This window comes from Bombina bombina, chromosome 6 (genome assembly GCF_027579735.1).
Source record: "Bombina bombina isolate aBomBom1 chromosome 6, aBomBom1.pri, whole genome shotgun sequence".
Taxonomy (NCBI): Eukaryota; Metazoa; Chordata; class Amphibia; order Anura; family Bombinatoridae; genus Bombina; species Bombina bombina.
The window spans coordinates 869,668,116-869,740,204 of NC_069504.1; the positions used below are offsets into that span (position 1 = coordinate 869,668,116).

At 38.1% G+C, this 72,089-nt stretch overlaps 1 protein-coding gene across 1 annotated transcript; it reads left to right on the forward strand.

Moving 5' to 3' along the window:
* The first annotated feature begins 70,922 nt into the window (after window positions 1-70,922).
* LOC128664726 (olfactory receptor 10A3-like) lies at window positions 70,923-71,855 on the forward strand. Its single transcript, XM_053719534.1, has one exon. The coding sequence runs from the start codon at window positions 70,923-70,925 to the stop codon at window positions 71,853-71,855; it is 933 nt and encodes a 310-aa protein (XP_053575509.1).
* Window positions 71,856-72,089: the final 234 nt, after the last annotated feature.

Below are 72,089 nucleotides of genomic sequence, written 5' to 3' on the forward strand. Positions count from 1 at the left end.
TTCAATAAGTCCAGGGAGCGTCTAAGTCAGCCCTCTTCAGGGCTAGAGGGATGAGGAGATTTCTGCGGGACACTTCCTCTGTTCTCTCTGGCTTTTCTGTAGTTGGGGTTCTTGCGTGGCAGTTTAGTTTGCCACTGCATGATGTTTGTCTTCATTCTTTTAGGTAACACCTGAAGGGAAGAAGGTACAGAGAGTTCCATCGGAGGTTGGTCTATACCTAGGTCTTTGCAGAAAGATGGGATGTCTTCTGGTGCATGGCAGGTGTATCATCTGTCATTTTGTATAACCAGAAGTTGGACGGGGAATCCCCATCTGTAAGGGATCTTCTTGTTTCGGAGTAGGGATGTGAGTGGAAGGAATTCTTTACTTATTTGTAGGGTTCTTGCAGAGAGGTCTTGGTAAAATTGTATAACATTGCCCCTAAATTTATTGGGTTGGTGTCTCCTTGACTGATTGAGCAGCATCTACTTCTCAAGGAAGTTTTTAAATCCAATAATGACGTCCCTGGGTGGGGCGTTGTCAGGGGGTTTAGGCCTAAGAGCTCTATGGGCTCTGACCCACAAGATGTTATTTGGGTAGGAGGGTTCTTTTATGGAGGTAAATAAATATTGTAGGTATTCAGGAAAGTCTCTCGGTAAGAAATTCAGGAATTCCACGCAGTCTTAGATTTTTCCGTCTGCTCCTATTTTCTAGATCATCGATCTTGTCCATAAGTGCTGTTATTGTTTCCTGATATTTTGAAGTTTTGTCATCTATTCTTTGGATGTCATCTCTTATCTCTTCAGTTTCTGCTTTCAGCATGTCCACTCTGGATACGGAAACCCAAGTTGTGAAGATCTTGTTTTAGCTCCGTCAGTTCCTCACGGAGACAGGTCCTAAAGATGTCAGATATCTCTTGCTTCGATGCAAAGTGAGATAGTAGCGAGGCGGGAATGTTGTCAGGTATGTTAGGTGATGCTGGAGGTTCAGCTGCGTGGCCTCCCGGGCTAGATGGAGGAGTATGTTTATTGTGGGAGCTCGCAGGAGGGGTTGAGTGTTCTGTAGCAAAAAAGGATGGCATGGTGTGGGATTTGGTTGCAGCCTTTTTTAGTGTTCTCTCTGACTTTGTTTGTCTTCTGGCTGCCATCATGGTAGAGGTAGGTGGAGGTATTTCTTAGTGTGAACCCACTGTTGTCTATTGCGCAGCTAGTGTATGCGTATGTGCAATAGGAAGTTTCCCTCTTCAACACGGTACTGTCAGTAGAGATATTTTGTGTTCAGCACTCCTATCTGTCAGATAGGCAATTCCTAAAGAGCGGTACAAAATATGATGTTGGAGGTTAAATGTAATATATCCTGCTCTTAGTCTTTGCAGGAAATATAGTAAGGAGGGGAGGAATCACCTATAAAGTAGTGTTTGACCTGAATGCATTGCTGCCAGGAGGTATGAAGTTTGTGCAACCTGTACAATATGGTTTGTTTTTAACTTTGCTTACAGAGCCTGATCCAATTTCTCTAGGTTCTGATTTCAATAAGCTAGTCTTTAGTTGCAATGTTTATTACCCTGTGTGTGGCAAATGAGAAAATCAGGTAGAGGAAAGGGTAGAGAGTATGCTTATGTAGCGAAAAGATAGTTCCCCTTTATAGGCTTAACATTTGTTTTGTGTGGCTGAGTTCTATCTCTCTATTATGTTATGGGAGATAAGTGGTGTAATTGCAGGCCTTGGATTGTCAGCATTACCTGTTTAAGTCACACAAAGCATAAGTACTGGAATGAATTATCCAGCGCTCCACAAATTATGTAGTTACTGGTGTCAAACAAGACAATGTTAGAAAATGTCTTTTGGAGGATACCTTGTAAGGTCCCGAGTAAACTCTGTCTGGAATTTGGCCAAGCAATGCGTAGGTTTTGTCGGCACCGGAGGAGGCCGTGAAGATGGCGCCTGGTTTAGTGCTGTGTTAGGAAACATATTGCGATCGGCCCTCTGGCTCCCTTATAGTCCGTAGGAATAAGGTAAGTTATGCGGTATAGGGATCTAAGCTGGGTGTGGGGTTGCACAGATGGCAGTTGGATGCGTGCTTGAAGTTCCTAGTGGTGGGAGATTCGTCCTGTTCACAAGATGGCATTCAGCACGGTGTCGGATTGTGAGGTAGGTATTGACCAGCTCCTCCGGTCCTTAAAGGTCTAATAGATCCTCAGCAATGTGTAGAACAGCTGCCAGGCAAAATACTGTGCTCGTGACGACCGTGGAAATCTGCCCAATTCCACTATAACAATATGCAACATGGGAATGTCCACAGCACAATTTGCTTAAAAAGTATCTTTATTGACAAAAGATAGAGCGACGTTTCGTGACTACTGTCACTTAATCATGCTATACATACAATACTCAGAGGTAGCTCTTTTAAACAGTTATCTTGGCGCCAATACATTTTACTCTTGAGCGCCACCTGCTGCACAAAATATCTTACTCTTCAAGCCTTCAAAATTTATACAATTTACAACAAGATACTTTTTGTTGAAGATACATAGTTTAAACATTTTTTCAGCAGACATACTATCCTACAACATTTAAAGCAGTGATAACTAACCCTGATGACAGTACTACATATCTACATACCATTATAAATCAAATTTAGTTAAACCTATTCTTCACCAAAAGACTGACCAATCAAAGTCCCTATTCATACCATATGGTACTAATGATCCCAATCTATGAATCCAATGCATTTCTTTTTGTTTCAATATTTTCTCACGGTCACCACCCATTCTCTGCGGACCCACATAGTCTATAACCTGCCATCGGAGCTGACTGATACTGTGTCCTTTCTCTAGAAAATGATTGGATACAGGTGCCTCCCTGTTCCCACATCTAATATTGGAGCGGTGCTGGCTAAGCCTATCTTTCACTTTTCTTACCGTCTCTCCAATATAGATGAGGGAACACGGGCATTTAATTAAATAAATTGCATATGTGGTGTCACAAGTGAAGAAATTCCTAATAGTGTACCTTTTACCACTCCTAGGGTGAACAAACTCTTTGCCCCTTATTACTGAATTACAACTAATGCATCCTAAACAAGGATAACATCCTATATTCTTCTTAGTTAAATGACTCTGCTGTAACTGCTTAGCTGGTCCTATGTCAGACTTCACAAAGTAGTCCCTCAAATTCTTTACCCTTTTATAGGCCATAATTGGTCTCTCCTTAAATTCAACAATGTCATTATTACACCTCTGTAAAATAGGCCAATGTTTATTAATGATTTTGGCTATTTGCCTCCCATGGGCACTAAACTGTGATGTAAAAATCATTCTCTTGTTCTTCTCCTTATGATCTTTATTAGTGGTAAGGTTATTGCTGCATTTATCTAATACATATTGGGGATAACCTCTATTGCGGAATTTTTCTTGCATTTCTTTAATCCTTTTATTTAGATTATCTGTCTCTGACACGATACGGTGGACTCTCATCAACTGACTCTTGGGTAAGGATTCTACCAAATGACGTGGATGGAAACTATTAAATTCTAGCAATGTATTCCTATCTGTTTCTTTTGAATATAAATCAAATTCCAATTTAGGACCTTTCTTATACACTCTAGTGTCCAAAAACATGATACTCTCCTCACTGTAATTCAGTGTAAATTCCAAATTTCTCACAGAAGAATTAAGGTCTGTTACAAATTGAACCAGGGAGTCCACGGGGCCCCACCATACGCCAAATATATCGTCTATGAAGCGCCACCAGGCTCCTCCATAGTCTTTAAACCATTTATTTTCATAAACTATATTCTCTTCAATCATGCTCATAAATAAATTGGCGTATGATGGGGCCACGTTGGACCCCATGGCAGTACCTCTTATCTGTATATACCAATCATCCTGAAACATAAAGTAATTCCAGTACAGAATCAAGCCCAATAATTCTTCTATGAAAACATTTTGTTGTGGGGTATAACCCCCATTTACATGTAAAATTTTCTTAATAACTCCCATACCTGTCTCATGCTTTATGCAGGTATAGAGGCTTTTAACATCTAATGTATACAATACAAAGCGGTCGCTAGGTAAATGCAATTCTCTCACCTTTTGCAAAAAATCACCTGTGTCTTTGATGTATGAACTACATTTTATGACCTCAGGCTGCAACAATTTGTCAATAAAAATAGATACATTAGAAAAGGCAGAATCTATACTGGAAATAATTGGCCTGCCTGGAGGAGCAGCAAGGTTTTTGTGAATCTTTGGTATAGTATAAAAAACCGGTGTTCTTGGTGATTTATTGTATAGAAAATCTCTCAATTTTAAGTCAATCACCCCAACCTTAACTGCCCTCTCCAGGCAGGCCAATAATTCTTTCTGTATCCTATGAACAGGATTTTGTGACAATTTCCTATATGTTTCAGGGTCATCCAGTTGTTGTCTGATTTCCCTAATGTAGTACTGTCTATCGATAACCACAGATGCCCCTCCCTTATCGGCTCCCTTCAGGATAACATTTTTCAATTTACCCTGAAAGGACTGTAATGCTTTCTTTTCAACTTTATTTACATTACTTTTTACCTTCTTACCATCTCTAAGGACCTGGTGTTGTAATTTATTTACGTCTAAATTCACAAGTTGTATAAACGTATTTATACTATCGTTATGGATTAATGGTGTATAGTTACTCTTTTTCCATAGACCCAACTTTTTAAGAGTCCAATTCCCAGAGTCTTTATCGGGGGTATTATGCTTAGCACTGACATCACCAAATTGTACTCTCAATTTAATGTTCCTGTAGAACCTATTCAGATCTTTATTTATTTCAAAAAAGTCAGTCTGTTTGCTTGGGCAAAACGAAAGTCCTCTATTGAGGAGTGCTAGCTCACCATCATCCAGTGTGACTCCAGATATGTTCACTACTGTCGATTCCTCTGATGTCCTCCGCCCCTCCGGTTGGATTTCCTGACCGGTGCCTTTCTTGCGGTGCTTTCTACCCGCTCTCCGCTTGTATCGCTTTCGCTCAGACTCGTGGAACTTGACGTCACATCCGTCGAGTCGCCTTCCGTATCACGTGTGGCTTTCTTGTGTTGCTGATTGGTCGTACGTCTACCTCTGGTTTGTTTACCCCGGTTGCCATGGGGACCCTGTCGCCATCTGTAGACCCAGCCTTGTAAGTTATCTTGTTCATCCCGAACAAATTTCGTCCGCTTTCTTTCTTTTAGCTCTTTTTGTAGGCGATCCATTCTTTCATCTGTCTGTGTTATCAGATTTTTAAGATCTTCCTCAGAGATTTGGCCGGAAAGTTCCTCTTTGACGGTAGCCAGTTCCATTTCTTGTTTAGCCATTTCCTTGGTAAGGGATTCCACTGTATGTACAATTAGATCAAATGAGCACTTGTTGATAATTGCCTCAAACTTGTCACAGTATTCTTTGTTATTTTTCAACAAAGTAGGGCAAGTGCTCATTCTTAACCCCCTCGGGATCCTCTTAACACGATAGTATTCTGCAAGGGTTGTTATATGCAGGTCCCAGGCTGTATTCCTGTATCGCAACTTCTCATATTGCTTGGTAAGTTCATCAACTGGGTTAACTCTTAGGAAGTCTCTAGACCCCCTGGTCAGGGTCGTTATTCGAACTGCATCGGCCTCTGAGTATGCAAACATATTACCTCCCACAGGAGACTTGCCAACAAGATCCATCTTTAAATTTGAAATCTTGCAAAATGCCGGCTGCACGTTCTAGGGCAGTGTTAATCAATCCTCAGCAATGTGTAGAACAGCTGCCAGGCAAAATACTGTGCTCGTGACGACCGTGGAAATCTGCCCAATTCCACTATAACAATATGCAACATGGGAATGTCCACAGCACAATTTGCTTAAAAAGTATCTTTATTGACAAAAGATAGAGCGACGTTTCGTGACTACTGTCACTTAATCATGCTATACATACAATACTCAGAGGTAGCTCTTTTAAACAGTTATCTTGGCGCCAATACATTTTACTCTTGAGCGCCACCTGCTGCACAAAATATCTTACTCTTCAAGCCTTCAAAATTTATACAATTTACAACAAGATACTTTTTGTTGAAGATACATAGTTTAAACATTTTTTCAGCAGACATACTATCCTACAACATTTAAAGCAGTGATAACTAACCCTGATGACAGTACTACATATCTACATACCATTATAAATCAAATTTAGTTAAACCTATTCTTCACCAAAAGACTGACCAATCAAAGTCCCTATTCATACCATATGGTACTAATGATCCCAATCTATGAATCCAATGCATTTCTTTTTGTTTCAATATTTTCTCACGGTCACCACCCATTCTCTGCGGACCCACATAGTCTATAACCTGCCATTATTTCCAGTATAGATTCTGCCTTTTCTAATGTATCTATTTTTATTGACAAATTGTTGCAGCCTGAGGTCATAAAATGTAGTTCATACATCAAAGACACAGGTGATTTTTTGCAAAAGGTGAGAGAATTGCATTTACCTAGCGACCGCTTTGTATTGTATACATTAGATGTTAAAAGCCTCTATACCTGCATAAAGCATGAGACAGGTATGGGAGTTATTAAGAAAATTTTACATGTAAATGGGGGTTATACCCCACAACAAAATGTTTTCATAGAAGAATTATTGGGCTTGATTCTGTACTGGAATTACTTTATGTTTCAGGATGATTGGTATATACAGATAAGAGGTACTGCCATGGGGTCCAACGTGGCCCCTTCATACGCCAATTTATTTATGAGCATGATTGAAGAGAATATAGTTTATGAAAATAAATGGTTTAAAGACTATGGAGGAGCCTGGTGGCGCTTCATAGACGATATATTTGGCGTATGGTGGGGCCCCGTGGACTCCCTGGTTCAATTTGTAACAGACCTTAATTCTTCTGTGAGAAATTTGGAATTTACACTGAATTACAGTGAGGAGAGTATCATGTTTTTGGACACTAGAGTGTATAAGAAAGGTCCTAAATTGGAATTTGATTTATATTCAAAAGAAACAGATAGGAATACATTGCTAGAATTTAATAGTTTCCATCCACGTCATTTGGTAGAATCCTTACCCAAGAGTCAGTTGATGAGAGTCCACCGTATCGTGTCAGAGACAGATAATCTAAATAAAAGGATTAAAGAAATGCAAGAAAAATTCCGCAATAGAGGTTATCCCCAATATGTATTAGATAAATGCAGCAATAACCTTACCACTAATAAAGATCATAAGGAGAAGAACAAGAGAATGATTTTTACATCACAGTTTAGTGCCCATGGGAGGCAAATAGCCAAAATCATTAATAAACATTGGGGGAATGTGATTAGAATGTCAGGTGTCTGTGAAAACACTCAGACAAAACTAAAAAGTCTGTGGCGCTGAAAGGACAGCTGAACTATTCACTATATGGCTGTTGTTATTGAGTCCCAAATAAATATAAGGGGTATGGTAGATGTATATACAAAATTTTATTAGTTACAATTAATAGATGTCTAGACTAAAATATCTACAGACACTATAAAAAAATGGAGGTTTAAAAAGTAAAGGTAAACTTGATTACAGGGGTAAAAGAGTGCAAAATTCATATAAAGGATAACTAAAATACAATCATACAGAAATTTTGCTCCTAATTAAAATACAATACAGTAGTAAACAGATGAACAAAATAAATTAAAGAATAAAAAACAGTGTAGTATACAATTTAAAAAATGCAAAACAGAGATACAAATGAAACGTTTGATCCTTCATATGTTTAAAAAGTCAATTAGTTTATTCCTCCAGCATTGCTCATCGATCCTAATGCAGGAGGATATATGAGACAAGAAGAAATTGCTTGTCAAAAGCAGACCGATAATTCAAGTAAGGTATGACACTTTAGTACTTACACCGGAAGGTGTCTGACAGCTCTCCTGGCACCGGTCTCGGTTGCTGTGTTCTGTCTGTTTCCTCCTTTCACAGCCCGGTTATGATTTGGGTAGAATGTTGGATCAGTGTCACAGTTCCCAGGGATTTGCAGGCAGACAAAGTGTCATACCTTACTTGAATTATCGGTCTGCTTTTGACAAGCAATTTCTTCTTGTCTCATATATCCTCCTGCATTAGGATCGATGAGCAATGCTGGAGGAATAAACTAATTGACTTTTTAAACATATGAAGGATCAAACGTTTCATTTGTATCTCTGTTTTGCATTTTTTAAATTGTATACTACACTGTTTTTTATTCTTTAATTTATTTTGTTCATCTGTTTACTACTGTATTGTATTTTAATTAGGAGCAAAATTTCTGTATGATTGTATTTTAGTTATCCTTTATATGAATTTTGCACTCTTTTACCCCTGTAATCAAGTTTACCTTTACTTTTTAAACCTCCATTTTTTTATAGTGTCTGTAGATATTTTAGTCTAGACATCTATTAATTGTAACTAATAAAATTTTGTATATACATCTACCATACCCCTTATATTTATTTGGGACTCAATAACAACAGCCATATAGTGAATAGTTCAGCTGTCCTTTCAGCGCCACAGACTTTTTAGTTTTGTCTGAGTGTTTTCACAGACACCTGACATTCTAATCACATTCCCCCATAGATTCTTGAAGGTGTTTTTTAGGAGATAACCACCTATATCTGTAGGCCTCTAATCACTCTGTTTTGTTTGCGCATTCTATCCACACACAGCATAGATTCCTAATATCTCCTTATCCAGAATTGCTGCAACAATTATGGCTGAAAGAAATGTCTTTGATTACAGGAAAGATTTCTACAAAGATATGAATACTTTATTCTCTAGAGAAGTTATAATCACTAAAGAAAATGTTGAATCATTCTATGACCTTATTAAGGAACTAGAAAACAAACTTTTATTAGAAATGAAACATAAAACAGAATATATATTTTTGGAGAAATATTTAGAAGTAAAAAGAGTCCCTAGGGGACTAAGAATCAAGAAAGAGTGTGCTTTTAACATTGAAGACCCTGATTTTAAAATTAAATGGAGCAATATTTTAGAAGAAGCCTCTTTTAATCTAATGAGACTAATTAAAGAATATAGAAATGAAATCCTAAAAAAATTGGAACTAGAAATTAAGGAATTAGAAAACAAATTACAGGAATTTACAGATTTAGAAGAGTTCAAAAAGAAGGAAATAGAAATAAAAAAACTTATGGATTCAACTAAGGAAGAGCTTTTAAAAGTAAAAATAGGAAAATTCAACAGAGATAAGGAAGATTATCAGTCACATATAGAAAACCCTGAGGACAATAAATACATCTCGCATAGATGGAGAAGTACAAGACATGAGACTACTAACAATTACACAAACAAACAACAACAAGTGACCAGACATAATAATATGAACTCTAATAATGAAATAAGATATAACGAAAATCATGCAAATAGAAGAAACCAGGTCAACTATAGACAATATTCAAACATACATCCACTGAATACTTACAGGGACCACACACATTATGGAAACTATAGAGATTACTCAGATATGCAACATGGCAACAATCAGAATTCAGATATACAACATGGCAACAATCATAGAAATTATACTAATTCATACAATCATAGATATTATAATAACAATGCTGATCAATCCAATACATGGAGAGAGGTCCCCTACAGGAATCAGGGACACCACAATAAGATTAGATATAACGATTACAACAACAGAACAGGAAGGAACTATAATGACAATAGGACATGGAGGACAAATACAGACTACAACACTCATCCTCACATCAGGGGTGCACCTTCAGATACACATAGAACATCACAGAATGATAATAGATTTGAACCATTAAGGCATATACAAGAGGAAAACTTTAATAGCACACAACCAAGCACCTCTAGACCAACAGAAAATACTAAAGTTAACCAAAACACCATCCCTCATCATTTTTTAGGGGTGGGACAAAAAACACCTTTAGAAAGCCCATTACAACAAAGAGATACAAGTTTAAGAAAAAGAAGAGCCTCAGAAAAAGAGGAACCAGAGGGGGAACAAAACGGTCACAAAAAAAATAAGAAATTGGAACTAAATAAAAATAAAGGAATATTCAATTTGAGTAACTTTACACTAACTAAGACTCATGAAGACGTCCTAAGCAAGGGACTTACTTTTGCCCCTACTAGCAAGTTAGATAAATTCAGTACCTACATAGACGCCCACAAATTCATAAAAAAACTAACGGTAAAAAGATGGTTCTCAAAAACAGGGATGGAAAAAAGAGCAGACTCCACCCTGGTAGACCAAAAGGGATATTTACACTCAAATTTAAGAAAAAAATCAACATTCTATCCAAAACAAGATAAGGGACATGCAATTGAAACATTCGAGAAGCTAATAACTAGGGATATAGAGAATATAAAAGAAGAGAAAATCAATAACACAAAAAACAACCTCACAAAAAAACAACTTGACACCATTAAAGAATTAGAAAACAATGAAATGATAGTGGTGAAGCCGGCGGACAAGGGAGGGGGTATTGTTATCCTTAACACACTAGATTATAATAAAATGTGTGAAGATATTCTGTGTGACACCACTACCTATAACAAACTAACATTAAATCCCACCACCAAATTTAACCTACAACTAAAAGAAATCTTGAATAAAGCAAATGAGGAGGGAATATTGAATAAAAAAGAAATGGAATATCTACACATAAAAACACCAAAAATTCCACTACTATATTGCCTCCCGAAGATACACAAGTCTTTAACAACACCACCAGGAAGGCCAATAATATCAGGGATCAACTCCATCACTTCCAACATTTCAGAATATATTGATGGATACTTGCAAAAGTACGTAAAAGAACTACCGTCCTTTCTAAAAGATTCCACAGAAATGCTAAAAATTCTAGATAAGATTAAATGGGAGGACAATTATCTATTTGCCACATGTGATGTATCCTCACTTTATACCTGCATTGCACATAACGATGGTTTAAAAGCAGTACAATACTACCTAGACAAAGATGAGACAATAAAAATTGAACAAAAAATTTTTATACTAGAGGGTATAAATTTTATACTTACCCACAACTATTTTAACTATAATAAAGAATTCTACATACAAAAATGTGGGACGGCCATGGGGACCAGATTTGCCCCAAGTTATGCGAACTTATTTATGGGATTATGGGAAAAAGAGTTTCTAGAATCCAGCATACTTGCGGCAAATCTGGTCCTGTACAAACGCTATATCGATGATATAGTACTTATTTGGAGGGGATCACAAGAGGACTTTGCACAATTCATCTCAGAAATGAATACCAATAACAAAAACTTAAAATTTACCAGCGAAATAAGCAATGAAAAAATTAACTTTTTAGATCTCAACATATACATAAAAGACAAAATCATAAATACAAGAACTTATTTCAAATCCGTGGACGCAAATAACTTTATACATCAGACAAGCTGTCACCACCAAACCTGGAAAAAAAACATCCCCAAGGGACAGCTATTACGTATTAGAAAAAAACTGCAGCAATGACACTGATTATGAGATACAGGCAGAAGTCCTGAAGGAGAAATTCATTGAGAGAGGGTATAAGGATAGAGACATTACAGAAATAAAAAATGAGCTAAAAACAAAGAATAGGAAAGAATTATTAACCACAAAAAAGAAGGAGATTATTATGCACAATGAAAAAAAAGAACTCTTTGTTCCATTCATCACTAAATATAGTCAAAACAAACATTTGGTTGAAAAAATTATAAAAAAACATTGGTCGGTCCTAAAAAGTGATGAGCTAATTGGGGAATTGCTGCCGAATTACCCAAAAATAATTTATAAAAAATCCCGTAATCTAAAAACAATTTTGGCACCGACTGAAATGAAAAAGAAAAACAACAGGGACCATGACCTAATGGGCAAAATAATTAATGGATATTTCCCTTGCTTAACATGCAAGGCCTGCAAGCATGCAATAAAAACAAAAGAGATAAAATCTAATGTCACAGGGAAAAAATACAAAATTAAACAGCAAATACGATGCTCAGATAGAAATGTAGTATATCTACTTGAGTGCGTTTGCGGCCTTCAATATGTAGGGGAATCAGAAAGACCCCTGAGGGACCGCATCAGGGAACATATCCTCTCAATAGAAAATTTCGATCTAGAAAGAAACAAAGAACTCCCAATCCCAAAACACTTCTCTAGCTGCAATAACGCAAACCCCAAATGTTTAAAATATACTGGAATAGCAAAGGTACAAAAGAATTGGAGAGGCATGGATATACATAACAGCCTATTAAAACTAGAAGGAAAGTGGATTTTTGAAATAAAATCCCTAACCCCAAATGGTCTAAATCAAGAATTCGATTTAGGATGTTTTTTAATTGACTAATCCTTAATATATAACCCACTCCGAATATGAGTATTAGCCAGACACTAATACATCACATACCCTCAATGAGAATATTTATATATCTCCTATGAGAATATCTAGTAGATAGCAATATACTATTTATAAACGTCACGATACGCCAATAGTGCACACATTGTCGAATTTGTTTTTTTCGAACTAGTGGACATATGTGCTCACCATATGCGGTGATGACACCTGAAAATTGCTTTAACTGAGTAAACTTAGGAATACATTAAATCAGGAATACTGTACAACATACATCATTGCTTCTTCTTGTGATCTCCCCTAGGATTAATATTTGCCTATAACACACATTGTTCAATAAATAATGTTATAATTGCCTATAACCCACACTGCCCAATAGATAATGAATGTTTAACAATTCCAATTGTACATGTCCCCCCCCCTTTTTTCTTTGTTGAAAAATTACATAATATTTTAAGAATTTATATCACTCTAAAAGGGTTTATCAAATTATATAATATCCAAAGAACTAACCCAACTACCACTTCTATTTTTCTAAACTTAATATAAATTAATTTTTTATTAAATTTTTTATGAAATTCATTAATTTTTTAAGATTTTTTCATGAATTTTTATGAATCATTTCTGAATTTTTTTATGGATTATCTATGATAAAATCATTCCACGACTTTTTGAACGAGAATTCTTCTATCTATTTTACAGAATCTTTCATGAACATTTTATCACAAGTCTTTTTATGAATTGCTCAATTAAATACAAATTTTCCATAGATCCATTATAAAATGATCAATCATAACCATTTCCCCATCCCTTATTCATATACCCCTCTGGTTCTCTTCATAATAAACAATAAGTAATAATAAAAAATAAAAAATCCAAAAAATCCAAATATAGAAACCGGGAATTTCTGAACACTAAAATAAAAGTTTATTCCACTTCAACACAAGCAATGCAGTTTTTAAGTAATGCAGAAAAAATCACCACATTACCTGTATCATTCTTTGCTTTTCAAAAGTACTATAATCTATAAGAAATTTGTGTATTTGCTCTTTTAAAGTACTTTAATCTATATGAAATTTGTATATCTCAATAATGAAGATTGTGAGCATATTACAAACAGGTGCCTCTTAATAACAAATAACTAATTGAATATAACATAAATAAGACCAATATGAATTGTAACGTTCCCCTCCTTTTTTTCTTTATATAATCCCTTTCGATAAAGAAATAGCTACTCAATAAGAAATCAATAAATTAGCAGCAATTAAATAATCATCCTATCATCCAATCAAATATAACTTTAAAAGGCACCTCTGTAATTATGCAAGTATGAGCTTGACAAAGGCATGCTAGCCGAAACGCGTTGCTCTATCTTCTGATCCCTCTGAGGATCCGTATCCACTGACCACACACGCTGTCTCTGTACAGATTGTGCTTGGAACGCCAACCGGCACTATTACAGCTAAGCGCCAATACACGCTTAGGAGAGACTCTTCTACGCTGAAAAACTTTTTGATACAAGCAGAACTGTCTGCCTGCAAATCCCTGGGAACTGTGACACTGATCCAACATTCTACCCAAATCATAACCGGGCTGTGAAAGGAGGAAACAGACAGAACACAGCAACCGAGACCGGTGCCAGGAGAGCTGTCAGACACCTTCCGGTGTAAGTACTAAAGTGTCATACCTTACTTGAATTATCGGTCTGCTTTTGACAAGCAATTTCTTCTTGTCTCATATATCCTCCTGCATTAGGATCGATGAGCAATGCTGGAGGAATAAACTAATTGACTTTTTAAACATATGAAGGATCAAACGTTTCATTTGTATCTCTGTTTTGCATTTTTTAAATTGTATACTACACTGTTTTTTATTCTTTAATTTATTTTGTTCATCTGTTTACTACTGTATTGTATTTTAATTAGGAGCAAAATTTCTGTATGATTGTATTTTAGTTATCCTTTATATGAATTTTGCACTCTTTTACCCCTGTAATCAAGTTTACCTTTACTTTTTAAACCTCCATTTTTTTATAGTGTCTGTAGATATTTTAGTCTAGACATCTATTAATTGTAACTAATAAAATTTTGTATATACATCTACCATACCCCTTATATTTATTTGGGACTCAATAACAACAGCCATATAGTGAATAGTTCAGCTGTCCTTTCAGCGCCACAGACTTTTTAGTTTTGTCTGAGTGTTTTCACAGACACCTGACATTCTAATCACATTCCCCCATAGATTCTTGAAGGTGTTTTTTAGGAGATAACCACCTATATCTGTAGGCCTCTAATCACTCTGTTTTGTTTGCGCATTCTATCCACACACAGCATTAATAAACATTGGCCTATTTTACAGAGGTGTAATAATGACATTGTTGAATTTAAGGAGAGACCAATTATGGCCTATAAAAGGGTAAAGAATTTGAGGGACTACTTTGTGAAGTCTGACATAGGACCAGCTAAGCAGTTACAGCAGAGTCATTTAACTAAGAAGAATATAGGATGTTATCCTTGTTTAGGATGCATTAGTTGTAATTCAGTAATAAGGGGCAAAGAGTTTGTTCACCCTAGGAGTGGTAAAAGGTACACTATTAGGAATTTCTTCACTTGTGACACCACATATGCAATTTATTTAATTAAATGCCCGTGTTCCCTCATCTATATTGGAGAGACGGTAAGAAAAGTGAAAGATAGGCTTAGCCAGCACCGCTCCAATATTAGATGTGGGAACAGGGAGGCACCTGTATCCAATCATTTTCTAGAGAAAGGACACAGTATCAGTCAGCTCCGATGGCAGGTTATAGACTATGTGGGTCCGCAGAGAATGGGTGGTGACCGTGAGAAAATATTGAAACAAAAAGAAATGCATTGGATTCATAGATTGGGATCATTAGTACCATATGGTATGAATAGGGACTTTGATTGGTCAGTCTTTTGGTGAAGAATAGGTTTAACTAAATTTGATTTATAATGGTATGTAGATATGTAGTACTGTCATCAGGGTTAGTTATCACTGCTTTAAATGTTGTAGGATAGTATGTCTGCTGAAAAAATGTTTAAACTATGTATCTTCAACAAAAAGTATCTTGTTGTAAATTGTATAAATTTTGAAGGCTTGAAGAGTAAGATATTTTGTGCAGCAGGTGGCGCTCAAGAGTAAAATGTATTGGCGCCAAGATAACTGTTTAAAAGAGCTACCTCTGAGTATTGTATGTATAGCATGATTAAGTGACAGTAGTCACGAAACGTCGCTCTATCTTTTGTCAATAAAGATACTTTTTAAGCAAATTGTGCTGTGGACATTCCCATGTTGCATAAAGGTCTAATAGAGTAGGGTCAACGCTCCGGATTGAGTGCTTGTGAGTCGGATATGTTATGGTTCCCAAAGGCGGCAGTAGTAGAGAGGCTGGTGTTGTCTTGCACTCTATCCCGTTTCTCTGGGTGCTCAAGTGCTGCAGTGCGCAGAGAGGTGTAAGTCCATGCTTTGACTCTGGGTTCTCCACTCTATAGAGCCACTCCAGGTCACTTTTTTAATATATAAAATTCATTTTTACTGCCCAGGATTAGTGATTAAAGAGATCTACTTCACGGAGCACCAGAGTTATGCAGCCATCTTAACTGCAGCCAGGCTCCGCCCCTTGAGCCCTTATAACTTTTTATTGCAATCATTTTTTTTAAATAATTTTTATTAGATAGTGTTATTATGAGTGTAACTGTACATTTTAATGTATTTTTGATGTGTTTTGTGACACTTTTTTGTTTCACAAAACAGTTAACCAGAGGTCTGAGGTTGCGCTATCACAGCGCACAGTATCTTCAATTGCGCTCAAGCGATCACGCTAACTTTATACTTTTAATACGAGCGCTACATCTGATGCATACAAACAACCGTGATAAACCCGATATTGCTCATGTGTAACTGTTAGTGCATCACTCGTAATCTGGCCCTTGATCTTTTACTACTCTATAAACAACTTTCATTTGTACTTTTATGTGTACTGTGTCTGCTACAACAAATCCAGTGCACTATACTCTGGATTATTTTTCCAAGAACTCTTGGTTCTGTCCCCAGAAATTAGATAAATATTGTTTTACTAAAGGAGAGAATAGCCAACACATATCTTAACCGATAATTATTGACATTTTGTAAGCCTTTTACAGTCTGCTAAATAAATTAATTATAGGTAGATGTTGAATTAATAAAATGAACTAAAATGTTATCAAAGGCTTTCTTCTTTTTAACAGAATATGTTTATGAAAATTATTGTTATATGATTGACATATTATGTTCTTTCTTTTTTATTTTTATAAAAAGTATTAGTAGTAGAGAGACTACTTGGGGCTGAATGTTTTAGTGGTACACACTCAAATTACTTCAGGCTAGTGTTTGTTTCTACCTTTTCTACATGCATCCACTCTTCTAGGTTATATACATGTTCCCTGTTTGTAAATACATTTAATTTTATAGCATTATCATCTGTTTCATCCCCCTATCTACTACTATTCTTCATATATTCTCTCCTGGAAGAGAATTTTACAGCTAAACAATATTCGTGAGTGAGGGTCTGCACAAAATCCAGCCTTCATTGTGTTATGATCCTTAAACTCTATGTCAATGGCATCTCATCCCCACAATGACTATACAGAATTTCCCCACTTAACTCTTCCCTGTGCTGGTGGAATTGTGGGGAAGTTGGGCCTTCAGCCCACATATGGTTGAAATGTTGACAGCAATTTCTCTTTTGGAATACTGTGTTTAGATAATGCACTAAACTAGGACTCAAGATCATGAATAGAGCTCAGGCCACCTTATTTCATCTAGGGCTGGAACATCTACATCTTCAAGAACGTTTATTCTGTGTCTACCTTTTTACCACTGGGCTGAGGTGGGTAGAGATATCTCAAAGATTTCTTGAAACCAATGGAAGAATCTGTTTTCACTCTGCATAATAAAATTGATCTTCATTGCCTTATATGGTAAACCTGGAGGAGGGTAAAGCTATGAACTCACAGTGCAGAAAAGTCTTCCATATCTCTTCTTTCTCTCTCTGTCTCTTTTATTCTCCCTCTTCCTTACTGACCCTTAAATACCAATTTTGGCCCATCTGGCTAATGGGTGACACTGACTGATTATTTTTCTTTAGCTTATTTGGCTTGTAGTCCCTGTTATCTTTCTTATTTGCCAATACAAAAAACTTTGAGGTCTAAAAGTTATTTTAGGACCCTAAGTGGTATTCTTTCCATTCTTTGCCCTCTCCAACTGTTTGCTTTTCTCTTAGTTTAAGTGAGGCCCTAGAGTGACCTCTTCTACCAGCTAGAAATAATTTTGACCCAAGCTCCATTACAGATGCGTTCTATTTATCCTTTTTATTGTATAATCTTATATGCAAATAAATTGTTTGTACATCAAGTATCAATATTTAAACTTACTGTATTCTATTGTAACTTAAGGTACTCACTTGTTTGTTACTGTAAACCTTAATAAAAAATGTTTTTTAAATGTGGTATACTGCCCTTCTTTCTACTGTTTGCAGGCCCAGAAAAAAAGTACCTTAATCAGCGTTGCTCTCTATATAACTCAGCATGCTTATTCCTTATGCCTTTTTAGTGCACAAAACAGGCAGTGCCTGTTAAGTAAAACATTCACCATTTCTGGATTCTCGTTCACTCCTGGTCATGTGGACTCTAATACCCACTTTAACATTCTAAGTATCTGTCCATCTTAACAATAGGTGGGGAAGGTCTTAATCATTGAGATTAGCAATCTGATTGGGCATTCTATGTTTTTTTTGTTTTTTTTTTAATGCTAACTACTCTCAATTTAACATTTTAACAAAGTTGGTTAACATGAATATTACAAGTTGAAAGTAAAAACGTATGAGTGAAAAACTCAGGCATGCTAACTTCAGGACATTGGATACCGCTTTCTTCTGCATTAAAAAGAAGCTTACAGTTATCACTTGCACGCTAAACCCAACACTACACTAGGCCAACAGCGCTAAACCTTAAGTGAATTAGGAGTACTTTAAATCCATATGTTCTTCATATAGAGGAAAATGTTCTTATTATTTTAAATAGATATATATGATTACATTTTTGAAATATATATTTCTCTATATATGTGCTGTATATTTATATATTGACTCATTTTACATTATAGAAGTCACTAGTAGCTGGTGTTTGATTATAGTTACACAGGCCATCCACAGCATATGTGTGTATGCTGCTGAACAGTAATACATTTTCCTGCAAACATATTTTGATAATTAAAAGATATATATTTATAAAAAGTTATTATTATTAAAATGTGAAAAGCATACGTGCATATTTCATTTTAACCCCTTCAATATGTATCATGCACATCTCAGCCTTTTTTTCATGCGGGGGGGATTACCTTTATAAACACTACAGGCTGGGGATCATTGGTGGCCTAGAGGCAAGCACTCCCAGGCTTCATGGGACTGCTGGTGACGTCACAAATGGGCTAAACCAAGTAGCTGCAAGGGAGCTGGATGGGGGGAGGGTATTGAAACCTATTATAAATATTTGTATACACAGTTTTGCCGCAGTTATCTCACAACTCATTAATTATAAATATAATAATGGCATATTGTGAATATATTATTTGTATGGATCACTTACTGAAACTTGACCTACAATATGGTTTAAAGGTAGGTAGCCAAAATAGCTCAAAACTGGCTGAGCACTGGGGTGAAAAAAGCTTAATGAAAAGAGTAAATCCAGCCTTGGATAAATTTGTTTAAAAAGGCACCTTTATTTTCTTACATAGTCCAAAGTACAGGAAAAAAAAACAAAGGCACACAATACAAAATCAAACAATTTTTAACTTGCAGAGCTAGCTATATTATATATTTTAATAAGTGTCCTTGTGGTTTAAATTATGTAGGTTAGTTCTGTAGGGAGGCAAGAGAACGAATCACGGGATATAAAATCCAATATAAGATGCAGGAATAAGGATGCCACTGTCACCTCCCACTTCTTGAAAGCTGGACATAATGTCAGTCAGTTACACTTCCAAATTACTGAAAGAGTTGATAGTCCCAGAAGAGGAGAAGACAGACAACATCTTTTAAAATTCATGGAAATGTATTGGATCAACAAACAAGGAACATGAGTCCCAGGAGGCCTCAACAATTTTTGATTGGGCTCTATTTCGGTAACAATATTGTTTTTTTTAAAAAAAAAAATAATGTTTGCCTTGATAGAATATAGTTGAGGTATAATCCCATTTACTATTGAGTAAGTTTACAACCAATTTATTTGAGTTGTGCTATGTCATTTTTTTGTTTTTACATTTTGTATATATACTTTAGACTGTATATAATTTTATCTAGGAATGATATACATAATGTCCATTAGATGGCATCATTCATTAAAGAAAAAAGAAAAAGAACTTAATATAAAAAATGACCACTAGATGGTGATATTGTCTAATAGGATGTGGGTCGATGCTTACATCCATGTAAAAGTATAAAAGACTACTTTGTATGTATTATTATTATCAGGTATTTGTAGAGCGCTAACAGGTTCCACAGCGCTATGAACATAGGTTGTATATAAAAAACAATTACAGAGATCAAATGGGTAGAGGGTCCTGCTGAGAGTTGCACTGTTGTAGTCGGCTCTTATGAAGGTGGACTACAAACAAATGGGCTCATAGGCTTACATGCTATGGGGTTTAAGGGGATAGCAGTGGAGATAGGAAGGTTAGTGTAGGTTGTATGCATCCCATAGTAGAATCTTCAGGGAACACTTGAAGCTTTTAAAACTAAGGAAGTGTCTTGTGGAGCAAAGCAGAGAGTTCCATAAGATGGGAGCCAGTCTGAGAAATCTTGTAAATGAGAAAGTGAGGAGGTAACAAGAGATGAGGAGAGTAGGAGATCATAAGCAGAGTGAAGGGGTCGGGAGGAAGAGTATCTAGAGACAAGGTCTGAGCTGTAGGGGGGGAAATGCAATTGAGGGCTTTTTGTGTCAGATTGAGAATTTTGTGTTTAATCCTGGAGGCAAGAGGAAGCCAGTGAAGGGATTGGCAGAGAGGTGCAGCAGATGAAGAGTGACGTGTAAGGAAGATGAGCCTGAGAGGCAATCATTATGGATTGTAAAGGAACTAGATGGCAGCTAGGGAGACCAGAGAGGATGGAGTTGCAGTAGTCAAGGCGGGAAAGGATGAGAGAGTGGATTAAAATTTTAGCTGTGTCTTGTGTAAGGAAATGTTTGATTTTAGTGATATTTTTAAGGTGGAAGCGGCAGGCTTTAGCCAAGGACTGAATGTGAGGAGTGAAAGAAAGATCTGAGTCAAGTGTGACCCCAAGATATTGGGCATGTGAGGTTGGGGTAATGATGGAGTTTTCAACAGTTATAGAGACATGGGGGGTGGAGATTTTGGAAGAAGGGTGGAAAATAAGGAGCTCAGTTTTGGAGAGATTTAGCTTGAGGTAGTGAGACGACATCCAAGAAGGAGATAGTTCTGGTGCAGAGAGGTAGATTTGGGACCAAAAGAGCAAGCTGTATACTTCAACGCGTTTCGTCCCGATCGACGGGACTTTGTCAAGAAATTTGTCAACATTCTTGACAAAGTCCCATCGATCGGGACAAAACTCGTTGAAGTATACAGCTTGCTCTTTTGGTCCCTTGGAGGATCCGTAACCTTCAAGAAATATCCACGGACGTGTCCATTGCCAAGCGCACCCAGGACGTCCCCACCCCGTGACTGCAGAGCGGGTCAAGTCAGCTTTTAGCAAAGAGCATCCCCACAACAAGGGTGCGTTTGGAATAATTATACTACGGAACATAGACACATAGGGATATTAGGAGTGGAGCTAGGGAGGCTTATAGCAGTCAGCTTTGATGTGAAAATTGGCTATGAGCATCTTGTGAGTTTTTACTTATCGCTTGTGTTTTAAATAATAAACTGTTAATGCTACACTTGAGTCCGCGCTTCTCTTGTTCTTGTTTTTTGTAGTGTTCACTGTTGGGAACTTTGGAGTTTACCCTTTTTTGGAGGAGCTGCGTGACTGTATTGGTTTTCAATTAACCTTTTACCCATTTCAATATATTGACTCTTCTTTTGTAAGTACCGTCCTTTTGACTGGACATTATACCTGCAGATATATGGACTTTATTATGTTTATATATTTTAATATGTTTTTATGATGTTTATTGTTGTTTAACTTTTTTCTGTGACACATACATACAATTAGTGTGAAATATTGACACTGTACACTTACAGTACAGTGTGCATATTAAATTGTTTTAGTAATCCTTCAGTAATTTATATAGTGCCCTGTTGTGTGTATCACTACACACGTTATTTTTGCATAGGGGTAAGGGTAGAAGAGAGGGAGGAGAGTAGTTGTGAGGGGATAGGGTGGAGAGGACAGTTAGTGAGGTGAGAGGATAGTATAAGGGCAGAAACTTCTTGGATGATTGTGAGCTTTTGAGGGGGTGGGAGACCGGTAGTATGTTGAGATCTGATTTCATTTCTTGATTGAAGTAGCTGGCAAAATCTTGAGCTGAGAGAAAAGTTGTGGTGGGAGGTGGGGGTGAGCGGAGAAGAGTATTGAATGTGGGGAACAGACATTTTGGGTTTGAAAAAAGAGTAGAGATAAGAGAAGAGAAGTAATGTTGCTTATATAGATTTTTTTTTTAAAACCGACTTTATTAAAAAGTAAAAAGTTTAAAAAATACAATATGGGAGACGCAGCTCCCTCTTAGAGTGACAAAGTCAGTATGATTTTACATATTAATAGAAGGTAAACCTGGAAGAATCAAAGATACCCTCCTTCCACTTTTATAAACGTTACATGGAGTATACATGAGGGTGAGTAGAAAAATAGAAGGGGGAAAGATGTAGAAGGAAAAGGAAGAGGGTAAAGAATGCAATGAGGATTGCTCAATTGTCTAACTCAGCTTGTATCACACCTGCCCAATTGAATGTATAATGCCCTGGAATTTTATAGTGTTGTATTTTCCAATTTATGAGTTTTATGTTTGAGATAGTATTCCCATGTGGCCAGCATTTCTACATACACGTCCATCTTATTATTTTTAATATAGTAGTATTCCTCACGTTCTAGAAACTCTGAGACCCTACAAGATGTTGCTTATATAGATTAAGGGCAGAACGTTAAGAGTTCAAGATGAACTTATAGTGAAGAAAGTCAGCAGAACTCCGAGATTTTCTCCAGTGTCGCTCACTAGTACAGGAACATCTGCGCAGGTACCGTGTCAGAAGAGTATGCCAGGTCTGAAGATGAGTGTATGTTTTCTGAGCTATGGTATGTGGGGCCAGATTATCAAGAACTGATATAAGGGTGGAGTTATAGTGGCAGATAGATTCATAAAGACAGGAAAAGAAGGGGATGGAAGAGAGAAGAGGTTCAAGAGAGCTAGCGAGCTGTTGCTGATCTAATGACTTGATACGTCTGTGAAGGTTAGTCTAAGGGGTAGAAGAAGGGAGAGTTGTAGGGAGGGAGGTTATGTTACAAGTGAGGAGGTGGTGGTCAGAAAGAGGAAAAGTTGAGTTTGTGAAGTTTGAGAAAGAGCATTGATAGCTGAAAATCAGATCAAGGGAGTGACCATCTTTGTGAGTGGGAGAGTCAGTCCATTGTGACAGGCCGGAAGAGGAATTGAGTTGCAGAAGTTGTTTTGCAGAGGAGACAGTGGGATTTTCAACAGGGAGGTTGAAGTTACCGAGAATGTGGGCAGGAGTACCTGAGGAAAGGAAGTAATGTAGCCAGGCAGCAAAGTGATCTAGAAATAGAGTTGCGGAGCCAAGGAGGCGGTATATGGCTACAACGCATAAAGAGAGGGGAGAGAATAAACTAATCATGTGTGTTTCGAATGAAGAAAATGTAAGGGAAGAGAATGGCTGTATTTGTTGAAAGGTGCAATGAGAGGAAAGTAAAATACCAACACCATCTCCGTGTCTATTGTCAGACCTAGGAGTGTGGCTGAAGTAGAGACCCCAATGTGACAGTAAAGCAGAGGAAGCAGTGTCTGAAGGAGAGAGCCAGGTTTCTGTGAGAGCCAGAAGATTGAGAGAGTGGGAGATAAAGAGGTCATGGATAGAAGGGAGCTTGTTGCAAACAGAGTGAGAGTTCCAACGTGCGCAAGTGAAGGGGGTGGTGGCATTAGATGCAAGAGGAATGAGATTAAGGTTACCAGAGTTTTTATTAAGTCTATTGAAGGGCACACATGGGTGTGCAGGGCAAGGAAGTTGTGGGGGACCAGGATTAGGGGAGATGTCGCCAGCAGCTAGTATGAGCAAGAGGGAGAGTGACATGAGATGAGATGGGGATTTGCAGTAGTGAGACTGTTTTTGTGATGAGTTGCAAGGGGGAGAGAGAGTCTTTAGGAATGTGTGAAGTTCATGAATACAAAAGAAAGGTTAAGAGAGATGGGCTAATGAGCAGTGCAGGTGGTGAGGGGTAAGAAGTAATTGAGTAAAGTAGTTTGTTAAACAGACAAAAAGGTGGCAAAAAGGGATATTAAGATGTGCATTTTTTTTACAAAATAGTCAGACAGTGTATACAATTCAGTATTAAAACAGAACTTGCCTTATCCCTTGTCCAATCCTTGTTCAATACTTGTATAATTCATTGAACCTCACTTATAAATGTTCACTTAAGAGATGTGAACAGATGATCTTACAATACTGCTACCCAAGCCAGTATTGCTACCCCTGCTTTGCTTTCCCCATAGCAGTGTTAAATTTATAGGCCAGAGCATTGAGCTGAATGCAATAAATTAGGTAATGACATGATCAACAACAGTTAAAGGCCAATTGGGAAAATTTGATTCAGGGTGAGATAAGTTAAAAAAACAGACAATAGAATTTGGTGGAGGCTGGGGTTATACCATTATTTAAATTATAAATTTAGGAATCATAAAAAGTATGTATACATGCAGACATGACTAAGGACCTGGTATAGGCCCAAAACATAGTTTTTTTCTGTACATTTGATCATTTAAGAAAACAAAGGTCCCTTTTTAAACAAATATATCCAAGGCTGGAGTTACTTCTTTTCACTGACTGTATATAAGGAGGTGGCTGACCCTGAGCTCTGTGCCTGGAGTTGAAGAAAGTGCTGCTGTTCTCTACATTTTGCAGTGAAAAAAAGGCTTAGAAGCAAAAGGGTTTACTATTAAAATCCTTGAAATAAATGCCCCAAAATAGTGCTAGATTACAAGGGGAGCTGTAATGTTAACGCAAATGCAATATTAAGCTTGAGTGCAATCGCATTTTACGCTTAAACTTTTTATGCAACTTGCGTAAATGGTTTGAGCTTTAAAAAAGTTTGCACTAATCACCAACAATATAAATATAAAATATTATGACTTACACTATTAACCCCCTTCACTATTTTACCCCTAAACTGCGGCAACCTTTAATGCTATTAACCCCTAAATTGCCATATCCCCCATTGCAATAAATCTACACTATTAACCCCTATACCGCTATAACCCCCATCACTATTAACCCCCTACAAAACACTTAATCTGCCATAACCCCCATCGTTGTAAACCCCCTACACTAAAGCCTCTAATCTCCCATCGCAACAAACCCCTGCTACACTACTTAACCCCCTAACAGCTAATTCTTAACCTTAGAGCCCTTAAAGGGGCATTAAACACAAATTTTAAACTACATAAACATGAACCTTCATATATAAGAACAATGTTGCAATGAAAACTGCAGCTTTATTTTGTTTAATGAGTATATTTTTTATATTTATTCTATTCACTGATTTCCCTTTCCCCCAGAACAAAAGAACACCTGATAACCAACCACAAACTAATATTCAGAAATAGCACAAACTCTCACCTAGATTACGAGTTTTGCGCGCTATAGGGAAAGTAAAGAACACAACAAAAGTTGCGTTATTTAATCCCCTATAGCGCTGCCATTACAAGTTTTAAAAAACCTGGCTTGTGCGGGCGATGTGGCTGCGTTGAGCTCCATACCGCACACATAAGCAGCAGTGTTTTGACGTGCTCATGCACGCTTTCCCCATCAATGGGAAGAGCCGGCTAAAAAAAAGTCTAACACCTGCGATCGCGGAAACAAAAGCTCTGTAACGCAGCCTCACTGATGTCTATGGGAAAAAAGAAAATACAGTTAAACCTAACACCCTAACATAAACCTCACATCTAGACATCCCTAATCTGCTGCTCCCGACATCTCCAATGCCTGCCTAAGTTATTAACCCCTAATCTGTCGCTCCCAATATCGCTGCCACCTAAATAAAATTATTAACCCCTAATCTGCCGCTCCCGATATCGCCACCCCTATACTAAAGTTATTAACCCCTATTCTGCCTTACCCCAACATCACTGCAACTATATTAACGTTTTCAACCCCTATTCCATCGCTCCCGATATTGCAGCTACTTAATTAGAGCTATTAACCCTAAACCTCTGGCCTCCCACATCACTACCACTAAATGAACCTATTAACCCCTAAACCACCAGCCACCCACATTGCAACAACCTACATTAAACTATTAACCCCTAACCCTAACGTAACCCTAACCCTAACATAACCGTAACCCTAACGTAACTTTAACCCTAACACCCCCTAACTTTAACATAATTAAACTAGATATAAATTAAACTTACAATTATTAACCTAATAAATCTATTAATCCATAAACCGCCAGCCCCCCCCACATCGCAACAACCTAAATTAAACTATTAACCCCTAACCCTAAACCTACCCCTAACCCTTCCCCTAGCCCTAACACCCCCTAACTTTAAAATAATTAAAATAGATCTAAATTAAATTTACAATTATTAACTAAATAATACTTAGTTAAAACTAAATACTTACCTGTGAAATAAAACCTAAACTAGCTACAATAAAACTAATAGTTATATTGTAGCTGGCTTAGGTTTTATTTTTATTTCACAGGTAAGTTTGTACTTATTTTAACTAGGTAGACTAGTTTGTAAATAGTTATTAACTATTTACTAACTAAATAAACTAAATACAAACTTACCTGTGAAATAAAACCTAACCTGCCTTACACTAAAGCCTAACATTACAAAAAATAAAAAAACCTACTATTACAAAAGAAATTTATCCAAAAAAATAAAGATTATTCCTATTCTAATACCCTTAAAAAAACAACAACCCCAAAATTAAAAGCATAATCTAGAATAAACTACCAACACTACACCCCCTAACACTATTCAAACCGCCACCCCCACAACTACCAAGGGCCCTTAAAAGGGCCTTTTGTAGGGAATTGTCCTAAGTTAAACAGCTCTTTTGCTATAAAAAAAACACCCCCTAAAAATATACATTATCAAAATAAAAAAGCCCACCCAAAATAAAACAAAACCCTAGCCTACAATAAACTACCAATGGCCCTTAAAAGGCCCCAAAGATATCAGCTCTTTTACCTCTAAAAAAACCCACAAAGACCCCCCTAACAGTAAAACCCACCACCCAACCAACCCCCAAAATAAAAAACCTAATTCTAAAAAAATCTAAGCTACCCATTGCCCTGAAAAGGACATTTGTATGGGCATTGCCCTTAAAAGGGCATTTAGCTCTTTTACTGCCCAGACCCTAAACTAAAAAATAAACCCACCCAAAAAAACCTTAAAAAAGCCTAACACTAAACCCCTGATGATCCACTTACAGTTAGTCCCGCTTGAATGATCTTCATCTAGGAGTTGAAGTCCTGATCCATGCGGCGAGAAGTCTTCATCCAGATGGCCTCATCAATCTTCATCCCGGCGGTGACGTCCTGATCAAAGCGGCGAGAAGTCTTCATCTAGGCGGCCTCTTCAATCTTCATCCAGGCGGCATCTTCTATCTTGATCCCGGAGGCGCAGAGTGGGTCCATCCTGAAGACATCTGGCACGGAGCATCCTCTTCATACGATGGCCGCTGTACACTGAATCTTCAATGCAAGGGACGCATTCCAAGATGGCGTCTCTTGCATTCCTATTGGCTTAAAAATTTGAATCAGCCAATAGGAATTAGAGCTGCTAAAATCCTATTGGCTGTTCAAATCAGCCAATAGGATTTAAACAGATTTCATTCTATTGGCTGATTCAGCACCAATGAAGTCAATGGGGGAGAATCCAATATCTTGATCACGATATTGCTAAGTTAACTTTTTTCAGGTTTCAGGAGAGAACAACATTTTTATTTTTAACTTGTAATACCAGTGCTACCCGACGTATTCAAAACGTTAACTTCTAGTGATGTAATGTTCAAATAGGAGTGGTAATTACCATTTACTTCATAATCTATTTTAAATGTATTCTATAAAATATAATTTATTTTTTATGTATATTATATAAACTAAACAGTATATGTAATGAAAAAAAAATGAAATAATTGCAACACTTATGAGTTTGACAAATTATCTACTTTCATTAATACATGTTTAACACATTTTTGTTATTGTCTAGTAATGTATGACTTTAAAATAAGGCTTTCATACAAGTCATGAGCCATCCTTTTAATGAGTGTTCAATTACACGTCGTTTTCAAGCAATAGTTTTAAAACCATATATGATGACAAACAATGATGAATTCAACAATTTAATCATTATATCTTAACAATTTTTTTACCGCCATATATGGTGGATTTGAAGTTTCTAACCATACATGGTGTATAATAATTGTTAAAAAAAGAAACAATTCAATTATTGTATTAACCATTGCTTATTCATTAACATATTTTTATTAAACAATTGTTAATATGTAATGTTTCAATTATCCTCACAACCTTTATATACAACCATATATGGAATATTTTGTCTTTTTTTTTAACAATCTATTAAATTGAACAATTGTTAAGAGCACATAAGTATGATAACTTTTATACAAGCAGTTTTTTTAACTCATAATTTACCTGGCAATCACAACAACATGTTTGAAACATTTATAAAAGAAAGAGGGACTTTAATCAAAGGCAAAAAAGTTTTAGGATTACAATTGTTTAAAATGTCTGTGTAACAAATGTACAGAAATAAAAAAAAAAAAAACATTAACACAGAAATCATACCAAATATTTTTTATTAAAACATGAAGATAAAGAATATGACAACACCAAAATACTGTACATTTTTTTTAATTAAGATATTTAAATAAGATGACAGCATAAGTTTCATGTTAAATCTTTTTCAGAACACATTTTAATGAATAAAATGACACAAGATTCATGTCAAATGTTTATATTCAGATGATTTTTTATTTAAAAATGATTATCTGAAATATAAATATTATTATAGAAATAATATGGTGAATACATTTAAAAAGTTAATGTACATTAAATATTAACATGCAACATAATTGTAAATAATGTATCCACACAATATAGTATGCCAGGTAAAATGATAATTTTGTAAATAAATATAGCAACTGTGTGTTTATGCACAAATGATACCTTGGTAACAAGTATTATTGCCTCATATGAGAACCTTTCTAAAGTAATAACTAAGTTTAAGTAAATTCAATGGCATACTATACTTCCATCACAGTACAATAAGTGTATTACAAACCTATAATGATTGGAACACATACAATTCTAAAGCAAATGTCTCTTTAATAGTAATGATTGCAAGTCAATTGCATTTGGTCGGAGAGGGCAAGAGTCTGCCTTAATAAAAAAATATAAAAAAATAATTATGTGCACACCACCATCACATATATAATTATAGTAGTACACATATTACACAGTGGATGTAAGCAAGATTTAGAGGGGTTTCACCACCACCAAATATGTGAACACCACCACCACCATAATACCTTACATTTGTTCATAGATTGACTATGTTTAATCACCATAATTCATTAATGTTACCACCACTACTCAAATTATAAAATAGATAATGATTTACAAAATATCAGACTAAAGTTGCATGGGACTATTGTATTGACAGTGCATATGCCAATATACTTTGCAGGTTCAGCCTTCCGTCCCCAATAACCTGAATTTAAACAAAAACAAGTGGTTTTAATAGATTTTGACATGAAACGGTCCATAGGCCATAAAAGAAGGTAGTATTTGAGCAAAAAGAGACACAGTTCTTGATTGCAGCAATTGTTTGGCAAGTTGAAGCACAAGTATGGCATAACACAGTTCATATGTCATACAAGGAGTTAATTGTTGAGACACAGTCCATGATGCCAATTTAATTGCAGACATTTTACAGTGTTATGCAGCAAGAAAAACTATCTGACAGTACAACAACAATACATTTATTTGAGCCATTAAATATCAAACATCTTAAGAATATATGTTCTGCAAAATAATGACATGATGGAATATTTATGAAATATTTAAAACTTTCATAAATGTCTACATCACAAGGAAAAGGGGCAGACAAAAAACAAATGAGGGCCGTAATGTTTGCATTAATCTAAATCACCCACAGAAGTCACCAAGTACATAGGCAATTGGTGAGAGAGCTTCTGTGGGTGTATTTTGTAAAGGACATTATGACCCTCATTTGTTCTCTCTCTGCTCGGTTCCCTTGTGATGCAGCTTTCACCAGTGCAGTGGGTGGTGGAAGAGGTGACGAAAAATGAGTGTGAGACCATGTTGGTTGGTAGAGGTCCAGAGGCTTAGGAGAAAAGGGCCCATTATGTATCTTGTTCCAGGGTGAGAAGGGTGTAGCCATTTCCTAAAGTAGACACTTAAGTGACAGGTTGGGGGAGATGTGGCTGATCCTGTAGTCAAAACGTGGGATTCCCTTCTTCCTCCAGGAAGAGGTTCCACTTCTTGAAGGGTATTTTCACCCTGCTCTTGCAATGCTACATGAAATACAGAAATACAATATAAATTGTTCAGATTATACATAAATCTTTACTTTAAAGCAAGTGAACACTTACTAAATACATTTTTTTTAAAACAGCAACATGTTTCAAAGCCAATAAAATAAAGAAATCTAAATGACACTGCACAATGTCTATATATATATATATATATATATATATATATATACACTAGTCCTAAAGCCCGTTTACACAGGCCAATTTTTCTAAGAACCGTGGTCCAACCCCTTGCTCTCTCTCCCCCCTCTTTTTTGCTCTCCCCCTCTCTTTTGCGCTCTCTCTCCCACTATTTTGCTCTCTCTCTCCCCCCTCTCTTTTGTTCTCTTTCTCTCTCTCCCCTCTCTTTTGCTCTCTTTCTCTCTCCCCCTCTCTTCTGCTCTCTTTATCTCCCCCTCTCTTTTGCTCTCTCTCCCCCCTCTTTTTTGCTCTCTCTCCCCTCTCTTTTGCGCTCTCTCCCCCCTCTTTTGGTCTCTCTCTCTCCCCCTCTTTTGCTCTCTCTCTCCCATTCTTTTGCTCTCTCTCTCCCTCTCTTTTTCTCCCTCTCTCCCTCTCTGTTGCTCTCTTTCCCCCCTCTCTTTTGCTCTCTCACCCCTCTTTTGCTCTCTCTCTCCTCACTCTTTTGCGCTCTCTATCCCCCTCTCTTTTGCTCTCTCTCCATCCTCTCTTTTGCTCTCTCTCTCTCTCTCTCTCTCTCTCTCCCATCTCTTTTGCTCTCTCTCCCTCCTCTCTTTTGCTCGCTCTCTCTCTCTCTCTCTCTCTCCTCTCTTTTGCTCTCTCTCTCCCCCTCTCTTTTGCTCTCTCTCTCCCCTCTCTCTCTGTCCCTCCTCTGTTTTGCTCTCTCTCTTTTGCTCTCCATCCCCCTCTCTTTTGCTCTCTCTCTCTCTCCCTCTCTTTTGCTCTCTCCTCCTCTGTTTTTCTGTCTCTGTCCCTCTCTCTTTTGCTCTCTCTCTCCTCTCTTTTGCTCTTTCTCTCTCTCTCTCTCTCTCTCTTGCCCCCTCTCTTTTGCTCTCTCTCTCTTTTGCTCTCTCTCTCTCCCCTCTCTCTCTCCCTCTCTCTCTCTCTCTCTCTCACCCCCTCTCTTTTGCTCTCTCTCTCTTTTGCTCTTTCTTTCCCCCCTCTTTTGCTCTCTCGCTCTCTCTCTCTCTCTCTCTCTCTCTCTCTCTCTCTCTCTCTCTCTCTCTCTCTCTCTCTCTCTCTCCCTCCTCTCTTTTGATCTTTCTCTCTCCCCCTCTCTTTTGCGCTCTCGCTCGCTTTTCCCCCTCTCTTTTGCTCTCTCTCTCTCTTTTGCTCTCTCTCCCTCCTCTCTTTTGCTCTCTCTCTCCCCCTCTTCTCTTTTGCTCTCTCGCCCCTCCTCTCTTTTGCTTTCTCCAATCTGTTTTGCTCTCTCCTCTCTGTTGCTTTCTCCCCCACCCGGCCACGTCCACTCGTCATGCCTGCAAGTCACGCCACGGCAGGCCCGCTCAGCCACCCCCTCCATCATGGCACACCCCTCTCTTTTGCTCTCTCTCTCTCTTTCCCCGCTCTCTTTTGCTCTCTCTCTCTTTTGCTCTCTCTTTCCCCCCTCTTTTGCTCTCTCTCTTTCTCTCTCCCTCCTCTCTTTTGGTATCCCCCCTCTCTTTTGATCTTTCTCTCTCCCCCTCTCTTTTGCGCTCTCTCTCTCTCTTTCCCCCTCTCTTTTGCTCTCTCTCTCTCTCCCCCCTCTCTTTTGCTCTATCTCTCACTCTCCCCCCTCTCTTTTTCTCTCTCTCCCTCCTCTATTTTGCTCTCTCTCTCCCCCTCTTCTCTTTAGCTCTCTCTCACCCCTCCTCTCTTTTGCTTTCTCCCATCTGTTTTGCTCTCTCCCCTCTGTTGCTTTCTCCCCCACCCATGTGGCTGATGTGGCTGATCCTGTATTCAAAACGTGGGATTCCCTTCTTCCTCCAGGAAGAGGTTCCACTTCTTGAAGTGTATTTTCACCCTGCTCTTGCAATGCTACATGAAATACAGAAATACAATATAAATTGTTCAGATTATACATAAATCTTTACTTTAAAGCAAGTGAACACTTACTAAATACATTTTTTTTAAAACAGCAACATGTTTCAAAGCCAATAAAATAAAGAAATCTAAATGACACTGCACAATGTCTATATATATATATATATATATATATATATATATATATATATATATATATATATATATATATATATATATATATATATATATACACTAGTCCTAAAGCCCGTTTACACAGGCCAATTTTTCTAAGAACCGTGGTCCAACCCCTTGCTCTCTCTCCCCCCTCTTTTTTGCTCTCCCCCTCTCTTTTGCGCTCTCTCTCCCACTATTTTGCTCTCTCTCTCCCCCCTCTCTTTTGTTCTCTTTCTCTCTCTCCCCTCTCTTTTGCTCTCTTTCTCTCTCCCCCTCTCTTCTGCTCTCTTTATCTCCCCCTCTCTTTTGCTCTCTCTCCCCCCTCTTTTTTGCTCTCTCTCCCCTCTCTTTTGCGCTCTCTCCCCCCTCTTTTGGTCTCTCTCTCTCCCCCTCTTTTGCTCTCTCTCTCCCATTCTTTTGCTCTCTCTCTCCCTCTCTTTTGCTCCCTCTCTCCCTCTCTGTTGCTCTCTTTCCCCCCTCTCTTTTGCTCTCTCACCCCTCTTTTGCTCTCTCTCTCTCCTCACTCTTTTGCGCTCTCTATCCCCCTCTCTTTTGCTCTCTCTCCATCCTCTCTTTTGCTCTCTCTCTCTCTCTCTCTCTCTCTCTCTCCCATCTCTTTTGCTCTCTCTCCCTCCTCTCTTTTGCTCGCTCGCTCTCTCTCTCTCTCTCTCCTCTCTTTTGCTCTCTCTCTCCCCCTCTCTTTTGCTCTCTCTCTCCCCTCTCTCTCTGTCCCTCCTCTGTTTTGCTCTCTCTCTTTTGCTCTCCATCCCCCTCTCTTTTGCTCTCTCTCTCTCTCCCTCTCTTTTGCTCTCTCCTCCTCTGTTTTTCTGTCTCTGTCCCTCTCTCTTTTGCTCTCTCTCTCCTCTCTTTTGCTCTCTCTCTCTCTCTCTCTTGCCCCCTCTCTTTTGCTCTCTCTCTCTTTTGCTCTCTCTCTCTCCCCTCTCTCTCTCCCTCTCTCTCTCTCTCTCTCTCTCTCTCTCTCTCTCTCACCCCCTCTCTTTTGCTCTCTCTCTCTTTTGCTCTTTCTTTCCCCCCTCTTTTGCTCTCTCTCTCTCTCTCTCTCTCTCTCTCTCTCTCTCTCTCTCTCTCTCTATCTCCCTCCTCTCTTTTGATCTTTCTCTCTCCCCCTCTCTTTTGCGCTCTCGCTCGCTTTTCCCCCTCTCTTTTGCTCTCTCTCTCTCTTTTGCTCTCTCTCCCTCCTCTCTTTTGCTCTCTCTCTCCCCCTCTTCTCTTTTGCTCTCTCGCCCCACCTCTCTTTTGCTTTCTCCAATCTATTTTGCTCTCTCCTCTCTGTTGCTTTCTCCCCCACCCGGCCACGTCCACTCGTCATGCCTGCAAGTCACGCCACGGCAGGCCCGCTCAGCCACCCCCTCCATCATGGCACACCCCTCTCTTTTGCTCTCTCTCTCTCTTTCCCCCCTCTCTTTTGCTCTCTCTCTCTTTTGCTCTCTCTTTCCCCCCTCTTTTGCTCTCTCTCTTTCTCTCTCCCTCCTCTCTTTTGGTATCCCCCCTCTCTTTTGATCTTTCTCTCTCCCCCTCTCTTTTGCGCTCTCTCTCTCTCTTTCCCCCTCTCTTTTGCTCTCTCTCTCTCTCTCTCTCCCCCCTCTCTTTTGCTCTATCTCTCACTCTCCCCCCTCTCTTTTTCTCTCTCTCCCTCCTCTATTTTGCTCTCTCTCTCCCCCTCTTCTCTTTAGCTCTCTCTCACCCCTCCTCTCTTTTGCTTTCTCCCATCTGTTTTGCTCTCTCCCCTCTGTTGCTTTCTCCCCCACCCAGCCACGCCCTCTCATCATGCCTGCAAGCCATGCCCCACCACGACAGGCCCGCTCGGCCACCCCCTCCATCACGGCACACCCAGCCATGCCCCCATCATGGCGCTCCCGCCGGCCACGTCCCCTCCATGGCAGCTTCTGAAAAACACTTTCTCTGCTGCTCAAGGCCAGGTATGTTTGTCCTTGTGCAGTCTCTACTGCTCATGACTGCATTTGACAAACATACCTGCATTTTATTATACAGGATATATATATATATATATATATATATATATATATATATATATATATACAGGGAGTGCAGAATTATTAGGCAAATTAGTATTTTGACCACATCATCCTCTTTATGCATGTCTTACTCCAAGCTGTATAGGCTCGAAAGCCTACTACCAATTAAGCATATTAGGTGATGTGCATCTCTGTAATGAGAAGGGGTGTGGTCTAATGACATCAACACCCTATATCAGGTGTGCATAATTATTAGGCAACTTCCTTTCCTTTGGCAAAATGGGTCAAAAGAAGGACTTGACAGGCTCAGAAAAGTCAAAAATAGTGAGATATCTTGCAGAGGGATGCAGCACTCTTAAAATTGCAAAGCTTTTGAAGCGTGATCATCGAACAATCAAGCGTTTCATTCAAAATAGTCAACAGGGTCGCAAGACGCGTGTGGAAAAACCAAGACGCAAAATAACTACCCATAAACTGAGAAAATTCAAGCGTGCAGCTGCCAAGATGCCACTTGCCACCAGTTTGGCCATATTTCAGAGCTGCAACATCACTGGAGTGCCCAAAAGCACAAGGTGTGCAATACTCAGAGACATGGCCAAGGTAAGGAAGGCTGAAAGACGACCACCACTGAACAAGACACACAAGCTGAAACGTCAAGACTGGGCCAAGAAATATCTCAAGACTGATTTTTCTAAGGTTTTATGGACTGATGAAATGAGAGTGAGTCTTGATGGGCCAGATGGATGGGCCCGTGGCTGGATTGGTAAAGGGCAGAGAGCTCCAGTCCGACTCAGACGCCAGCAAGGTGGAGGTGGAGTACTGGTTTGGGCTGGTATCATCAAAGATGAGCTTGTGGGGCCTTTTCGGGTTGAGGATGGAGTCAAGCTCAACTCCCAGTCCTACTGCCAGTTTCTGGAAGACACCTTCTTCAAGCAGTGGTACAGGAAGAAGTCTGCATCCTTCAAGAAAAACATGATTTTCATGCAGGACAATGCTCCATCACACGCATCCAAGTACTCCACAGTGTGTCTGGCAAGAAAGGGTATACAAGAAGAAAATCTAATGACATGGCCTCCTTGTTCACCTGATCTGAACCCCATTGAGAACCTGTGGTCCATCATCAAATGTGAGATTTACAAGGAGGGAAAACAGTACACCTCTCTGAACAGTGTCTGGGAGGCTGTGGTTGCTGCTGCACGCAATGTTGATGGTGAACAGATCAAAACACTGACAGAATCCATGGATGGCAGGCTTTTGAGTGTCCTTGCAAATAAAAAGGTGGCTATATTGGTCACTGATTTGTTTTTGTTTTGTTTTTGAATGTCAGAAATGTATATTTGTGAATGTTGAGATGTTATATTGGTTTCACTGGTAAAAATAAATAATTGAAATGGGTATATATTTGTTTTTTGTTAAGTTGCCTAATAATTATGCACAGTAATAATCACCTGCACACACAGATATCCCCCTAAAATAGCTATAACTAAAAACAAACTAAAAACTACTTCCAAAACTATTCAGCTTTGATATTAATGAGTTTTTTGGGTTCATTGAGAACATGGTTGTTGTTCAATAATAAAATTAATCCTCAAAAATACAACTTGCCTAATAATTCTGCACTCCCTGTATATATATATATATATATATATATATATATATATATATATATATATATATATATGTAATAGATTTGGGGAGTAGGTATCTTTTTTGGTGCAATTTTTACCAATCTTGTTTGAGCATGTATTTGTAATTATACTGACTCTTTGAAGCTATATGTTTTAGTCAAGCAAATGGGTTAAACACCTAGTACAAGAACCCCTCGGTATCCACATGAAACTTCTAGTCCTGAGTGCAAACTACCGCTGATCCAAACAGCAGCACTAGACACACAGTGGAATTGTGCAAATAGTATTTCTCATTGGATCATCAGCACTTTCAGCAAATGACTAGTAGTATTTAAGAATATGTATTGCAAAAAGTATTCATTTCTGTTTAAAAATTTTTTTTTTAATGATTTCTTTAATTAGCTAGTAGACAAGTCCCTCGACAACAAAAGAGCAGAAAAGGTGTCCTTATGATCGTAATATGTAATGTTTACCATTGGTACCCTTTGTTTTAATAAAGTTTTTTTACATGACACCATTCTTACATGACACGACTGTTAGGTAGGTACTCTAAAAGAACATAACAATAGGACTAGTTAAATATGATTTAATGGAATTTATTTTAACTTTAAAAAGTTATATTTTCTATATAAATCTTGAAAAACAATCGGCTAGATTACAAGTTTTGTGGTATGAGTAAAAAAGCATTGTTATGGCTCTTTTTCACTACCGCTGGTATTACGAGTCTTGCAGGTATATCTGTACCGCACACTTTTTTGGCCATAATGCAACGTAACTACCGCAGCTTCAAAAAGTCCTTTTTCATTGGGACTTCATCAGCGTCGGTATTACAAGTTTGCCTGTCCGGCCAAAAAGTGAGCGGTACAGCCTATACCGTCAAGATCCGTACCGTAAACTGAAAGTCAGTAGTTATGGCTTTTATGTTACAAAGTCGTAACATAAAACTCATAACTAAAGTGCTAAAAAGTACACTAACACCCATAAACTACCTATTAACCCCTAAACCGAGGCCCTCCCGCATTGCAAAAACACTAAAATAAATGTATTAACCCCTAATCTGCTGCTCCGGATATCGCCGCCACTATAATAAACATATTAACCTCTAAACTGCCGCACTCCCGCATCATAAACACTAGTTAAATATTATTAACCCCTAATCTGCTGTCCCTAACAACGCCGCAACCTACATTACTGTTATTAACCCCTAATCTGCTTTCCCAAACATCGCCGCCACTATACTAAAGTTATTCACCCCTAAACCTAATCCTACGTCTAACCCTAACACTCACTAACTTTAATATAAATAAAATAAATCTAAATAAAAATTACTATCATTAACTAAATAATTACTATTTAAAACTAAACTTACCTGTATAATAAACCCTAAGCTAGCTACAATAACTAACTAACTTACATTGTAGCTAGCTTAGGTTTTATTTTTATTTCACAGGCAAGTTTGTATTTATTTTAACTAGGTAGACTAGTTACTAAACAGTTATTAACTATTTACTAGCTACCTAGCTAAAATAAATACAAATTTACCAGTAAAATAAAACCTAACCTCAGTTACACTAACACCTAACCTTACACTACAATTAAATAAATTACATTAATTAAATACAATTAACTAAATTACAAAAACCCCCACTAAATTACACAAAATAAAAAAGAAATGATCAAATATTTAAACTAATTACACCTAATCTAATAGCCCTATCAAAATAAACTCCCCCCAAAAAAATAAAAAAACCCTAGCCTACAATAAACTACCAATGGCCCTTAAATAGGGCCTTTTGCAGGGCATTGCCCCAAAGAAATCAGCTCTTTTACCTGTAAAAAAATACAAACAACCCCCCAACAGTAAAACCCACCACCCACACAACCAAACCCCCCCAAATAAAATTCTATCTAAAAAAACCTAAGCTCCCCATTGCCCTGAAAAGGGCATTTGTATGGGCATTGCCCTTAAAAGGGCATTTAGCTCTTTTTCTGCCCAAACCCTAAGCTAAAAATAAAACCCACCCAATAAACCCTTAAAAAACCTAACACTAACCCCCAAAGACTAGACATGTGCGATTTGTTTCGGATTTATTCGGAAATTCTGAAAATTCGGTAAATTCGGAGATTCGGATCAATTCAAATTTCCGAATTAAAATACTTACGAATCTACCGAATGATTCCGAAATAGCTGCTGTATCTCTGAATAAATCCTAATTAGCTCGGTAAAATTCAGCATTCCCCCATAGGAAACAATGGGGCAGTTTCGGCTGAAAAAAAAACTAACACCGCAGCCCCATTGTTTCCTATGGGGAAACCCTAAGTCTGCACCTAACACCCTAACATGTACCCCGAGTCTCTAAACACCCCTAATCTAACACTTATTAACCCCTAATCTGCCGCCCCCGCTATCGCTGACACCTGCATTATCTTATTAACCCCTAATCTGCCGACCGGATATTGCAGCCACTATAATAAATGTATTAACCCCTAAACCGCCGCACTCCCACCTCGCAAACACTATAATAAATTTCATTAACCCCTAATCTGCCCCCCCCCAACGTCGCCGCAATCTAACTACAAGTATTAACCCTTAATCTGCCGACCGGACATCACCGCCACCTACATTATAGCTATTAACCCCTAATCTGCTGTCCCTAACATCGCCGACCCCTACATTATAGTTATTAACCCCTAATCTGCCCCCCCACGTCGCCGCAATCTAACTACAAGTATTAACCCCTAATCTGCCGACCGGACACCGCCGCCACCTACATTATAGCTATTAACCCCAAATCTGCTGTCCCTAACATCGCCGACCCCTACATTTTAGTTATTAACCCCTAATCTGCCCCCCCCAACGTCGCCGCAACCTAACTACAAGTATTAACCCCTAATCTGCCGACCGGACATTACCTACATTATAGCTATTAACCCCTAATCTGCTGTCCCTAACATCGCCGACCCCTACATTATAGTTATTAACCCCTAATCTCCCCCCCCAACGTCGCCGCAATCTAACTGCAAGTATTAACCCCTAATCTGCCGACCGGACATCGCCGCCACTATAATAAATGTATTAACCCCTAAACCGCCGCACTCCCGCCTCGCAAACACTATAATAAATTTTATTAACCCCTAATCTGCCCTCCCTAACATCGCCGCCACCTAACTACAATTATTAACCCCTAATTTCCCGCTCCCAATGTCGCCGCTACTATAATAAAGTTATTAGCCCCTAAACCTAAGTCTAACCCTAACACTAACACCCCCTAACTTAAATATAATTTAAATAAAACAGAATAAAATTACTATAATTAAATAAATTAATCCTATTTAAAACTAAATACTTACCTATAAAATAAACCCTAAAATAGCTACAATATAACTAATAGTTACATTGTAGCTAGCTTAGGGTATATTTTTATTTTATAGGTAACTTAGTATTTATTTTAACTAGGTACAATAGTTATTAAATACTATAAAAACACCCTAACATGTACCCCGAGTCTCTAAACACCCCTAATCTAACACTTATTAACCCCTAATCTGCCGCCCCGCTATCGCTGACACCTGCATTATCTTATTAACCCCTAATCTGCCGACCGGATATTGCCGCCACTATAATAAATGTATTAACCCCTAAACCGCCGCACTCCCACCTCGCAAACACTATAATAAATTTCATTAACCCCTAATCTGCCCCCCCCCAACGTCACCGCAATCTAACTACAAGTATTAACCCCTAATCTGCCGACCGGACATCACCGCCACCTACATTATAGCTATTAACCCCTAATCTGCTGTCCCTAACATCGCCGACCCCTACATTATAGTTATTAAACCCTAATCTGCCCCCCACGTCGCCGCAATCTAACTACAAATATTAACCCCTAATCTGCCGACCGGACACCGCCGCCACCTACATTATAGCTATTAACCCCAAACCTGCTGTCCCTAACATCGCCGACCCCTACATTTTAGTTATTAACCCCTAATCTGCCCCCCCAACGTCGCCGCAACCTAACTACAAGTATTAACCCCTAATCTGCCGACTGGACATCGCCGCCACCTATATTTTAGCTATTAACCCCTAATCTGCTGTCCCTAACATCGCCGACCCCTACATTATAGTTATTAATCCCTAATCTGCCACCCCAACGTCGCCGCAATCTAACTACAAGTATTAACCCCTAATCTGCCGACCGGACATTACCTACATTATAGCTATTAACCTCTAATCTGCTGTCCCTAACATCGCCGACCCCTACATTATAGTTATTAACCCCTAATCTCCCCTCCCCAACGTCGCCGCAATCTAACTTCAAGTATTAACCCCTAATCTGCCGACCGGACATCGCCGCCACTATAATAAATGTATTAACCCCTAAACCGCCGCACTCCCGCCTCGCAAACACTATAATAAATTTTATTAACCCCTAATCTGCCCTCCCTAACATCGCCGCCACCTAACTACAATTATTAACCCCTAATCTCCCGCTCCCAATGTCGCCGCTACTATAATAAAGTTATTAACCCCTAAACCTAAGTCTAACCCTAACACTAACACCCCCTAACTTAAATATAATTTAAATAAAACGGAATAAAATTACTATAATTAAATAAATTAATCCTATTTAAAACTAAATACTTACCTATAAAATAAACCCTAAGATAGCTACAATATAACTAATAGTTACATTGTAGCTAGCTTAGGGTATATTTTTATTTTATAGGTAACTTAGTATTTATTTTAACTAGGTACAATAGTTATTAAATAGTTAATAACTATTTAATAACTACCTAGCTAAAATAAATACAAATTTACCTGTAAAATAAATCCTAACCTAAGTTACAATTACACCTAACACTACACTATCATTAAATTAATTAAATAAATGAATCCTATTTAAAACTAAATACTTACCTATAAAATAAACCCTACTATAGCTACAATATAAATAATAATTACATTGTAGCTATCTTAGGATTTATATTTATTTTACAGGCAACTTTGTATTTATTTTAACTAGGTACAATAGCTATTAAATAGTTATTGACTATTTAATAGCTACCTAGTTAAAATAATTACAAAATTACCTGTAAAATAAATCCTAACCTAAGTTACAATTAAACCTAACACTACACTATCATTAAATAAATTAACTACAAGTACCTACAATTATCTACAATTAAATAAACTAAAGTACAACCCCCCCCCCCACTAAATTACAAACCCCCCCCCCACAAAATTACAAAAAATAAAAAAATATTACAAGAATTTTAAACTAATTACACCTAATCTAAGCCCCCTAATAAAATAACAAAGCCCCCCAAAATAAAAAAATGCCCTACCCTATACTAAATTACAAAAGTTAACAGCTCTATTACCTTACCAGCCCTTAAAAGGGCCTTTCGCCGGGCATGCCCCAAAGAAAGCAGCTCTTTTGCCTGTAAAAAAAAAACCACAATACCACCCCCCCACATTACAACCCACCACCCACATACCCCTACTCTAACCCAAACCCCCCTTAAATAAACCTAACACTACCCCCCTGAAGATCTCCCTACCTTGAGTCGTGTTCACCCAGCCAGGCCGAAGTCTTCATCCGATGGGGCAGAAGAGGACATCCAGACCGGCAGAAGTCTTCATCCAAGCAGGGCAAAAAGAGGTCTTCCATCCATTAGAAAAGTACCAAAAAACAAACAAACACTAAATTACCAAAAATAATAAAATATTAAGAATTTTAAACTAATTACACCTAATCTAAGCCCCCTACTAGCTATTAATATAGCTACAATATAACTAATAGTTACATTGTAGCTATTTTAGGATTTATATTTATTTACAGGCAACTTTGTATTTATTTTAACTAGGTACAATAGCTATTAAATAGTTAATAACTAATTAATAACTACCTAGCTAAAATAAATACAAATTTAACTGTAAAATAAATCCTAACCTAAGTTACAATTACACCTATCACTACACTATCATTAAATTAATTAAATAAATTTAATCCTATTTAAAACTAAATACTTACCTGTAAAATAAACCCTAATATACCTACAATAAAACTAATAGTTACATTGTAGCTATTTTAGGATTTATATTTATTTTACAGGCAACTTTGTATTTATTTTAACTAGTTAAAATAGCTATTAAATAATTATTGATGGTTTAATAGCTACCTAGTTAAAATGATTACAAAATTACCTGTAAAATAAATCCTAAGCTAAGTTACAATTAAACCTAACACTACACTATCATTAAATAAATTAAATAAATTAACTACAAGTACCTACAATTAAATACAATTAAATAAAGTAAACTAAAGTACAAAAAAACAAACACTAAATTACAAAAAATAAAAAAATATTACAAGAATTTTAAACTAATTACACCTAATCTAAGCCCCCTAATAAAATAACAAAACCCCCAAAATAAAAAAATGCCCTACCCTATACTAAATTACAAAAGTTAACAGCTCTATTACCTTACCAGCCCTTAAAAGGACCTTTTGCGGGGCATGCCCCAAAGAAAACAGCTCTTTTGCCTGTAAAAAACCCCCACAATACCCCTCCCCCACATTACAACCCACCACCCACATACCCCTACTCTAACCCAAACCCCCCTTGATCCGACGACTAAATGACTGTAGCTTTAAGTGACGTCATCCAAGATGGCGTCCCTTGAATTCCGATTGGCTGATAGGATTCTATCAGCCAATCGGAATTAAGGTAGAAAAATCTGATCGGAACAGCCAATAGAATGCGAGGTCAATCTGATTGGCTGATTGGATCAGCCAATCGGATTGAACTTGAACCTGATTGGCTGATTGAATCAGCCAATCAGATTTTTCTTACCTTAATTCCGATTGGCTGATAGAATCCTATCAGCCAATCGGAATTCAAGGGACGCCATCTTGGATGACGTCACTTAAAGGTACAATCATTTAGTCATCGGATCAAGAAAGAAGAGGATGCTCCGCGTCGGATGTCTTCAGGATGCTGCCGCTCCGCTCCGGATGGATGAAGATAGAAGATGCCACCTGGATGAAGACTTCTGATGGATGGAAGATCTCTTCTTGCCCCACTTGGATAAAGACTTCTGCCTGTCTGGATGTCCTCTTCTGCCCCATCGGATGAAGACTTCGGCCCGACTGGGTGAACACGACTCAAGGTAGGGAGATCTTCAAGGGAGTAGTGTTAGATTTATTTAAGGGGGTTTGGGTTACAGTAGGGGTATGTGGGTGGTGGGTTGTAATGTGGGGGGGGTATTGTGGGTTTTTTTACAGGCAAAAGAGCTGTTTTCTTTGGGGCATGCCCCGCAAAAGGCCCTTTTAAGGGCTCGTAAGGTAATAGAGCTGTTAACTTTTGTAATTTAGTATAGGGTAGGGCATTTTTTTATTTTGGGGGGCTTTGTTATTTTATTAGGGGGCTTAGATTAGGTGTAATTAGTTTAAAATTCTTTTAATATTTTTTATTTTTTGTAATTTAGTGTTTTTTTTTGTTCTTTAGTTTAGTTTATTTAATTGTATTTAATTGTAGGTACTTGTAGTTAATTTATTTAATTTATTTAATGATAGTGTAGTGTTAAGTTTAATTGTAACTTAGGTTAGGATTTATTTTACAGGTAATTTTGTAATTATTTTAACTAGGTAGCTATTAAACAGTAAATAACTATTTAATAGCTATTTTACCTAGTTAAAATAAATACAAAGTTGCCTGTAAAATAAATATAAATCCTAAAATAGCTACAATGTAACTATTAGTTATATTGTAGCTATATTAGGGTTTATTTTACAGGTAATTATTTAGTTTAAAATAGGATTCATTTATTTAATTAATTTAATGATAGTGTATTGTTAGGTGTAATTGTAACTTAGGTTAGGATTTATTTTACAGGTAAATTTGTATTTATTTTAGCAAGGTAGTTATTAAATAGTTATTAACTATTTAATAACTATTGTACCTAGTTAAAATAAATACAAAGTTGCCTGTCAAATAAATATAAATCCTAAAATAGCTACAATGTAACTATTAGTTATATTGTAGCTATATTAATAGCTAGTAGGTAGGGGGCTTAGATTAGGTGTAATTAGTTTCAAATTCTTGTAATATTTTATTATTTTTGGTAAGTTAGTGTTTGTTTGTTTTTTGGTACTTTTCTGATGGATGGAAGACCTCTTCTTGCCCCGCTTGGATGAAGACTTCTGCCGGTCTGGATGTCCTCTTCTGCCCCATCGGATGAAGACTTCGGCCCAGCTGGGTGAACATGACTCAAGGTAGGGAGATCTTCAGGGGGGTAGTGTTAGGTTTATTTAAGGGGGGTTTGGGTTAGAGTAGGGGTATGTGGGTGGTGGGTTGTAATGTGGGGGGGGATATTGTGTTTTTTTTACAGGCAAAAGAGCTCTTTTCTGTGGGGCATGCCCCGCAAAAGGCCTTTTTAAGGGCTGGTAAGGTAATAGGGCTGTTAACTTTTGTAATTTAGTATAGGGTAAGTCATTTTTTTTATTTTGGGGGGCTTTGTTATTTTATTAGGGGGCTTAGATTAGGTGTAATTAGTTTAAAATTCTTTTAATATTTTTTTATTTTTTGTAATTTTGTGGGTTTTTTTGTACTTTAGTTTAGTTTATTTAATTGTATTTCATTGTAGGTACTTGTAGTTAATTTATTTAATTTATTAAATGATAGTGTAGTGTTAGGTTTAATTGTAACATACAGGGAGTGCAGAATTATTAGGCAAATGAGTATTTTGACCACATCATCCTCTTTATGCATGTTGTCTTACTCCAAGCTGTATAGGCTCGAAAGCCTACTACCAATTAAGCATATTAGGTGATGTGCATCTCTGTAATGAGAAGGGGTGTGGTCTAATGACATCAACACCCTATATCAGGTGTGCATAATTATTAGGCAACTTCCTTTCCTTTGGCAAAATGGGTCAAAAGAAGGACTTGACAGGCTCAGAAAAGTCAAAAATAGTGAGATATCTTGCAGAGGGATGCAGCACTCTTAAAATAGCAAAGCTTCTGAAGCATGATCATCGAACAATCAAGAGTTTCATTCAAAATAGTCAACAGGGTCGCAAGAAGCGTGTGGAAAAACCAAGGTGCAAAATAACTGCCCATGAACTGAGAAAAGTCAAGCGTGCAGCTGCCAAGATGCCACTTGCCACCAGTTTGGCCATATTTCAGGGCTGCAACATCACTGGAGTGCCCACAAGCACAAGGTGTGCAATACTCAGAGACATGGCCAAGGTAAGAAAGGCTGAAAGACGACCACCACTGAACAAGACACACAAGCTGAAACGTCAAGACTGGGCCAAGAAATATCTCAAGACTGATTTTTCTAAGGTTTTATGGACTGATGAAATGAGAGTGAGTCTTGATGGGCCAGATGGATGGGCCCGTGGCTGGATTGGTAAAGGGCAGAGAGCTCCAGTCCGACTCAGACGCCAGCAAGGTGGAGGTGGAGTACTGGTTTGGGCTGGTATCATCAAAGATGAGCTTGTGGGGCCTTTTCGGGTTGAGGATGGAGTCAAGCTCAACTCCCAGTCCTACTGCCAGTTTCTGGAAGACACCTTCTTCAAGCAGTGGTACAGGAAGAAGTCTGCATCCTTCAAGAAAAACATGATTTTCATGCAGGACAATGCTCCATCACACGCGTCCAAGTACTCCACAGCGTGGCTGGCAAGAAAGGGTATAAAAGAAGAAAATCTAATGACATGGCCTCCTTGTTCACCTGATCTGAACCCCATTGAGAACCTGTGGTCCATCATCAAATGTGAGATTTACAAGGAGGGAAAACAGTACACCTCTCTGAACAGTGTCTGGGAGGCTGTGGTTGCTGCTGCACGCAATGTTGATGGTGAACAGATCAAAACACTGACAGAATCCATGGATGGCAGGCTTTTGAGTGTCCTTGCAAAGAAAGGTGGCTATATTGGTCACTGATTTGTTTTTGTTTTGTTTTGGATGTCAGAAATGTATATTTGTGAATGTTGAGATGTTATATTGGTTTCACTGGTAAAAATTAATAATTGAAATGGGTATATATTTGTTTTTTGTTAAGTTGCCTAATAATTATGCACAGTAATAGTCACCTGCACACACAGATATCCCCCTAAAATAGCTATAACTAAAAACAAACTAAAAACTACTTCCAAAACTATTCAGCTTTGATATTAATTAGTTTTTTGGGTTCATTGAGAACATGGTTGTTGTTCAATAATAAAATTAATCCTCAAAAATACAACTTGCCTAATAATTCTGCACTCCCTGTAGGTTAGGATTTATTTTACAGGTAATTTTGTAATTATTTTAACTAGCTAGCTATTAAATAGTCAATAACTATTTAGGGCGCGATCCGATATAGGTCGTAGTTTTCGGCGCAAGCGAGGAAACCCGCGTCGCCCGCAGTTTCAGCTCGCAACTCGAGCTATCCAATATTCACCGCCGTCAGATGCTAAACTGGCGTAAGTCTGAAAAACCGACGAGCAGGCAAAATGTGCGCAAATACACCTTTTAGTCGTCGCAAGTACTTGCGCCTGTTTTTTGTTCACGTAAAGTCTCAATAAAGTGTAGTTTTATGCAAATTAGCCTACGACTCGTAAAAAATTACGCCAGTTCTAAGAGATGCGCCACGTAATGACGAGATTCAAAAATCATACTTAAACCCCTGCGCAGCCGCAATTTCTTTAGTGTGTTTGGTTGGTTCTTGGAGCTACAGCACACTACAGCGAGTATAGAGATTAGTGGTAAGAGTAGTGAGAAAGGAGCATCATCAAGTTAGTTAGGTCGGATTGTTGGTTGGATTGTTAAGCCAGTACATTTACTTACACTTTTTTTCATATTGCGCACATTTTGCATACACACATATACAAAATACACAACACTTTTTTTTTATAACACCCAACACTCTTTATTTATCTTTTACAGTTTGAAAGGCTGAGTGTCTGGTTGTGATTGTGTGTGATTGAAGTGGGAGTGAGTGTGAGTGTGTGAGTGTGTGTAGTGTGAGGATGTCAGGGAGAGATAGGGCTGGGGGGAGGAGGGAAGGGGAGTCGCAGGGAGAGGATTATGTACAGGAGGAGCATCAGGGTCCCCGTCAGGGAGTGAGCGGAGTGGGGAGAGGGAGAGCCAGAAGGGAGGATGGGAGTGGGGTTGCCCAAAGGCCAGGCACACTGAGAAGAGGGATAGAGGGTGCACATGGGGATAGAAGGGGGGAGGAGGGAGAGGATAGGGAGGAACCCACACCAGGGACATCCCAGGGAGGGAGCCAGGCAGCCCAGGACGAGGAGCGTATGAGGTGTCCCAATTTCAGTTTTGCCGAAAACCTCGCTCTCGTCCAGGCTGTCCTGGAGAACCATAATGCCCTCTTTGGACAAGAGAAGGGCAAAGGAGTTGCCCGGAGGCGTAAGGATGCTTGGCAGAAGGTGGTGGATGCCGTCAATGGAGTGTCCCAACAGAGGAGGAATGTTGACGGGCTTAAGAAGAGATGGAATGATTGCAAGAGGAGAGTCAAGGAGAGGATGGGCCAGGAAGCAATCTCCCAGAGGGCAACAGGAGGTGGGCCTCACTATGAGGCCGAATACAATGAGTGGCAGGAGCTCATTCGTCGGTCCCTGAGCCTCACAGCAGTCCGTGGACTTCCAGGGGCTCGTGACTCAGGGACTGCAACATCAGCACAGCATGCTGGTGAGTAACATCCCACACACTAGTATAATATGTATTTGAGTTATAACATCCTATATTGTTACACATTCATGTACACAATGAGGATCATGGTATTTTGATTACTAACAACTAAATATACAATGATATTTAACATTAAAGGGACATGAAACACAAAGATATTTTTTCATTATTCAGATAGAGAATATAGTTTTAAACAACATCCAAATTTACTTCCATTATCTATATTTAATTTTTATTTTGAAAATCTTAGTTTATTAAATATCAATGCACATGGGTGAGGCAATCACACGAGGCATTGATGTACAGCCACCAATCAGAAGCTTCTGAGCCTATCAAGAAATGCATATCAGCTAAGAATATCAAGATAATGAAGCATATTAGCTAATGGAAGTAAATTACAATTTATTTAGAATACCATGCTTGTCTAGCTGAATCATGAAATAATAAATATGTTTTGCATGTCCATTTAATGCTACTTAACACATTGAAAATCATGATATGAGGTAGAATAGTGAAATACTAACATGTCTCAGAGTAACACAGGCCACAAGCCACATGTAGACCTTTCAGTAAATGGACACCATAGTCATCACAACCATAATGTCACTTAAAGAACACATTTTCTCCATCACTGACATGTACACAGAACTATTGTATGAAACACATACATGTATAATTAGCATATTCCATACCCTCATATCACAAATCTCAATGTGCACAAGCATGTTATAGAGTTTGACATGAGAATGTGGATAGGCCCTAGCATGTAAATTGTATGCCCACATGGATAGATATGTGACTGTACTAATCACTCTCATCATTTGACTCCTTCACAGAACCTCCAGTCACCAGGGTGCCTACGCCCATGAATCCCCCAACACCGGTTCTAAATATATGTCCACCACAACCACCGGTACAGATAAGAGAGCAGGAGTATGCCAGGCATGAGATGTCTTGGACTGCGTCCATTGAAAATCCACATATCATGCCACCTGCATTAGAGGAGGATACCTGGCAGGACCCGTGGCAGGAGGAATATTCCTATGGCTTGGAGGGGGAGCCCCACCAGCCCCAAAGGGTAGATGTATTTCCCCCCCCCCAACAATATCAGGGAACTACAGGAGTATACCAGCAGGCTGAGTGGATGCACACCAGCGGACATTGGGACTATCGGTCCATCCCGACATCTGGACCATCATCTTCAGTTGGAAGGGCTCCACCAACTGTAATCCATCGCCCTGCACCTCCAGCTCATATCCCTGTGGCTGCACCTCCAGCTGAGATATCTCTTCCTGCACGTCCAGCTGCTGTTTTTTTTCAGGCACCTCCAACTGAGGTTATTGTTCCGGCACCTCCAACTGAGGTTAATGTTCCGGCACCTCCAACTGAGGTTAATGTTCCGTCACCTCCAACTGAGGTTAATGTTCCGGCACCTCCAACTGAGGTTAATGTTCCGTCACCTCCAGCTGAGGTTAATGTTCCGGCACCTCCAGCTGAGGTTGTTGTTCCGGCACCTCCAGCTGAGGTTGTTGTTCCGGCACCTCCAGCTGAGGAACACGTCATTGAAAGAGTGCCTATTGTCCCTGCTGATGAAGAGCCCATGGATCAATTGAGTTCTGCCATGGGTGATGAATATATCTCACTACAGAGGAGGCAAACTTTGACCTGTGAGACTCTAACGGAAACGTGTATGAATATGCAGAGGGAACAACACAGGTTCCATAGAACCCAACACCGTTTGCAACAGAGGTCGAATGAGCTGCAAAGGGACATGGCAGCATCGCTATCAGCTATGGTCCAAAATCAGAATCAAATGCTACGTGTAATATCGGACATGCAAATCCAAAGTGACCAAAGATGGAGGGAACAGAATCAACTGTTGGGGGCTTTGGTGGAGCATTTCACCCAACAGCAGGACATGGCATCAAGTATCTCCTCTGTGACCAGCACTCCTAGTGTATCCACACAACCCAGGAGAGGCAGAAGACCCACACCAGGCCCCTCATCTAAGAGGCCTAAAAAAAAAAAAATATTATTCAATTTCATTGAAAATCTTGTCCTCTGTTATTTACTATCTAATTGTCATCCACATCCATGTGAGTTGTGTTTTAGTACAGTAATATTGGTAAAACATATAATAATTCCTGTGTTGAAATGGACCAAAAAGGAATTATTATAATGTTTATGACATATTCATGCTCAATAAACAACATGACATGGTTGTGTCTCAACGGTACATATAGTAATATTAACTTCTAAGATGTACATCAAGGTTTCTCACATCCAATATAAATTGACACGTTGGTATATATAACTAATAATATATTTAAAGAAGGTGTGAACATAAGGTATAAATATCCATTATCCTCATTCTTAATGATAGTGAACTAAACATGAATAAAACAAATTATAAATATACAGTAATTAGGGTTGTTAAAGGGACATTAAAGCAAATATTTGTACTTCATGATTTTGAAGGAGAAGATAATTTCAAAAATAAACTATAATTTCATTCTATTATTTCTGTAGATTCATTCAATTGATATTCTTTGCTGAAAACAATATCAAGATATGTTTGGTAGATGATGATTAGTAGCTGTATATAGATGCCTCCTGAAATTTCTTCACTGTGTGCATTTCTATGTCTTCATTAAAGTATATCTAAATAAATAATGAAAATAGGTAATTGATTGAAATTATAAGGTTTGTGAAAAATTATCTTCTCTATCCTTAATCATGAAACAATATGTTTGCGTATAGTGTCCCTTTAAGGGAAGGGGGTTGGGATGTAGTAGTTTCACTTACATGCAGTGGAAATCCAAACTTTTACATTCTGCAAGACATGATATATACACATGCAATGGTTGGTGAGGTACTGTCAAACATCATAATACATGTGAATGTTACGGTTTACTGTAATTATGAATAAGTAACTTACAGGTGAAGTATTCCCGGATGACATAATCCCTCACTTCATTCCCCCTCAGTGTCCCCCTGTCCACATCCTCAAGTACAGGAACCAGCTGCTGCTGCTGCTCTGGGTCAATGTCCCCCAACAAACGTGTGTCCACAGCAATGTTGTGTAGAATACAGCAAGCATTGACAATGGAACACACTTTGTTGGGGTTATACTGTAGTGCTCCGCCTGTAACATCCAGACACCTGAACCTGGTTTTTAATAGGCCAAAGCTCCTTTCAATGACATTCCTTGTTCTTATGTGTGCCTCCTGGTACCTGAGTTGTGGCTCTGTAATGGGGTGCACCAAGGGGGTTAATAGCCATGGTCTGCAGCCGTACCCTGCGTCACCTGTCATGTAACATATGTGTTTGGATTACTACAGGTACATCATGTGCTTTAAAGGGACACAACATGAATCACATATAAAAGATAGATTTCATAAAAAAATTAATGGAAGTAATCAGGATAGTTAATTTAAATTAAAAGGCCTATCTGAATAATGGAAGAGCAATTTATTCTAGACTGTCCATTTAATATGAACCTGCAATTGTTAGCAGCTTGATAATTAACTTTGATTAGATCATTTTCTCCATTCTATAGATAACTCTTGATGACAAGCATATTAGATATGCTCAATAGCTGCTGATTGGTGGCTGCACATAGAAGCCTCATATGATTGGCTCATATATGTGAATTAGTAATTAAAAAAAAATATATATTTAAAGAATGAATAAAATGATATAAGAGAAGTGAATTATAATGCTGTTTAACATTGTATTCTCTATCTGACACATGAGATGACAATATGTGTTTAGTGTCCCTTTATTATAAATATACAGACAGAATGAAGGTACTCACCAAGCAGCCATCCTCCCGAAAGTGTTCCATTTTCAAACATATTGAATAAGGAGGTCTGGCGCAGGATGTAGGAATCATGTGCACTCCCTGGGAAGCCTGCATACACATGTAAGAATTTCAGATTGGTATCGCAGACCATCTGGCAATTCAATGAGTGAAACCCTTTCCTGTTAATATAGAGGATTGTCTCCTCATGTGGGGCCACAATACGCACATGTGTGCAATCAATTGCCCCCATGACATTAGGAATACCCCCCAGTCGATAGAAGCCTTGTTTAAGACGGTTCCATTCCTGGGGGGTATGGGGGAAATGAATGTATCGTTGTGTCTGGTTATCTAGAGCAGTCAGAACCTCCCCTAGAATCCTGGAGAAGGTAGACTGCGCTAGGCCAGACACAAGCCCCTCTGTTGACTGGTATGAGCCAGTTGCCAGGAAGTGTACAACACACAACAGCTTCTGCATACCAGTCAGAGCTCGGTTCCTATACGCTTGAGGGTCAATTTCATCCTTCAACACCTCATATAGGTTAATGAGGCTTGCAGATGTCAAGCGATATTTTTCCCTGACCTCCACTTCTGTCATCCCAAACAGGGTGACCCTAACCCTGTGTACCCTTGGTGCTCTTCCCCTCTGCTGATGCCTTCGTCTTATAGGCCCTGCTGGCCTATGGGCAGCTGCAGCAACAGCAGCATGGGGAGCACCAGGAACAGGGACAACAGCAGGAGGAGCAGGGAGGGCAGCAGCAGCAGCTGGAGCAGGGACAGCTACAGCACCATGACCAGGGACCTCAGCAGCAGGGATACCATCCAAAACAGGGGCTTGTAGGGGTTCCAGCACCCCTTGTGCCCCACGACGCTGTCTGACTCTAAATGCAATATACTGCAAGGGAAACATGGTGGCTAATGAGGGTGTGCATTTGCAGGTGTTTTAAGGTTGCAGGTGAGGGGTTGTGCTGTTTGTGATTGGTTTGACACACTTGCAGGGGCAGGAATAATAAATGCTTTTAAGAGGTTAACTATTTGTGAACAAGCTGCTGCTATGTATATTGTTAGGCATGCATTTGTTAGGCCTTCTGAGAGTTACGTTGGTTTCTAAGTCAGTGCAAGGGTACCTGCGCCTTCAATTTGTGGCGAGCTGAGAATGGCGTAGATTTAGAAAAATCTGCGTGCGTAAGTCCTTACGCCGTATATAGGATAGCAAATTGCGCGTGTTTTGTATATCAGTCTATGGGCCAAAAAACTACGGGCGACGCCAGAAATCTACGCGCGTAACTTCTAGCTTACGCCGTATATAGGATACCAAATCCGCGCAAATATTGGCATCGCCAACTTTTGCGGGCGACGATTTTTATCGGATCGACCCCTTAATAGCTATTGTACTTAGTTAAAATAAATACAAAGTTGCCTGTAAAATTAATATAAATCCTAAAATAGCTACAATGTAACTATTAGTTATATTGCAGCTATATTAGGGTTTATTTTACAGGTAAGTATTTAGTTTTAAATAGGATTCATTTATTTAATTAATTTAATGATAGTGTAGTGTTAGGTGTAATTGTAACTTAGGTTAGGATTTATTTTACAGGTAAATTTGTATTTATTTTAGCTAGGTAGTTATTAGTTGTTTTTTGGTACTTTTCTGATGGATGGAAGACGTCTTCTTGCCCCGCTTGGATGAAGACTTCTGCTGGTCTGGATCTCCTCTTCTGCCCCATCGGATGAAGACTTCGGCCCGGCTGGGTGAACACGACTCAAGGTAGGGAGATCTTCAGGGGGGTAGTGTTAGGTTTATTTAAGGGGGGTTTGGGTAAGAGTAGGGGTATGTGGGTGGTGGGTTGTAATGTTGGGGGGTGGTATTGTGTTTTTTTTTACAGGCAAAAGAGCTGTTTTCTTTGGGGCATGCCCCGCAAAAGGCCCTTTTAAGGGCTGGTAAGGTAATAGAGCTGTTAACTTTTGTAATTTAGTATAGGGTAGGGCATTTTTTTATTTTGGGGGGCTTTGTTATTTTATTAGGGGGCTTAGATTAGGTGTAATTAGTTTTAAATTCTTGAAAAAAAAATTTTGTTTTGTAATTTAGTGTTTGTTTGTTTTTTTTACTTTAGTTTAGTTTATTTAATTGTAGATAATTGTAGGTACTTGTAGTTAATTTATTTAATTTATTTCATGATAGTGTAGTGTTAGGTTTAATTGTAACTTAGGTTAGGATTTATTTTACAGGTAATTTTGTAATTATTTTAACTAGGTAGCTATTAAATAGTCAATAACTATTTAATAGCTATTGTACCTAGTTAAAATAAATACAAAGTTGCCTGTCAAATAAATATAAATCCTAAGATAGCTACAATGTAACTATTAGTTATATTCTAGGTATATTAGGGTTTATTTTACAGTTAAGTATTTAGTTTTAAATAGGATTCATTTATTTAATTAATTTAATGATAGTGTAGTGTTAGGTGTAATTGTAACTTAGGTTAGGATTTATTTTACAAGTAAATTTTTATTTATTTTAGCTAGGTAGTTATTAAATAGTTATCAACTATTTAATAGCTATTGTACCTAGTTAAAATAAATACAAAGTTGCCTGTAAAATAAATATAAATCCTAAAATAGCTACAATGTAACTATTAGTTATATTGTAGCTATCTTACGCCTAGATTTGGAGTTTGGCATTAGCCGTCAAAACCAGCATTAGAGGCTCCTAACGCTGGTTTTGGGCTACCACTGGTATTTGGAGTCAGTCAGGAAAGGGTCTAACGCTCACTTTCCAGCCGCGACTTTTCCATACCGCAGATCCCCCTACGCCAATTGCGTATCCTATCTTTTCAATGGGATCTTTCTAACGCCGGTATTTAGAGTCTTGGCTGAAGTGAGCGTTAGAAATCTAACGACAAAACTCCAGCCGCAGAAAAAAGTCAGTAGTTAAGAGCTTTCTGGGCTAACGCCGGTTCATAAAGCTCTTAACTACTGTGCTCTAAAGTACACTAACACCCATAAACTACCTATGTACCCCTAAACCGAGGTCCCCCCACATCGCCGCCACTCTATTAAATTTTTTTAACCCCTAATCTGCCGACCGCACACCGCCGCCAGCTACATTATCCCTATGTACCCCTAATCTGCTGCCCCTAACACCGCCGACCCCTATATTATATTTATTAACCCCTAATCTGCCGCCCCCAACGTCGCCTCCACCTACCTACAATGATTAACCCCTAATCTGCGCACCGGACCTTACCGCTACTCTAATAAATGTATTAACCCCTAATCCGTCTCACTCCCGCCTCAATAACCCTATAATAAATAGTATTAACCCCTAATCTGCCCTCCCGAACATTGCTGACACCTAACTTCAATTATTAACCCCTAATCTGCCTACCGGACCCCACCGCTACTCTAATAAATTTATTATCCCCTAAAGCTAAGTCTAACCTTTACCCTAACACCCCCCTAAGTTAAATATAATTTAAATCTAACGAAATAAATTCACTCTTATTAAATAAATTATTCCTATTTAAAGCTAAATACTTACCTGTAAAATAAACCCTAATATAGCTACAATATAACAAATAATTATATTGTAGCTATTTTAGGATTAATATTTATTTTACAGGCAACTTTGTAATTATTTTAACCAGGTACAATAGCTATTAAATAGTTATTAACTATTTAATAGCTACCGAGTTAAAATAATTACAAAATTACCTGTAAAATAAATCCTAACCTAAGTTACAATTAAACCTAACACTACACTAGCAATAAATTAATTAAATAAAATACCTACAATTATCTACAATTAAACCTAACACTACACTATCAATAAATAAATTAAATAAAATACCTACAAATAAATACAATTAAATAAACTAACTAAAGTACAAAAAATAAAAAAAGCTAAGTTACAAAAAAAAATAAAAAAATTACAAACATAATAAAAATATTACAACAATTTTAAGCTAATTACACCTACTCTAAGCCCCCTAATAAAATAACAAAGCCCCCCCAAATAAAAAAATGCCCTACCCTATTCTAAAATTAAAATAGAAAAGCTCTTTTACCTTACCAGCCCTTAAAATGGCCTTTTGCGGGGCATACCCCAAAGAATTCAGCTCTTTTGCCTGTAAAAAAAAACATACAATACCCCCCCCCCAACATTACAACCCACCACCCACATACCCCTAATCTAACCCAAACCTCCCTTAAATAAACCTAACACTAAGCCCCTGAAGATCTTCCTACCTTGTCTTAACCATGCCAGGTATCAGCGATCGCTCCAGGCTCCAAAGTCTTCATCCAAGCCCAAGCGGGGGCTGGAGATCCATCATCCGGCTGAAGAGTTCCATCATCGGGCTGAAGTCTTCATCCAAGCCCAAGCGGGGGCTGGAGATCCATCATCCGGCTGAAGTCTTCTATCAAGCGGTGGCTGAAGAGGTCCAGAAGAGGCTCCAAAGTCTTCATCCTATCTGGGCAGAAGAGTAGATCCGGACCGACAACCATCTTCTTCCAAGCGGTGACAAGCGGCTCCATCTTGAAGACCTCCGGCGCGGATCCATCCTCTTCTTCCGACGTCCTAAGTCCGAATGAAGCTTCCTTTAAATGACGTCATCCAAGATGGTGTCCCTCGAATTCCAATTGGCTGATAGGATTCTATCAGCCAATCGGAATTAAGGTAGGGAAAATCAGATTGGCTGATTGAATCAGCCAATCAGATTGAGCTTGCATTCTATTGGCTGTTCCGATCAGCCAATAGAATGCGAGCTCAATCTGATTGGCTGATTGGATCAGCCAATCGGATTGAACTTGAATCTGTTTGGCTGATTCCATCAGCCAATCAGATTTTTCCTACCTTAATTCCGATTGGCTGATAGAATCCTATCAGCCAATCGGAATTTGAGGGACGCCATCTTGGATGACGTCATTTAAAGGAAGCTTCATTCGGACTTAGGACGTCGGAAGAAGAGGATGGATCCGCGCCGGAGGTCTTTAAGATGGAGCCGCTTGTCACCGCTTGGAAGAAGATGGTTGCCGGTCCGGATCTACTCTTCTGCCCGGATAGGATGAAGACTTTGGAGCCTCTTCTGGACCTCTTCAGCCGCCGCTTGATAGAAGACTTCAGCCGGATGATGGATCTCCAGCCCCCGCTTGGGCTTGGATGAAGACTTCAGCCCGATGATGGACCTCTTCAGACGGATGATGGATCTCCAGCCCCCGCTTGGGCTTGGATGAAGACTTTGGAGCCTGGAGCGATCGCTGATACCTGGCATGGTGAAGACAAGGTAGGAAGATCTTCAGGGACTTAGTGTTAGGTTTATTTAAGGGGGGTTTGGGTTAGATTAGGGGTATGTGGGTGGTGGGTTGTAATGTTGGGGGGGGGTATTGTATGTTTTTTTTTACAGGCAAAAGAGCTGAATTCTTTGGGGTATGCCCCGCAAAAGGCCCTTTTAAGGGCTGGTAAGGTAAAAGAGCTTTTCTATTTTAATTTTAGAATAGGGTAGGGCATTTTTTTTATTTTGGGGGGCTTTGTTATTTTATTAGGGGGCTTAGAGTAGGTGTAATTAGCTTAAAATTGTTGTAATATTTTTATTATGTTTGTAATTATTTTTTTATTTTTTGTAACTTAGCTTTTTTTATTTTTTGTACTTCAGTTAGTTTATTTAATTGTATTTATTTGTAGGTATTTTATTTAATTTATTTATTGATAGTGTAGTGTTAGGTTTAATTGTATATAATTGTAGGTATTTTATATAATTAATTTATTGCTAGTTTAGTGTTAGGTTTAATTGTAACTTAGGTTAGGATTTATTTTACAGGTAATTTTGTAATTATTTTAACTAGGTAACTATTAAATAGTAAATAACTATTTAATAGCTATTGTACCTGGTTAAAATAAATACAAAGTTGCCTGTAAAATAAATATAAATCCTAAAATAGCTACAATATAATTATAATTTATATTCTAGCTATATTAGGGTTTATTTTACAGGTAAGTATTTAGCTTTAAATAGGATTAATTTATTTAATAATAGTTAATTTATTTCGTTAGATAAAAATTATTTTTAACTTAGGGGGGTGTTAGTGTTAGGGTTAGACTTAGCTTTAGGGGTTAATACATTTATTAGAGTAGCGGCGAGGTCCGGTCGGCAGATTAGGGGTTAATAATTTAAGTTAGCTGTTGGCGATGTTAGGGAGGGCAGATTAAGGGTTAATACTATTTCTTATAGGGTTAGTGAGGCGGGAGTGAGGCGGATTAGGGGTTAATACACTTATTATAGTAGCGGTGAGGTCCGGTCGGCAGATTAGGGGTTAATAATTGAAGTTAGGTGTCGGCGATGTTAGGGAGGGCAGATTAGGGGTTAATACTATTTCTTATAGGGTTAGTGAGGCGGGAGTGAGGCGGATTAGGGGTTAATACATTTATTATAGTAGCGGTGAGGTCCGGTCGGCAGATTAGGGGTTAATTATTGTAGGTAGCTGGCGGCGACGTTGTGGGGGGCAGATTAAGGGTTAATAAATATAATATAGGGGTCGGCGGTGTTAGGGGCAGCAGATTAGGGGTTCATAGGGATAACGTAGGTTGCGGCGATGTAAGGAGCGGCAGATTAGGGGTTAAAAAAAATATGCAGGAGTCAGCGATAGCGGGGGCGGCAGGTTAGGGGTTAATAAGTGTAAGGTTAGGGGTGTTTAGACTTGGGGTACATGTTAGGGTGTTAGGTGCAGACTTAGGAAGAGTTTCCCCATAGTAAACAATGGTGCTGTGTTAGGAGCCGAACGCTGCTTTTTTGCAGGTGTTAGGTTTTTTTTCAGCTCAAACAGCCCCATTGTTTTCTATGGGGGAATCGTGCACGAGCACGTTTTTGAAGCTGGCCGCGTCCGTAAGCACCGCTGGTGTTGAGAGTTGCAGTGGCGGTAAATATGCTATACGCTCCCTTTTTGGAGCCTAACGCAGCCATTCTGTGAACTCTAAATACCAGCGGTATTTAAAAGGTGTGGCCAGAAAAAAAGCAGGCGTAGCTAACGCACCCCTTCTAACGCAAAACTCCAAATCTAAGCGCTAGGGTTTATTTTACAGGTAAGTATTTAGTTTTAAATAGGATTCATTTATTTAATTATAGTAAATTTATTTCGTTTTATTTAAATTATATTTAAGTTAGGGGGTGTTAGGATTAGGGTTAGACTTAGGTTTAGGGGTTAATAACTTTATTATAGTAGCGGCGATGTTGGGGGCGGGAGATTAGGGGTTAATAATTGTAGGTAGGTGGCGGCGATGTTAGGGAGGGCAGATTAGGGGTTAATAAAATTTATTATAGGGGTTAATAACTATAATGTAGGGGTCGGCGATGTTAGGGACAGCAGATTAGGGGTTAATAGCTATAATGTAGATGGCGGCGATGTCCGGTCGGCAGATTAGGGGTTAATACTTGTAGTTAGATTATGGCGACGTTGGGGGTGGCAGATTAGGGGTTAATAATTGTAGGTAGGTGGCGGCGATGTTAGGGAGGGCAGATTAGGGGTTAATAAAATTTATTATAGTGTTTGCGAGGCGGGAGTGCGGCGGTTTAGGGGTTAATACATTTATTATAGTGGCGGCGATGTCCGGTCGTCAGATTAGGGGTTAATACTTTTAGTTAGATTGTGGCGACGTTGGGGGTGGCAGATTAGGGGTTAATAACTATAATGTAGGGGCCGGCGATGTTAGGGACAGCAGATTAGGGGTTAATAGCTATAATGTAGGTGGCAACGATGTCCGGTCGGCAGATTAGGGGTAAATACTTGTAGTTAGATTGGGGCAACGTTGGGGGGGGCAGATTAGGGGTTAATAACTATAATGTAGGGGTCGGCGATGTTAGGGACAGCAGATTAGGGGTTAATAGCTATAATGTAGGTGGCGGCGATGTCCGGTCGGCAGATTAGGGGTTAATACTTGTAGTTAGATTATGGCGACGTTGGTGGTGGCAGATTAGGGGTTAATAACTATAATGTAGGATTCAGCGATGTTAGGGACAGCAGATTAGGGGTTAATAGCTATAATGTAGGTGGCGGCGATGTCCGGTCAGCAGATTAGGGGTTAAATAATTTTATTATAGGGTTTGTGATGTGGGTGGGCCTCGGTTTAGTGGTTCATAGGTAGTTTATGGGTGTTAGTGTACTTTGTAGCACTCAGTAGTTAAAAGCTTTATATTCCGGTGTTAGCCCATAAAGCTCTTAACTACTGACTTTATTCGGTAGATTCGGATGGCTGTGTATTACACTAGTACTATTTACACCTAATATACAGTACATAATACTAGTCTAATACACAGCATATCCCACCTAAAACATACCGAATTTCCGAATTTCGGAACCAAATCGAACCGAATAGAACCGAATACAGCCGAATTTATTGGAATCCGAATAAATCCGAAACGAATTCATTCAAATTTTGCCGAATTCTAATCGATCCGAACCGAAATTCCGAATCGATCCGAACCGAAAACGAACCAAATTTTGTTAGCCATGTACATATCTACCAAAGACCCACTTACAGTTTTTGAAGACCGGACATCCATCCCCAACGAAGCCGGGAGAAGTCTTCATCCAAGTGGCAAGAAGTGGTCCTCCAGACGGGCAGAAGTCTTCATCCAGACGGCATCTTCTATCTTCATCCTTCCGACGCGGAGCGGCTCCATCTTCAAGAAATCCGGCGTGGAGCATCCTCTTCTTTCCACGGCTCTTCAGGAATGAATTCTCCTTTAAATGACGTCATCCAAGATGGCGTCCCTTGAATTCCGAATGGCTGTCAGAATTCTATCAGCCAATCGGAATTAAGGTTGAAAAAATCCTATTGGCTGATGCAATAAGATTGAGCTTGCATTTTTTTTTTTTTTTTAAATAATTTTTTATTGAGGTTTTTGGAAACAATGGTAATAGTAAATGAACAGACATCAATGTACAAATACACAATTGTAAATACTGGTCAAACTGAAAAAAAAAAACAGCATTACAACAGATATAGATAATACACGTCAATTAAGCGTAGATGAGTACCACATAGGAAAACAATTGTCATCGCAGAGGTGATACTGATCATAAGAAATTAGAGCACCTTTTAAGTTATTTGGGTGTCCTTCCTGCTGCTAATAGTGTCACTTATCAATATTGCGGGTAGGAGAGTAATTAGTATCATTCGATAAGGCTGCATAGTGCGTATATATAAGAAGTGGTAATCTATGGTAGAGATTAGATAATGTAGGTGTCTGAAAATGGAACCTCATTTTTCTTGTTTATAACTGTAATGATTCCCTGCTTAGGATAGTGGCCACTTTTGGACCTGAAAAATCTGATGAGGCGTAGTGAGGGAAATTGGTTTTTGCATGGCCACTTGTGGGCCTTAGTAGTGGTTGTGGGTAGGGGAAACAGCGGACAAGAGCCGCTCTAGAATGATAAAGGAAAGGGAATTGGGGGGGGGGGGGCGTGTCAAGTTATCAGTGTCTAACAATCTAAATATAAGTGAAAATATCGTGGACCACAGTAAAATGGTTATGTAAAGTCCATTCCTCTTAGGATATCTAAAGTCATTCTCAAATCATACCTATGGTGGACAAACTGAAGGAGGGGTAGTATTTACAGCGATCACTCCTGATCCAAGGAAGTATTGATGGGTGATAGGCTGTGGGAGTGGTTGAGTGGAGTATATGGCATACCGTATACAGAACACTCTAATTAGGCAATGATAGACATTAAATAACTATAAAGACATATATATTGGTGAAGATATATAGAGCCTATTACCCACCAGGAATAGCAGTGTGTAAAATATAAGGACATACCTGTGGTCTGAATAACTCTATCTAGTTCAAAGCAATAAGACAAGGAAATCTTTGAATAAGTATGCTTGCAAGAACAAGGGTATATGATAGTTGCCAAACTTCTCTTGCCTAGGGTAGTTAATACTCTTATCTGATTTAGGCTCTACGTTATAAACATAGACAATAGGTGAATTTGCAGGATTAGTTGCTCTGTAGTAGTTAAAAGTAGTGTGGCTATGTAATCTAAGGTAGATCAATGTAGAGCAGTATATCTGTGCAACACATATTACAAAGGACCTAAGGTAAGGAATAGGGAATGGACTATCTTTAGAGGCGCCCGAGAAGAGGTCGTCCTATAAGCCAAATGAAGGGATAACTATGAGAAAAATTTTTCATGAGGAGTGGGGAGCTGTTTGGTGTATGGTAAAAGGGGGCAGGAGTGCGTAATATTACATTAAGAAGGGCTATCCTATATAGTGGTAGACTAAAAGCCTAATGGTGGAATTGAGTACTACAGAAGCTCTATGTCTACTAGAGCCTATGATAGAATGGCTTGAAATGGGTTTCATATGAAATGGTGTGAGATGAAATCTGTCCATATACTGAACACTAACGAGCAAATGATGGGCCTCTGACACATAGTGTGGTGATTAGATCATAATACATGGTCATTGGACTTATCCTCATTGACCTAATAAGGTATTTCTGGTTACCATAAACAGGTATTACTTATAAGCAACGATAGGAGTGTCTCAGCATATACATATAGTAGGTATCTCATTGCATATACTAAGTAGATAAACTGGGTCAGGATCAATGTTGGAGTATAGAAAGGATCTCATATGATATCACAGACCCTGTAAGAGAATTATAAATGTGCAGACAAGAAAAGCATGAAGGTGAGGCTAACAACAGATCTAGTATGTCAGGTATTAAGTTATGGGAAAACAACTAATTTGCATGTCCGCATTGCAAAACACCATATACTTCTTAAATTTGTAAGTTTTACAACAAGTTTAAAAACCTCAAGATCAGGCAAAGTATACCACTACCCTTTCTGCTTACTATTACATAGACAATGAAATTAGCTGAGAAAAAGTGGTCCAGATAGTAAGCTAGATACGCTTATTCAGTGGAATGAGGGTTGGGTATTCAGTCCAGCGTATATTCTGAGCATAGAGGATCATATAAGCTCTAGGGTTAATGACTGAAAAATTGTTTGCAAATAGAGAGCATGCTATATCCCCAAACCACCCCATGAGAATTTATATGCTAATAAATCTTCAAGCCTATAACATATTTTAGCAGATATTTGAAAGAGGTTAACCCTTGCATGGTGGCTTAGACAGAGCAGTAAAACATAAGAGGGTCACTCTTCAAGAGTGTTTATTGAGGAGGTTTCATGTGGCTGGGGTGTAAGATACTTCCTGCATGTGTGGTGTGATACAAGTTTAGAGTTACTAATATTACTGGTACGTGAGGCCTCTGCTATACTCCTAAGTATCAAAAAGAGAAATCGAAGCTTCCAGGTTTTATGAGATACATTATATTATTATGCTATAAAGAATCCTAGCTGTGTATAAGTGTGATAGCTAAATGAGCAGAGATTCAATTGCAGCCTTACCAAAAATGTAAAAATGTTAAGCAAACACTCTCATATGTAGAAACAATTAGCTCCCAATAGAAAAATAACATGCAATAGATATAATAAAACAAGAACCCAGAAGTGAGTAGGGACCCTCATGGCTTAGCATCTTCCTAATCTCTGGAGCCATGTTATTAGGGTAATACAATCGTCTACCTCACCCTATTCCAGTTCTAGTGCGGCGACTTAGGAGGAGATTACAGTCAGGTTGCAATACTGGATCACTTGCAGCGAAGATCGCACCAGATGGCCGTAGAACTAGATCGCATGGTGTGTAGGTCATACTAAGTGCCTTGTTAGATCTGGGCCATAGTAACAGTCCTGTTGGCATAGTGATTTTAGCGCGATTGTCTGTGAAGCACATGCCGGAGAAAATTTGCATGCAGCTCAGATGAGATGAGACCAGAGCTGACACCCTGATCAAGTCGCAAGTTCTCCAAGCATCCTCCAGCATCAGTTCTGCGGGCGCTATAATCCAGGTCTCTGTACTCATTGTGATTGTCTTAGGGTTAGGAGGCCAAATAGAACTCGAGGAGCCAGAAATCTTCCTGTAGTGTTTCTCCGTTGCCGCCGCTGTCTCGGTATGCTGCGCCACAATGGTAAAGTTGAGGGGATCGGACTGCCGCCATTTATGTGAAGCTCCAGCAGTGAAGGGGTCATCTATGGTTGCAGATTCCAGATGCGCAACTCCGCTTCCCTCATTATTGTGGTGTAAGTCAATCTCAGCTATTTCTCGATCACTGCTCCGGGCTGGATAGGAGACTGGCTCAGCAGCGTTCCATTCCGGCGACAGGCTTTCAAATAAGTTAAGGAGGTGCCTCGATAAGCTGTGAAAGCAGTCATCCAGCTTCTGCTGCATACGAGCCTCCCATCTATCAAGGGCCATCAGAGGACTTAAAGCCGCCAACTCTTGACGCCTGTCTTTGCAGCTCATGTTAGGTTAATGTACAAGTCAGGTATCCGTGTTGCCCTTAATAAAGAACGTTTAGACAGTTTCTTTGATAGTTCTATACCCGGTAAACCGGGATGGGATGATAAAGGAGATATATATGGTAGGCCAATGGCAGATAGTTGTCCGTCCGATCCAGCTTCATCAAAGCAATCTATGCAGAAAAAAATTATATATCCATGCTCAGGTTCCCCTCAAAAAGCCAAATAGATAAGTTGTAAGCGTAGATGCAAGGGGTTTCTTATAATATTTTCCAGATTATCTTATGGATCCTCAGAGCTACTAAAATTTCAGTCTGCCATGGCTGCTGGTTAGACACGCCCCCCGAGCTTGCATTTTATTGGTTGATTGACACCCCCTGCTAGCGGCTGATTGGCTGCGAATCTGCAGGGGGCTGCATTGCATCAGCAGTTCACAAGAAATGCTGGTGCAATAATAAATGGCGAGAGCATATGCTGTCAGCATTTGTCGATGTGCAGTGGATATGATCCGCAATATTGGATCATGTCCGCTAGCACAATGATAAATCGGCCCCTTAGCCTGTACCGCAACTCTCCATTTTGCACTAAAAAAATGGCTTTTGAGTGTGGAATTTTCATTGCGCCTGTATTAAAGGCTGTGCGGTCTGGCTATATAGCTAGCGTTATAGCCTATACCGCCGTAATCCATTCCATGATCAGAGACCAGTAGTTATGGATTTTGCAAAACAAAAATGTTTCACAAAACTCATAAGAAAAATTTTACAAAGTACACTAACACTTATAAACACCCATAAACTAACCTCTAAACTGCACCCCTCCCGCATCGCAAATACTATAATAAACCTATTAAGCCCTAAACTGCCGGCCCCCCACATCACAAATACTTAATTAAACCCGTTAACCCCTAAACCGCTGGCCCCCCACATCGCGACACACAAAATTAAACTATTAACCCTTAAACCTAACACCCCCTAATTTTAAATTAAAGTTACAATATAACTACCTTAAAATAAATAAAAACTTACCTATGAAATTTAAAAAAAACCTAAACTTAAACTATAATTAACCTAACATTACTATTTTAAAAAACAAAATAAACGAAAAATAAAAAAACCTAACTTAAAAAAATTAAAAAATCCTAACACTACGAAAAAATAAAAAATCTAACATTGCAAAAAAACAGAACACTAAAATTATGAAAAATAAAAAAATTGAAGATTACAAAAATAATAAATGAAATTATCCAAAATAATAAAAATTAAACCTAATCTAATAATCCTATAAAAACAAAAAAGGCACCCAAAATAAAATACCCCTAATCTAACAATAAACTACCAATAGCCTTTTGTAGAGTATTGCCCTAAGTTAAACTGCTCTTTTACATAAAAAATACCCACCTAACCAACCCCCCCAAAAATAAAACCTAAGCTACCCAGTGCCCCTAAAGTGGCATTTGTATGGGCATTCCCATTAAAAGGGCAATTAGCTTTTTAGTGCCCATTAAAAAATAAAAAAGCCCTAATCTAAACCCCCCCAAAAAAAACTAACACTAACCCCAAAAACTGTACTCACATTTCCTGAAGTCCAGACATCCATCTTCATCCAGGCGATGACAAGTCTTCAACCAGGCGGCGACATCTTTATCCATCACGGGGGCATCTTCTATCTTCATCCCTGTGGCGCGGAGCTGAGCAGGAATGGTGGCGACGACGACATCCAGCACGGAGCCTCCTCTTCATGCGATCTCCGCCGCACACTGAAGATTGAATGCAAGGTACCCCATTTATATTTGGGGTACCTTGCATTCCTATTGGCTGAAATAATCAAATCAGCCAGTAGGATGAGAGCTGCTTAAATCCTATTGGCTGTTCAAATCAGCCAATAGAATATAAGCAGCTCTTATCCTTTTGGTTGATTTGAAAATGTCAGCCAGTAGGAATGCAAGGTACCCCATATATAAAAGGGGTAGCTTGCATTCAATCTTCAGTGTGCGGCAGAGATTGCATGAAGAGGAGCCTCCACACCACTGAGGACCGCCGCCACTGAGGACCGCCGCTCCGGATCCACACATCTGGCAAGACCACTCCGTACCTCCAGGAAGAAGATAGAAGATGGTCCCGTGTTGGCTGAAGATGGAGCCACCTGGAAGAAGACCTTTACCACAGGAATTCAGGAACTGTGAGAACATATTTCAGGGTTAGACTTTATTTTTATTTTTTTGGGTGTTTGAATTTTTTTAGATTATGGATTTTTATTTTAATGGGCAGCAAAGGAGCTGATTGCCCTTTTAGGGGCAATGCCCCTACAAATGCCCATTTAGGGGCAATGGGTAGCTTAGGTTTTTTTTATTTTGGGGGATTGGTTGGTTGGGGGGTTTTACTGTTAGGGGGTACTTTGTATTTTTTTTTAGGTAAAAGAGCTGATTGCTTCAGGGCAATGACCTACAAAAGGCCCTTTTAAGGGCTATTGCTAGTTTATTGTTAGATTTGGGGTTGTTTTTATTTTGGGATGGCTTTTTTGTTTTATAGGGGTATTAGATTAGGTTTAATTTTTATTATTTTGGATAATTTCATTGATTAATTTTTGTAATTTTAGTGTTTTTTTTGTAATTTTAGTTTTTTTCGTAGTATTAGGGGGGGGTTTAACTTAGTTTTTTCATTTTTCGTTTATTTTATTTTTTAAAAATAGCTATGTTAGGTTTATTTATAGTTTAATGTTAGGTTTTTTTTTTATTTCACAGATAAGTTTTTATTTAATTTGATAGTTATATTGTAACTTTAATTTAAAGTTAGGTTGGTGTTAGGTTTAGGGGTTAATAAGTTTAGTTTATTAGTTGCAATGTGGAGGGCCGGTGGTTTAGGGGTTAATAGCTTTATTCTAATAGTTGCGATGTGGGGGGCAGGTGGTTTAGGGGTTAATAGCTTTATTATAGTAGTAGCAATGGGGGGCAGGCGGTTTATGGGTTAATAGCTTTATTATAGAAGTTGCGATGTGGGAGGCTGGCGGTTTAGGGGCTAATAGTTTTATTTAGGTGTTAGCGTTGCGGGGCGGCAGTTTAGGGGTTAATCCCTTTATTTAGTGTCAGCGATGTTGGGGGCAGTGGATTAAGGGTATTTAGACTAGGGTATTATGTTAAGGTGTTAGGGTTTTTACATAAACTTATTTTCCCCATAGACATCAATGGGGATTGCGTTATAGCAATCGCCATTCTGCAATCGCAGGTGTTTGTTTTTTTCTAACACTTTCTCTCCATACCGCAGAACACAAGAAGGTTTTTCTGTAACTTGTAATGGCAGCGCTATGGAAAGTAGCGCTAAATTTTTAGCGTTATGTACGCACCGGGTTTAGCGTACAACTTGTAATCTTGGTGATTATTTTTAATTGTTAATAATTATTATTGAATATTATTAAATGAAATATTTTAATGAATTATTAGTATTTTAAGAAACTCTATAATAATTTTTTACATTTATTAATAATATTTTTAATATTTTATATAAAATAAATTCTTAAAACACCCTAATAAAACTGCTGTCGGGTTTAGTGCACATGAAGAATTATTTTACTCCACGTGCGCTAAACCTGACAAGAGTTCTATTAGGGTATGTTATGCATTTATTTTATATAAAATAGTGAAACATATTATTAATAAAAATGAATAATTATTTTGTAAAAAATATAATAAAAATTCTAATAAATCATTATAATTAATTAAATTTTTAATATGTTTATGTGTATATACTGTATATATATATATATATATATATATATATATATATATATATATATATATATATATATATATATATATATATATATATATATATATAACATGTTTAATATGCATATATGTACATGTAATACTTTATATTTATATGTATTTGATGTGTTTTGTAAAACTTTTATTTTTAGCTTTGCACTTTATTTCAGGTCTCAGGCCGCACTTATTCTTCAAGCGCTATTTTGGTTTTCACTGGTGAGCTATAACTTTAACCTTGTAATATGAGCGATTTTGAAAGCATGCAATTTCCACCGATATCCTTTGAAAGTATAAGTAGTGTTTGAATGTAGTCCGGCACAGAAACCCTTCTCTGGTAAAGGACATTTTCCCAAGGACTTGTAATGTTAAGTTACGCTTTAATAATAGCGCTGTCAAGCAAAATGCTTTTCGTCCCTGCATTATCATTAGCGCACCATTTGTAATCTGGACCTATTTATTTTAACTTGTGTGCGTCATTACTATATTACTCTTTGACAAAGCGCCTAGTGCGTGAAACAGGTAAGAGTGATGTTGAGTGCTGCCTACATTTTCAGTAAAACTAGTGGCTTTTCCCTCTTCTTCATTTGCTGTAACATGATACCAGACTGCTTGCTAATCTAAGTGCTTGCCTGCAATATTGATAGAGCACTCTGCTCTATCAATAGTGCTCAACTTGTAATCAAGGCCATCATATTTTCCTACCACAGAAAAAATGGGAAATATTGAGATTTGACTTGAGTTTTAAAAGTGCTCACTGTTACTGTTTATAGGACCACTCAATGCAATAAAATATAATAATAAATAATTTCCTAAAAAAAAAGACAAGGCAATAACACCTACTATGAATTTTAAGTAGATTTTTTTCTGACAAATTTATTTTTTCTCCCATTTTACAGCCCCCTGTATCATGTGACAGACATCAGCCAATCACAGACTAGTATACTAGCTTATGCACATGCTCAGTAGGATTTTTTTTCCCAGAAAGTGTGAATATAAAATGACTGCGCAAAATTTGATAATGGAAGTAATTTTGAAAGTGTCTTAAAACTGCATGCTCTATCTGAATCATAAAACTTTATTTTGACTTGCATGTCCCTTTAACTGCAGATAATTATTGTGATCAACCCACATTTGTCATTTGAAAAAACAGGAAAATTCATGTCTTTTAAAAATCAATAGCAAAATAAAGTTTTTACTTAATTTCTGATCTCCTTCTCAGTTTCTTGGTTTGTTTACCAACATAGGTGAAATTTTAAACTTAGGAGCCAATTTATCATGTGTCTGGCAGACATGATCCGCTGTAGTGACATTGATAAATGCTGACAGCGTATGCTGTCTGCATTTATCATTGCACAAGCAATTCTGGTGGATCGGGTGGATTGCTAACCGCCTCATCAGAGGTGGCAGACGAGTAAAGGAGCAGTGGTCTTAAGAACCGACCACTGCTTCTTAACTCCTGTTTTGCGCGGAAACAGGGGTATACGGCCCCATTCGGATCGTGATAAATTGGCCCCTTAAACTCTATGACCAGAATACCTTTATTTAATAATTGTTTGTATTCTTTATTTTAGATTTCTGTTTACAATAAGTTAAATCTCTTGTCCAGAGAGACCATAAATGATTCCATGATTCTTCTGCAAACAATTAAATAATTATCACCTAATCATAATAATTTCTCTGGGCATCTGAAAAACCTTTTACCACCAAGAGAATTTACAAAGGATGTAATGTATAAAAAGCATTGTGACAAAACAGAACAATAAGGGAAGGCTCGTCATGTTAAAATGTGGAAATAAACAGCACAGGAATCAATTTCCCTTTTGGTTTCCATAAGCCACATTTTATAGCTTTCTTGTATGTAAAACAATAAGAGGAGAGAGCAATTGTCATGGTTATGAGGTTATAAAAAAGGTATATGAAGCAACTAAATAATTACTATAAGGCAAAGTTTGCATGAAACAATAATAGGAATAACAAAGAAATGTTAGGCTAAGGTTTATTACAAATCACAAATATGATTTTTCTATAAGTTTACACAACCTGCATTTAGTAAAATAATTATAAATTTGTATAATTTGTAAATAATTTTGTACTCTTTATTGATGCTACTAAAATACAATACAGACTCTTCAAAGTAATGGTTTTAAAACTCAAGTTTTTTATTTAATTGTTTAAAATTATACAGCATTATTTAATTACTGTTAATACTAATTACTATAATGAGTAATAAAGTTTCTTTATTTGTATTTTAGTCAGAGACTGGCACCTTTTGAGAAACTGATCTTGAAGACTAGGTATAAATATATAATTAATGCATAAAAACATTACACTCACTTAGTGTAAAAATATGCAGAAGTGATATGTTTTGTATAAAAACACACAACACAAACACACACATATATATATATATATATATATATATATATATATATATATATATATATATATATATATATATATATATATATATATATATTGGTTATGGTAATATATTGCAACATTTTTTTAAAACCTATATGCTATGGTCAAATAGTTCCCTTTGTTTAACAAAAAAATATGTATGTTTGTATATTTTATAGACACATAATCTGACAAATGTAAACACCTAACAGATTATTAAGGCAATGGTATATATATATTGAATTAGAATATCTTTAATATTAAAAAGAAAGAAAAAGAGGATAGCTATACCCTCTTAGAAAGAATGGGAATTCAGCACTCTTAAATTTCAAGAACACACTTAAATGAGATTACGTTAACTATTCAGACTATTCTTTTTTCATATATATATTTATAAATAGCAGTTGGGGTGGTTTGCTTAAAGGGCCAATATAGTGAAAATTAAACTTTCATGATTCAGATAGGGCGTGCAACTTTCCAATTTACTTTTATCATCAAATTTGCTTTGTTCCCTTGGTGTTATTTTTGAAAAGGTAAACTTAGGTAGGCTCAAACTGATTTCTAAAACCGTTGAAGTTAGATTAGAGCATTTTGAAAGTTTTTCACAGTTAGACAGTAATAGTTCATGTGTGTCATATAGATAACATTGTGCACACTCCCGTGGAGTTATTTAGGAGTCTGCACTAATTGGCTAAACTGCATGTCTGTCAAAAGCACTCAGATAAGGGGGCAGTCTGCAGAGGATTAGATAAAAGGCAATCACAGAGGTAATATGTGTATTAATATGTGTTGGTTATGCAAAACTGGGGAATGGGTAAGAAAAGGAATTATCTATCTTTTTAAACAATAACAATTCTGGGGTAGACTGTCCCTTTAACATTTAATATGTCTTTCAGTAATTTTTTTGCATTACAGGACCAGATACATTATTTTTTATATTAAAATCTGAGAATGCTTAATAAAAATCAAACAGCTGTGACTGAATTCTTGCTTCTTGGATTCCAAAGACTTGGCTCTTTTAAAGTTGTCTTTCTTCTACTAATATTCATTGTATATGTTATGACAATAACTTTAAACACTATTATCATTATATTGGTCTCTACCAGACAACAATTGCACCTTCCCATGTATTTCTTTCTCAAACAACTGTCGTCTGTGGAAATTATTCTGGTTACTATTATTGTACCTAACATGTTACATGTTATTTGGTTAGAAGGAGCCCTGATTTCTGTCAAAGGCTGTATCACTCAAAGTTACTTATTTGTGGCTGTAGGAAGCACAGAGTGCTTCCTCCTTACAGTAATGTCCTATGATCGCTATGTTGCCATTTGCAATCCTTTGCTTTATCACTCCATCATGGACCTTAAGCTACAGTATCATCTGGTTATTTGTTGTTGGATGCTGGGTTTTCTTTTAACCATGATCACCCTTATTTTGATGTGTAATCTTCAGTTCTGTGAACACACTGTCATTGACCATTTCTTCTGTGATCTTCCACCTATTTTAGAGCTTTCGTGTTCTAATAATTTTGGTTTTCAAATGGAAATAGTAGTGCTCTCCATCCCATTAATTATAGTGCCTTTTAGTTTAATTACAATAAGCTATATTTGTATTTTTATAACTATCTTTGGGATTTCCACAGCCATCAAGAGAAAGAAAGCATTCTCCACCTGTAGTTCTCATTTGAGTGTTGTGTGTATTTTTTTTGGGACCCTAATAGCCACCTACTTGGTTCCAAGTAAGGGACAAGCATTGACTGTAAACAAAGTAATAGCATTGACATACACTATGATTACTCCATTATTCAATCCAATAATATACAGTCTTCGGAATCAAGAGATGAGAATTGTCATGGGAAAAACCTTTAGGTGTAGACGTAAATAATCTTTGATTGTTGATTTACATGAAGTTGAAAATAATTACATTGTGTTGGTTTGTAGCCTGAAATAAAGACAGACAACCTTTTTGTTTATCCAGTTGTAATTACTCAGTGCAACTTATAACATCCAAGTGAAAGATATAACACCAACATGTCAGGCAAAAATAAAGATTCAAAAACAGAATCACTGAGTTGGGAAAAGGATCACCCCCTTGTGTCAGTATTTTGTTGAACCACAT

Coding starts and splice junctions, on each gene's coding strand:
- LOC128664726 (XM_053719534.1), top strand. CDS start 70,923: ATGCTTAATAAAAATCAAACAGCTGTGACTGAATTCTTGCTTCTTGGA.